The sequence below is a fragment of the Psittacula echo genome (genome assembly GCF_963264785.1).
Source record: "Psittacula echo genome assembly, contig: SCAFFOLD_56, whole genome shotgun sequence".
In the NCBI taxonomy this organism is placed as follows: Eukaryota; Metazoa; Chordata; class Aves; order Psittaciformes; family Psittacidae; genus Psittacula; species Psittacula echo.
Window position 1 is genome coordinate 1,608 of NW_027664196.1, and position 69,313 is coordinate 70,920.

Genomic DNA, 69,313 nt, shown 5'->3' on the forward strand with positions numbered 1-69,313 from the left:
GAGCCTATAGAGCCTATGGGAGCCTATAGAGCACTATGGGAGCTATGGGAGCCTATAGAGCACTATGGGGGCTATGGGAGCCTATAGAGCCTATGGGGGCTATGGGAGCCTATAGAGCCTATGGGAGCCTAGAGAGCCTATGGGAGCCTATAGAGCACTATGGGGGCTATGGGAGCCTATAGAGCACTACGGGAGCCTATGGGAGCCTACAGAGCACTATGGGAGCCTAGAGAGCCTATAGAGCCTATGGGAGCCTATAGAGCACTATGGGAGCCTAGAGAGCCTATAGAGCCTATGGGAGCCTACAGAGCACTATGGGAGCCTATAGAGCACTATGGGAGCCTATAGAGCCTATGGGGGCTATGGGAGCCTACAGAGCACTATGGGGGCTATGGGAGCCTATAGAGCCTATGGGAGCCTATAGAGTCTATAGAGCCTATAGAGCCTATGGGAGCCTATAGAGCACTATGGGGGCTATGGGAGCCTATAGAGCCTATGGGAGCCTATAGAGCCTATAGAGCCTATGGGAGCCTATAGAGCACTATGGGGGCTATGGGAGCCTATAGAGCCTATGGGAGCCTATAGAGCCTATAGAGCACTATGGGAGCCTATAGAGCACTATGGTAGCCTATAGAGTACTATGGGAGCCTATAAAGCCTATAGAGCACTATGGGAGCCTAGAGAGCACTATGGGAGCCTATAGAGCCTATGGGAGCCTATAGAGCCTATAGAGCACTATGGGAGCCTATAGAGCACTATGGGAGCCTATAGAGCCTATAGAGCCTAGAGAGCACTATGTGAGCCTATAGAGCCTATAGAACACTATGGGAGCCTATAGAGCCTATAGAGCACTATGGGAGCCTATAGAGCCTATAGAGCCTATGGGGGCTATGGGAGCCTATAGAGCCTATGGGGGCTATGGGAGCCTATAGAGCACTATGGGAGCCTATGGGGGCTATGGGGGCCTATAGAGCACTATAGGAGCCTCTATATGTGACTCTCTGCGTGACCCTATATCCCTGACACGATGCTATATCTGAGCCTATATCCCCTGTGACACCCTGTGTGTGACCCCGTACCTGGCCCTCTGTGCCCCTACAAATCACCCTGGATGACCTTCTAGGAGCCTATAGGACCCTACATACCCCTATGGATGACCCTATATACCCCTATGGATGACCCTATATACCCCTATGTATGATCCCCTATGCCCCCATGGAATCCCCCATGGAATCCCCTATGGAATCCCCCATGGAATCCCCCATGGAATGCCCCATGGAATCCCCTATGGAATCCCCTATGGAATCCCCCCTGGAATCCCCTATGGAATCCCCCATGGAATCCCCTATGGAATCCCCCCTGGAATCCCCCATGGAATCCCCTATGGAATCCCCCATGGAATCCCCCATGGAATCCCCCCTGGAATCCCCTATGGAATCCCCCATGGAATCCCCCATGGAATCCCCCATGGAATCCCCCATGGAATCCCCTATGGAATCCCCCATGGAATCCCCCATGGAATCCCCCATGGAATCCCCCATGGAATCCCCTATGGAATCCCCCCTGGAATCCCCCATGGAATCCCCTATGGAATCCCCCATGGAATCCCCCATGGAATCCCCCATGGAATCCCCCATGGAATCCCCCCTGGAATCCCCTATGGAATCCCCCATGGAATCCCCCCTAGAATCCCCTATGGAATCCCCCCTGGAATCCCCCCTGGAATCCCCCCTGGAATCCCCCATGGAATCCCCTATGGAATCCCCCCTGGAATCCCCTATGGAATCCCCCATGGAATCCCCCCTGGAATCCCCTATGGAATCCCCCATGGAATCCCCCATGGAATCCCCCCATGGAATCCCCCCTGGAATCCCCCTATGGAATCCCCCCTGGAATCCCCCTATGGAATCCCCCATGGAATCCCCCTATGGAATCCCCCATGGAATCCCCTATGGAATCCCCTATGGAATCCCCCCTGGAATCCCCCCTGGAATCCCCTATGGAATCCCCCATGGAATCCCCCATGGAATCCCCCCTGGAATCCCCCCTGGAATCCCCCATGGAATCCCCCCTGGAATCCCCCATGGAATCCCCCCTGGAATCCCCCCTGGAATCCCCCCTGGAATCCCCCTATGGAAGCCCCGTGCGTGACCCCCCCTCCCGCGGCCCTGTCCCCGCAGGCGGACTCGGGGGGCCCCATCCAGTGCCAGGCGCGCTCCGGGCGCTGGTTCCAGGCCGGGCTCCTGAGCTTCGCCGTCGGCTGCGCCCGCCCGGGGCTGCCGGTGCTGGGCACGGCGCTGGGGCCCCACGAGCGGTGGCTGCGGCGCCACCTCCCGGCCAGCGCCTTCCTCCCGCCCCACGACGGCGCCGCGGAGCCCCGCAGCGAGGAGGGGCAGTGCCTGGGTAAGGGCAGGCGCCCCATAGAGACCCATAAGCGGGTTCCGTGGGGCGCCCCATAGAGACCCATAAGCGGGTTCCGTGGGGCGCCCCATAGAGCCCTGTGTGTGTGCCCCATAAGGGGGTTCCGTGGGGTGCCCCATAGAGCCCTGTGTGTGTGCCCCATAAGGGGGTTCCGTGGGGCGCCCCATAGAGCCCTGTGTGTGTGCCCCATAAGGGGGTTCCGTGGGGCGCCCCATAGAGCCCTGTGTGTGTGCCCCATAAGGGGGTTCCGTGGGGCGCCCCATAGAGCCCTGCGTGTCCCCCCCGCAGGGTGCGGGATGTGGGGCGGGCCCGCGCTGGCGCCCCCTGTTGGCGCGGCCTGGCCCTGGTCCGTGACGCTGCTGCGGGGGGGGCGGCCCCGGTGCGCGGGGGCGCTGATAGCGGAGAGCTGGGTCCTGAGCGCCGCGCACTGCTTCATCGGGTGAGTGCGCCCCATAGCGCCCCATAGAGACCCCATAGAGACCCCATAGAGACCCCATAGCGCCCCATAGAGACCCCATAGAGACCCCATAGCGCCCCATAGAGACCCCATAGAGACCCCATAGAGACCCCATAGCGCCCCATAGAGACCCATAGAGACCCCATAGAGACCCCATAGAGACCCATAGAGACCCCATAGAGACCCATAGAGACCCATAGAGACCCCATAGAGACCCATAGAGACCCATAGAGACCCCATAGAGACCCCATAGAGACCCCATAGCGCCCCATAGAGACCCCATAGAGACCCCATAGAGACCCCATAGAGCCCCATAGAGACCCCATAGCGCCCCATAGAGACCCCATAGAGACCCCATAGAGACCCCATAGCGCCCCATAGAGACCCATAGAGACCCCATAGAGACCCCATAGAGACCCCATAGAGACCCATAGAGACCCCATAGAGACCCATAGAGACCCATAGAGACCCCATAGAGACCCATAGAGACCCATAGAGACCCCATAGAGACCCCATAGAGACCCCATAGCGCCCCATAGAGACCCCATAGAGACCCCATAGAGACCCCATAGAGACCCATAGAGACCCATAGAGACCCCATAGAGACCCATAGAGACCCCATAGAGACCCATAGAGACCCATAGAGACCCCATAGAGACCCCATAGAGACCCCATAGCGCCCCATAGAGACCCCATAGAGACCCATAGAGACCCCATAGAGCCCCATAGAGACCCCATAGAGACCCCATAGCGCCCCATAGAGACCCCATAGAGACCCCATAGAGACCCCATAGCGCCCCATAGAGACCCCATAGAGACCCCATAGAGACCCCATAGAGACCCATAGAGACCCCATAGAGACCCATAGAGACCCATAGAGACCCATAGAGACCCCATAGAGACCCCATAGCGCCCCATAGAGACCCATAGGGACCCCATAGAGACCCCATAGAGACCCATAGAGACCCCATAGAGACCCCATAGAGACCCCATAGAGACCCATAGAGACCCCATAGAGACCCCATAGAGACCCATAGCGCCCCATAGAGACCCCATAGAGACCCCATAGCATCCCTCCACTGCTTCCCCACAGCGCCCCATACCCTGCCCCTTGCATTCCCCATGTGCTGCCCCATAGCACCCCCATAGCCCTGCCCCATAGCCCTGCCCCACAGCCCTGCTCCACAGCCCTGCTCCACAGCCCTGCCCCATAGCCCTGCCCCACGGCCCAGCCCCACGGCCCTGCCCCATAGCCCTGCCCCACGGCCCTGCCCCACGGCCCTGCCCCACAGCCCTGCCCCACGGCCCTGCCCCACAGCCCAGCCCCATAGCCCTGCCCCATACCCCTGCCCCACAGCCCTGCCCCACAGCCCTGCCCCACAGCCCTGCCCCATAGCCCTGCCCCACAGCCCTGCCCCACAGCCCTGCCCCATAGCCCTGCCCCACAGCCCTGCCCCACAGCCCTGCCCCATAGCCCTGCCCCACAGCCCTGCCCCACAGCCCTGCCCCATAGCCCTGCCCCACAGCCCTGCCCCACAGCCCTGCCCCATAGCCCTGCCCCACGGCCCTGCCCCACGGCCCTGCCCCACGGCCCTTCCCCACGGCCCTGCCCCACAGCCCTGCCCCACAGCCCTGCCCCATAGCCCTGCCCCACGGCCCTGCCCCACGGCCCTGCCCCACGGCCCTTCCCCACGGCCCTGCCCCATAGCCCTGCCCCACAGCCCTGCCCCATAGCCCTGCCCCACGGCCCTGCCCCACAGCCCTGCCCCACAGCCCTGCCCCACAGCCCTGCCCCATCTCCCCTCCAGGCACCAGGACCCGGCGGAGTGGGCGGCGCTGCCGCTGGCGCTGGCGGCGCGCGGGAACGGCAGCGGTGACGCGCCGCGCCACGTGACCCGGCTCCACCTGCACGGCGCCTACGTGGGCCCGGGGGCGGGGCCGGACGCGGCGCTGCTGCGCCTGGGGGCGGCGCTGCCGCTGGGCGCGGGGCTGAGGCCGCTCTGCGCCCCCTACCGGGAGCACGCGGCCCCCAACGGCAGCCGCTGCTGGGCGCTGAGCGCGGGGCGCGGTGAGAGACCATAGGGACCCATAGGGACCCATAGAGAGACCATAGGGACCCATAGAGAGACCATAGGGACCCATAGAGAGACCATAGGGACCATAGAGAGACCATAGGGACCCATAGAGAGACATAGGGACCCATAGAGAGACCATAGGGACCCATAGAGAGACCATAGGGACCCATAGAGAGACCATAGGGACCATAGAGAGACCATAGGGACCATAGAGAGACCATAGGGACCATAGAGAGACCATAGGGACCCATAGAGAGACCATAGGGACCCATAGAGAGACCATAGGGACCATAGAGAGACCATAGGGACCATAGAGAGACCATAGGGACCCATAGAGAGACCATAGGGACCCTAGAGAGACCATAGGGACCCTAGAGAGACCATAGGGACCCTAGAGAGACCATAGGGACCCATAGAGAGACCATAGAGACCATAGAGAGACCATAGGGACCCATAGAGAGACCATAGGGACCCATAGAGAGACCATAGGGACCATAGAGAGACCATAGGGACCCATAGAGAGACCATAGGGACCATAGAGAGACCATAGGGACCATAGAGAGACCATAGGGACCCATAGAGAGACCATAGGGACCCATAGAGAGACCATAGGGACCATAGAGAGACCATAGGGACCCATAGAGAGACCATAGGGACCCTAGAGAGACCATAGGGACCCATAGAGAGACCATAGGGACCATAGAGAGACCATAGGGACCATAGAGAGACCATAGGGACCCATAGAGAGACCATAGGGACCCATAGAGAGACCATAGGGACCCATAGAGAGACCATAGGGACCCTAGAGAGACCATAGGGACCCTAGAGAGACCATAGGGACCCTAGAGAGACCATAGGGACCCATAGAGAGACCATAGGGACCATAGAGAGACCATAGGGACCCATAGAGAGACCATAGGGACCCATAGAGAGACCATAGGGACCCATAGAGAGACCATAGGGACCATAGAGAGACCATAGGGACCCATAGAGAGACCATAGGGACCATAGAGAGACCATAGGGACCATAGAGAGACCATAGGGACCCATAGAGAGACCATAGGGACCCATAGAGAGACCATAGGGACCATAGAGAGACCATAGGGACCCATAGAGAGACCATAGGGACCCTAGAGAGACCATAGGGACCATAGAGAGACCATAGGGACCCATAGAGAGACCATAGGGACCATAGAGAGACCATAGGGACCCATAGAGAGACCATAGGGACCATAGAGAGACCATAGGGACCATAGAGAGACCATAGGGACCATAGAGAGACCATAGGGACCATAGAGAGACCATAGGGACCATAGAGAGACCATAGGGACCCATAGAGAGACCATAGGGACCATAGAGAGACCATAGGGACCATAGAGAGACCATAGGGACCCATAGAGAGACCATAGGGACCCATAGAGAGACCATAGGGACCCATAGAGAGACCATAGGGACCATAGAGAGACCATAGGGACCCATAGAGAGACCATAGGGACCATAGAGAGACCATAGGGACCCATAGAGAGACCATAGGGACCATAGAGAGACCATAGGGACCCATAGAGAGACCATAGGGACCATAGAGAGACCATAGGGACCCATAGAGAGACCATAGGGACCATAGAGAGACCATAGGGACCCATAGAGAGACCATAGGGACCCATAGAGAGACCATAGGGACCATAGAGAGACCATAGGGACCCATAGAGAGACCATAGGGACCATAGAGAGACCATAGGGACCCATAGAGAGACCATAGGGACCCATGGAGAGACCATAGGGACCCATGGAGAGACCATAGGGACCCATAGAGAGACCATAGGGACCCATGGAGAGACCATAGGGACCCATGGAGAGACCATAGGGAGCCATAGAGAGACCATAGGGACCATAGAGAGACCATAGGGACCATAGAGAGACCATAGGGAGCCATAGAGAGACCATAGGGACCATAGAGAGACCATAGAGAGACCATAGGGACCATAGAGAGACCATAGGGACCCATAGAGAGACCATAGGGACCCATAGAGAGACCATAGGGACCCATAGAGAGACCATAGGGACCATAGAGAGACCATAGGGACCCATAGAGAGACCATAGGGACCCATAGAGAGACCATAGGGACCCATAGAGAGACCATAGGGACCATAGAGAGACCATAGGGACCCATAGAGAGACCATAGGGACCATAGAGAGACCATAGGGACCATAGAGAGACCATAGGGACCCATAGAGAGACCCTAGGGACCATAGAGAGACCCTAGGGACCCATAGAGAGACCCTAGGGACCATAGAGAGACCCTAGGGACCCATAGAGAGACCATAGGGACCATAGAGAGACCATAGGGACCATAGAGAGACCATAGGGACCATAGAGAGACCATAGGGACCCATAGAGAGACCATAGGGACCATAGAGAGACCATAGGGACCCATAGAGAGACCATAGGGACCATAGAGAGACCATAGGGACCCATGGAGAGACCATAGGGACCCATAGAGAGACCATAGGGACCATAGAGAGACCATAGGGACCCATGGAGAGACCATAGGGAGCCATAGAGAGACCATAGGGACCATAGAGAGACCATAGGGACCATAGAGAGACCATAGGGAGCCATAGAGAGACCATAGGGACCATAGAGAGACCATAGAGAGACCATAGGGACCATAGAGAGACCATAGGGACCCATAGAGAGACCATAGGGACCCATAGAGAGACCATAGGGACCCATAGAGAGACCATAGGGACCCATAGAGAGACCATAGGGACCATAGAGAGACCATAGGGACCCATAGAGAGACCATAGGGACCCATAGAGAGACCATAGGGACCATAGAGAGACCATAGGGACCATAGAGAGACCATAGGGACCCATAGAGAGACCATAGGGACCATAGAGAGACCATAGGGACCCATAGAGAGACCATAGGGACCATAGAGAGACCATAGGGACCATAGAGAGACCATAGGGACCCATAGAGAGACCATAGGGACCCATAGAGAGACCATAGGGACCATAGAGAGACCATAGGGACCCATAGAGAGACCATAGGGACCCATAGAGAGACCATAGGGACCATAGAGAGACCATAGGGACCCATAGAGAGACCATAGGGACCATAGAGAGACCATAGGGACCATAGAGAGACCATAGGGACCCATAGAGAGACCATAGGGACCCATAGAGAGACCATAGGGACCATAGAGAGACCATAGGGACCCATAGAGAGACCATAGGGACCATAGAGAGACCATAGGGACCCATAGAGAGACCATAGGGACCCATAGAGAGACCATAGGGACCATAGAGAGACCATAGGGACCCATAGAGAGACCATAGAGACCATAGAGAGACCATAGGGACCATAGAGAGACCATAGGGACCATAGAGAGACCATAGGGACCATAGAGAGACCATAGGGACCCATAGAGAGACCATAGGGACCCATAGAGAGACCATAGGGACCATAGAGAGACCATAGGGACCATAGAGAGACCATAGGGACCCATGGAGAGACCATAGGGACCCATAGAGAGACCATAGGGACCCATAGAGAGACCATAGGGACCCATAGAGAGACCATAGGGACCCATAGAGAGACCATAGAGACCATAGAGAGACCATAGGGACCATAGAGAGACCATAGGGACCATAGAGAGACCATAGGGACCATAGAGAGACCATAGGGACCATAGAGAGACCATAGGGACCCATAGAGAAACCATAGGGACCATAGAGAGACCATAGGGACCCATAGAGAGACCATAGAGACCATAGAGAGACCATAGGGACCCATAGAGAGACCATAGAGACCATAGAGAGACCATAGGGACCCATAGAGAGACCATAGGGACCATAGAGAGACCATAGAGACCATAGAGAGACCATAGGGACCCATAGAGAGACCATAGGGACCATAGAGAGACCATAGGGACCATAGAGAGACCATAGGGACCATAGAGAGACCATAGGGAGCCATAGAGAGACCATAGGGACCCATAGAGAGACCATAGGGACCCATAGAGAGACCATAGGGACCATAGAGAGACCATAGGGACCCATAGAGAGACCATAGAGACCATAGAGAGACCATAGGGACCCATAGAGAGACCATAGAGACCATAGAGAGACCATAGGGACCCATAGAGAGACCATAGGGACCCATAGAGAGACCATAGAGAGACCATAGGGACCCATAGAGAGACCATAGGGACCCATAGAGAGACCATAGGGACCATAGAGAGACCATAGGGACCATAGAGAGACCATAGGGACCCATGGAGAGACCATAGGGACCATAGAGAGACCATAGGGACCATAGAGAGACCATAGGGACCCATAGAGAGACCATAGGGACCATAGAGAGACCATAGGGACCCATAGAGAGACCATAGGGACCCATAGAGAGACCATAGGGACCCATAGAGAGACCATAGGGACCATAGAGAGACCATAGGGACCATAGAGAGACCATAGGGACCATAGAGAGACCATAGGGACCATAGAGAGATCATAGGGAGCCATAGAGAGACCATAGGGACCATAGAGAGACCATAGGGACCATAGAGAGACCATAGGGACCCATAGAGAGACCATAGGGACCATAGAGAGACCATAGGGACCCATAGAGAGACCATAGGGACCCATAGAGAGACCATAGGGACCCATAGAGAGACCATAGGGACCATAGAGAGACCATAGGGACCCATGGAGAGACCATAGGGACCATAGAGAGACCATAGGGACCATAGAGAGATCATAGGGACCATGGAGAGACCATAGGGACCATAGAGAGACCATAGGGACCATAGAGAGATCATAGGGACCATAGAGAGACCATAGGGACCCATAGAGAGACCATAGGGACCATAGAGAGACCATAGGGACCCATAGAGAGACCATAGGGACCATAGAGAGACCATAGGGACCCATAGAGAGACCATAGGGACCATAGAGAGACCATAGGGACCCATAGAGAGACCATAGGGACCATAGAGAGACCATAGGGACCCATAGAGAGACCATAGAGACCATAGAGAGACCATAGGGACCCATAGAGAGACCATAGGGACCCATAGAGAGACCATAGAGACCATAGAGAGACCATAGGGACCATAGAGAGACCATAGGGACCCATAGAGAGACCATAGGGACCCATAGAGAGACCATAGGGACCCATAGAGAGACCATAGGGACCATAGAGAGACCATAGGGACCATAGAGAGACCATAGGGACCCATGGAGAGACCATAGGGACCATAGAGAGACCATAGGGACCATAGAGAGACCATAGGGACCCATAGAGAGACCATAGGGACCATAGAGAGACCATAGGGACCCATAGAGAGACCATAGGGACCCATAGAGAGACCATAGGGACCCATAGAGAGACCATAGGGACCATAGAGAGACCATAGGGACCATAGAGAGACCATAGGGACCCATAGAGAGACCATAGGGACCATAGAGAGACCATAGGGACCCATGGAGAGACCATAGGGACCATAGAGAGACCATAGGGACCATAGAGAGATCATAGGGACCATGGAGAGACCATAGGGACCATAGAGAGACCATAGGGACCATAGAGAGATCATAGGGACCCATAGAGAGACCATAGGGACCATAGAGAGACCATAGGGACCCATAGAGAGACCATAGGGACCATAGAGAGACCATAGGGACCCATAGAGAGACCATAGGGACCATAGAGAGACCATAGGGACCCATAGAGAGACCATAGGGACCATAGAGAGACCATAGGGACCCATAGAGAGACCATAGGGACCATAGAGAGACCATAGGGACCCATAGAGAGACCATAGGGACCCATAGAGAGACCATAGGGACCATAGAGAGACCATAGGGACCATAGAGAGACCATAGGGACCATAGAGAGATCATAGGGACCATGGAGAGACCATAGGGACCATAGAGAGACCATAGGGACCATAGAGAGATCATAGGGACCCATAGAGAGACCATAGGGACCATAGAGAGACCATAGGGACCCATAGAGAGACCATAGGGACCATAGAGAGACCATAGGGACCCATAGAGAGACCATAGGGACCATAGAGAGACCATAGGGACCATAGAGAGACCATAGGGACCCATAGAGAGACCATAGAGACCATAGAGAGACCATAGGGACCCATAGAGAGACCATAGAGACCATAGAGAGACCATAGGGACCCATAGAGAGACCATAGGGACCATAGAGAGACCATAGGGACCCATAGAGAGACCATAGAGACCATAGAGAGACCATAGGGACCCATAGAGAGACCATAGGGACCCATAGAGAGACCATAGAGACCATAGAGAGACCATAGGGACCATAGAGAGACCATAGGGACCCATAGAGAGACCATAGGGACCCATAGAGAGACCCTAGGGACCATAGAGAGACCATAGGGACCCATAGAGAGACCATAGGGACCATAGAGAGACCCATAGGGACCATAGAGAGACCATAGGGACCATAGAGAGACCAAAGGGACCATAGAGAGACCCTAGGGACCATAGAGAGACCATAGGGACCCATGGAGAGACCATAGGGACCCCATAGATCCCATCGGGTGGGATCCAGAGAGCCTTGTGGGGGGGAGTGTGCCCCCATTACCCCCATTGCCCCCATTGACCCCCATTCTCCCCATTACCCCCATTGCCCCCATTCCCCCCATTCCCCCCATTGCCCCCATTCCCCCCATTCCCCCCATTCCCCCCATTACCCCCATTCCCCCCATTGCCCCCATTACCCCCATTCCCCCCATTGCCCCCATTGCCCCCATTCCCCCCATTGCCCCCATTACCCCCATTCCCCCCATTACCCCCATTCCCCCCATTGCCCCCATTGCCCCCATTGCCCCCATTGCCCCCATTACCCCCATTCCCCCCATTACCCCCATTCCCCCCATTCCCCCCATTGCCCCCATTGCCCCCATTGCCCCCATTCCCCCCATTCCCCCCATTCCCCCCATTCCCCCCATAGCCCCCATTACCCCCATTCCCCCCATTACCCCCATTCCCCCCATTCCCCCCATTGCCCCCATTGCCCCCATTGCCCCCATTCCCCCCATTACCCCCATTGCCCCCATTGCCCCCATTGCCCCCATTGCCCCCATTACCCCCATTACCCCATTGCCCCCATTACTCCCATTGCCCCCATTGACCCCATTCCCCCCATTCCCCCCATTGCCCCCATTGCCCCCATTACCCCCATTGCCCCCATTGCCCCCATTACCCCCATTGCCCCCATTGCCCCCATTGCCCCCATTGCCCCCATTGCCCCCATTGACCCCCATTGCCCCATGGCCGCAGGCTCCCCCAGCCCCACGGATGTGCTCAGTGTGGAGGTTTCACTGCCGGGACCCTGCGAGAGCCCCACCCCCAACGACACCGTTTGTGTCACCGCGCTCCAGGGCAACGGCAGCCACCAGGTCCGGGGCATGGGGGGCAATGGGGGGCAATGGGGGCAATGGGGGGCAATGGGGCCATTGGAGGGCATTGGGTCTCTATGGGGCTATTGGGGGCATTGGATCTCTATGGGGCCATTGGGTCTCTATGGGGCTATTGGGGGCATTGGATCTCTATGGGGCCATTGGGTCTCTATGGGGCCATTGGGTCTCTGTGGGGCCATTGGGGGCCATTGGGTCTCTATAGGGTCATTGGGTCTCTATGGGGCCATTGGGGGCCATTGGGTCTCTATGGGGCCATTGGGTCTCTATGGGGCCATTGGGGGGCATTGTGTCTCTATGGGGCCATTGGGTCTCTATGGGGCCATTGGGGGCCATTGGGTCTCTCTGGGGCCATTGAGGTCCTTCTGTCCCTTATGGGGCCCCTTTGGGGTCTCTTTGGAGTCCCCATGACCCATTCGGGCTGGTTCGGGCTGGTTCGGGCCGGTTTGGGGCCGTTTGAGGCCGTTCCTACGTGTCCGCCCCCCCCCCCCCCCGCCCCGCAGGCACTTGGTGGCTCCCCCTTGGCCTGCCTGGAGCGCGGGATCTGGTTCCTGCTGGGCACGGCCACTACCACTGCGGCGGGCGGGGGGGGCCGGCTCCGCTTCACCAGCGCCCCCCCGCTGGAGCGCTGGATCAGCAGCGTCACCCGCGACGCCTATTTCACCGAGCCCCCCCCGGGGGAGGACGAGGAGGAGGAGGAAGAGGATTGGGATGGGGATGAGGATTGGGATGGGGATGGGGATTGGGATGAGGATGGGGACGAGCCCATCCCGAGCATGGGGGACGCCAGCGCCACCGAGGACCCAGAGGCACTGAGGGACCCCCGTGGCCAAGGGGACCCCGAAGGCACTGAGGACCCCCCCAGGACCGTGGGGACCCCCGGAGGCAGGGGGGGCTCCGGCCAGGCCTGACCCCAACTTGGGGAGGGGAGGGGGAGGCACCACGCACGTAACAGAGCAATAAACGGGGATGGGCAGCACTTGGGGGGCTCCAGCTCCGTTTGTGGAGGGGGGGGGGGGGAACGCACTTTGGGGACCCAAAAGAACCTCATTTCCCCCCCCCCCCAAAATGGTTCGTTCCGGCCCAAAGGACCCCAATTTCCATCTAATCCCCTCCCCAAAATGGTTCATTCCGACCCAAAAGCCCCCAATTTCCCCCTAACCCCCCCAAAATGGTTCATTCCGACCCAAAAGCCCCCAATTTCCCCCTAATCCCCCCCAAAATGGTTCATTCCGACCCCAAAGACCCCAATTTCCCCCTAATCCCCCCCAAAATGGTTCGTTCCGGCCCAAAAGCCCCCAATTTCCCCCCAAAATGGTCCATTCCCTCCTCAAATTACCCCAATCCCCCCCAAACCCGCCCCATTTCACCCCAATGCCTCCCCCTCCACCGCATGGTCTCGTCCGCTCCCCCCCCCCCCCCCGTTCCCCGGAAGCGCCCGCAGGCCCCGCCCCTCGCCCTGGCCACGCCCCCCGGCCCCGCTCTGCCGCCGCCGCCGCCGCCCGGTCCTAGCGCCGGACCCCGCCCGGAGCAAGGTGAGGCCTCGGCCCCCCCATTGCCCCCCATTGCCCCCCATTGCCCCCCATTGCCCCCCATTGCCCCACACACCCCATAGGGCACCAGTGTGGACCCCCCCCCCCGCACGGCCCGGCCCGGCATGCGCTGCCGGCACCCCTCCATTGAAACACCCCTATTGGAAGCCCCCCCCCCTTGAGCTCGGTGTTCCAGCCCCGTTGAAGCCCATTACCCCCCCACTGAACCCCACTGCCCCCCATTATTTCCTATTGCCCCCCACTACCCCCTACTTGCCCCCATTAACCCCCCCATTGCCCCCCATTACCCCCATTGACCACCCCATTGTCCCCTAGTGCACCCCTATTGCCTCCATTGCCCCCCATTACCCCCCCCCACCCCATATGGGGCTGCCCCCCCCGTAACCCCTCATCCAACCTGGCTCCATGTCCACAGGGAGATGGAGGAGCCAGGAGGGGACGTCCAAGGTGGCACCCATAGGGATGACCAAGGTGGCACCCATAGGGATGACATTGGTGGCACCCATAGGGATGACATTGGTGGCACCCATAGGGATGACATTGGTGGCACCCATCGTGGTGACATTGGTGGCACCCATAGGGATGACATTGGTGGCACCCATAGGGATGACATTGGTGGCACCCATAGGGATGACATTGGTGGCACCCATAGGGATGACCAAGGTGGCACCCATAGGGATGACATTGGTAGCACCCATAGGGATGACATTGGTGGCACCCATAGGGATGACATTGGTGGCACCCATAGGGATGACATTGGTGGCACCCATAGGGATGACATTGGTGGCACCCATCGTGGTGACATTGGTAGCACCCATAGGGATGACATTGGTGGCACCCATAGGGATGACATTGGTGGCACCCATAGGGATGACATTGGTAGCACCCATAGGGATGACATTGGTGGCACCCATCGTGGTGACATTGGTAGCACCCATAGGGATGACATTGGTGGCACCCATAAGGATGACATTGGTGGCACCCATAAGGATGACATTGGTGGCACCCATAGGGATGACATTGGTGGCACCCATAGGGATGACATTGGTAGCACCCATAGGGATGACATTGGTGGCACCCATAGGGATGACATTGGTGGCACCCATAGGGATGACCATGGGGGCACCCATAGGGATGACATTGGTGGCACCCATAGGGATGACCATAGTGATGGCACCCATAGGGATGACCATGGGGGCACCCATCGTGGTGACCATGGCGATGGCACCCATCGTGGTGACCATGGCGATGGCACCCATCGTGGTGACCATGGGGGCACCCAGCGCGTCACCCGCAGCAGGACCCGTCCCGCCAGGCCCCGAGGTGCCCGCACCCGGTCCCGAAGCGCCAGGTCCCGAGGTCCCCCTGGCACCGGCACCATGGAGAGCGCCGTAGGCCCCCAGCCCATCAGCGCCGCCGCGGGTGCCCCCATCAGCACCATGGACAGGGCCATTGGTGCCACCAGCGCCTCTCTGGACCCCGTGGAACCTTCTGGAGACGCCGGCGCCGGTGATGCCCCCATGGGCCCTATGGATGTATCCGGGGATGCCACCGGGTCCCGGGCACGCCGGGGCACCTCCAAGGCACCCAAAGGCACCTCCAGAGCCCCCAGAGGCACCAAACCCACCCCTATGGACCCCATTGACCCAACCGCCAGCCCTACGGAAGCCCCTGGAGATGCCACCACCATCGTGGCTGCCGTTGAGGCCCCCAAAGGCGTCCCGAGAGCATCGAGAGGCGCCTCCAGGTCCCCCAAAGGCACCAAAACAGCTTCTCTGGACCCCATCGACCCAACCAGAGAGGCCCCCACGAGCCCTACGGAAGCCCCTGGAGCTGCCACCACCACGGCGGCGCCCCGCGGCGCCCGCCCGTGCGCGCCGTTCGCCTGCGCCTCGTGCCCCAAGGCCTACGCGTCGCTGTCCAAGCTGGCCGTGCACCAGCGGGCGCACACGGGCGAGCGCCCCTTCGCCTGCCCCGAGTGCCCCAAGGCCTTCGCCGACCCCTCGGTGTTCCGCAAGCACCGGCGCGGCCACGCGGGGCTGCGGCCCCACGCCTGCCCCCTGTGCCCCAAGGCGTACGCCGAGCGCAAGGACCTGCGCAACCACCAGCGCTGCCACACGGGCGAGCGGCCCTTCCTGTGCCCGCAGTGCGGGAAGCGCTTCGGCCGCGCCTCCTCGCTCGCCTGCCACCAGCGCATCCACGCCGCGCAGAAGCCGTACGCGTGCGGCGCCTGCGGCAAGGCCTTCACGCAGCTCTCGTCCTTCCGCAGCCACCAGCGCGTGCACACGGGCGAGCGGCCCTTCCTGTGCCCGCAGTGCGGGCGCACCTTCGCCGACCCCTCCAGCTACCGGCGGCACCAGCGCGGGCACAGCGGCGTGAAGCCCTACGGCTGCCACGAGTGCGGCAAAGCCTTCCGGCAGCCGGCGGACCTGGCCCTGCACCGCCGCACGCACACGGGGGACCGGCCCCATAAGTGCGGGGAGTGCGGCAAGGGCTTCGTGGCCTCCTGGGACCTCAAGCGGCACCGGCTGAGCCACAGCGCCGAGCGGCCCCATAAGTGTGGGGAGTGCGGGAAGGGCTTCGGGGAGAGGGCGGCGCTGGGGAAGCACCGCAAGGCGCACGCGGGGGAGCGGCCCCATAAGTGTGGGGAGTGCGGGAAGGGCTTCGGCGGGGCCTCGGCGCTCAGGAAGCACGAGAGGACGCACGGGAAGGGGGCGGCGGCGGGGGGCAATATGGCCGCCGTGCATAGGGGCAATATGGCCGCCGTGGGTGGGGGCCATATGGATGCTGGAGGGGGGGGCAATATGGCCGCCGTGCATAGGGTCAATATGGCCGCCATGGATGGACTCAATATGGCCGCCATGGGTGGGGTCAATATGGCCGCCAAAGACGAGGGCCATATGGATGCTGGAGGAGGGGGCAATATGGCCGCCATGGATGGACTCAATATGGCCGCCAAAGACGAGGGCCATATGGATGCTGGAGGTGGCGGCAATATGGCCGCCATGCATAGGGTCAATATGGCCGCCATGGATGGACTCAATATGGCCGCCATGGATGGACTCAATATGGCCGTCAAAGACGAGGGCCATATGGATGCTGGAGGGGGGGGCAATATGGCCGCCATGGATGGACTCAATATGGCCGCCATGGATGGACTCAATATGGCCGCCATGGGTGGGGTCAATATGGCCGCCAAAGACGAGGGCCATATGGATGCTGGAGGGGGGGGCAATATGGCCGCCATGCATAGGGTCAATATGGCCGCCATGGATGGACTCAATATGGCCGCCATGGGTGGGGTCAATATGGCCGCCAAAGACGAGGGCCGTATGGATGCTGGAGAGGGGGGCAATATGGCCGCCATGCGTAGGGTCAATATGGCCGCCATGGATGGACTCAATATGGCCGCCATGGATGGACTCAATATGGCCGCCAAAGACGAGGGCCATATGGATGCTGGAGGGGGGGGCAATATGGCCGCCATGCGTAGGGTCAATATGGCCGCCATGGATGGACTCAATATGGCCGCCAAAGACGAGGGCCATATGGATGCTGGAGGGGGGGGCAATATGGCCCCTGCTGCCGGGCCCTATATGGGGACCGGTCCCGGGCTCAACCTGGCGCCTGGAGCTGGGGCCAATATGGCCGCCCCCATCGGTGTTCAACCGGGCGCCAGCATGGCGGCCGCCATGTTGGACGCCAAGATGGCCGCCCCCGAGCCGGGCCCCTTCGCCTGCCCGCTGTGCCCCCGGCGCTTCCGGGCGAGGGCGGGGCTGCGGAAGCACCAATGGCGGCACGGCCCCGCGCAGGCCCCGCCCCCCGGCGCGCCTTAGCCCCGCCCCCTGCGCTGCCATTGGCCCGCGCCCTGTGGGCCCGTGGGAAATAAACCGACCAATCAGAGCTGCGCCTGTGCCGCCCTTTTATTGAGGCCACGCCCCCCTTTGCACCCCCATTGCCCCCCATTGCCCCCCATTATACCCCATTGCCCTCTACTGCCCCCCATTGCTCCCCTATTGCCCCCATTGCCCCCCATTATACCCCATTGCCCTCTACTGCCCCCCATTGCTCCCCTATTGCCCCCATTGCCCCCCATTATACCCCATTGCCCTCTACTGCCCCCCATTGCTCCCCTATTGCCCCCCATTATACCCCATTGCCCTCTATTGCCCCCCATTGCTCCCCTATTGCCCCCATTGCCCCCCATTATACCCCATTGCCCTCTACTGCCCCCCATTGCTCCCCTATTGCCCCCCATTATACCCCATTGCCCTCTATTGCCCCCCATTGGTCCCCTATTGCCCCCATTGCCCCCATTATACCCCATTGCCCTCTACTGCCCCCCATTGCTCCCCTATTGCCCCCCATTATACCCCATTGCCCTCTATTGCCCCCCATTGCTCCCCTATTGCCCCCATTGCCCCCCATTATACCCCATTGCCCTCTACTGCCCCCCATTGCTCCCCTATTGCCCCCCATTATACCCCATTGCCCTCTATTGCCCCCCATTGCTCCCCTATTGCCCCCATTGCCCCCCATTATACCCCATTGCCCTCTACTGCCCCCCATTGCTCCCCTATTGCCCCCATTGCCCCCCATTATACCCCATTGCCCTCTACTGCCCCCCCTTTGCTCCCCTATTGCCCCCATTGCCCCCCATTGCCCCCCATTATACCCCATTGCCCTCTATTGCCCCCCCTTTGCTCCCCTATTGCCCCCATGGCCGCCCATTGCCCCCCATTATACCCCATTGCCCTCTACTGCCCCCCATTGCCCCCCCATTGCACTTGGGGGTCCCAGACCCATTGCTGCCCCTGACACCCCCCATGGGGCGCACTTGGGGGTCCGGCCCCCCCCCCCGTGCCCTCCATTAACCCCACTTATGGGTCCGGACCGTCCCCATTCAGCGCCTAAGGCCCAATTTGGCGCCAAACCCCCGCCCTCCGTGACGTCACCGCCCTCCCTCCATTCATCCCCGCCCACCCTGCGCTCCCATTGGCCGCCCGCCGTGACGTCAGCGGAGGGGGCGTGGCCGCGCGGGGCGCGCCATTTCCGGGCCCCATTGAGCAGAGGGGCGGTGAGTGCCGGCTGCGGGGGGGGCAGGTGGAGGTCCCGGTGCCCCCATTGCCATGGCAACGGCCCCATCGCTATGGGGCAGGGATGGGGGGGGCCGTGTGGGGCTGGATCTGTGGGGCAGAGGGAGCCCGGGGCTGGGGGGGGGGGGTGCGGGGATCGGAGATGTGGGGCTCAGACCCATTGATGGGGCCTCTGTGTGTGGGTCTGAGGCTATGGGGGTCCCGGCTGTGTGGGTCCATGGGGGATGTGGGGCTCAAAGCCCTGGCTTCCCGTGTATGTGGGTCTGAGGCTGTGTAGGTCCTATGTATGTGGGTCTGGGTCCATGTGTGCACCATACGTATGGGTCCGAGCCCATGTAGGTCCCATATATGTTGATCTAAGGCCATGTGTGCCCCATATATGTGGGTCCCAGACCGTTGGATCCCCATATATGTGGGTCTGAGGCCTTATGGGTTGCATCTATTTGGCTCCGAGCCCATGCAGGCCCCATGCATATGGGTCTGAGCCCATGCAGGCCCCATACATATGGGTCTCAGCACACGTAGGCCCCATACATATGGGTCCAAGCCCATGTAGGCCCCATACATATGGGTCTGAGCCCATGTAGGCCCCATACATATGGGTCTGAGCCCATGTAGGCCCCATACACATGGGTCTCAGCCCATGTAGGCCCCATACATATGGGTCTGAGCCCATGTAGGCCCCATACACATGGGTCTCAGCCCATGTAGGCCCCATACATATGGGTCCAAGCCCATGTAGGCCCCATACATATGGGTCTCAGTCCATGTAGGCCCCATATATATGGGTCTGAGCCCATGTAGGCCCCATACATATGGGTCTCAGCCCATGTAGGCCCCATACACATGGGTCTCAGCCCATGTAGGCCCCATACATATGGGTCTCAGTCCATGTAGGCCCCATATATATGGGTCCGAGCCCATGTAGGCCCCATACATGTGGGTCTCAGCCCATGTAGGCCCCATACACATGGGTCTCAGCCCATGTAGGCCCCATACACATGGGTCTCAGTCCATGTAGGCCCCATATATATGGGTCTGAGCCCATGTAGGCCCCATATATATGGGTCTGAGCCCATGTAGGCCCCATACATATGGGTCCGAGCCCATGTAGGCCCCATACATGTGGGTCTCAGCCCATGTACGCCCCATACATGTGGGTCTCAGCCCATGCAGGCCCCATACATGTGGGTCTGAGCCCATGCAGGCCCCATACACGTGGGTCTCAGCCCATGTAGGCCCCATACATGTGGGTCTGAGCCCATGCAGGCCCCATACACGTGGGTCTCAGCCCATGTAGGCCCCATACATATGGGTCTCAGCCCATGTAGGCCCCATACATGTGGGTCTCAGCCCATGCAGGCCCCATACATGTGGGTCTGAGCCCATGGAGGTCCCGTCCGTGCGGCCCTGACCCGCTGTGCCCCACACGTGTGGGTCGCAGATGGCGGAGGCCGAGCCCGGGGGGCGCTGTGGGGCCGGGGGGGGCCTGGCCCTGCTCAACGCCCGGGCGCTCGACGTCACCTTCGAGGTGGGGGACGAGTATGACGTCATCGAGACCATCGGCACCGGCGCCTACGGCGTCGTCAGCTCCGCGCGGCGCCGCGACACCGGTGAGGGCGCCCGGTGGGGCCATTGGGGGCCATTGGGGAGGGGCCATGGGGTGCCATTGGGTGCCATTGGGTGAGGGTCCATGGGGTGCCATTGGGTGAGGGTCCATGGGGTGCCATTGGGTGCCATTGGGTGAGGGTCCATGGGGTGCCATTGGGTGCCATTGGGTGGGGGCCATTGGGGGCCCTTGGGTGGGGGTCCATTGGGTGCCATTTGGGGCCATTGGGTGCCGTTGGGTCAAGGCCATTGGGTACCATTGGGAGGGGGTCCGTAGGGTGCCATTGGATGAGGGTCCATGGGGTGCCATTGGGAGGGGGCCATTGGGAGGGGGCCATTGGGGTCCATGGGGTGCCACTGGGAGGGGGTCCATGGGGTGCCATTGGGTGGGGGCCATTGGGGTCCATGGGGTGCCATTGGGTGGGGGCCATTGGGGTCCATGGGGTGCCATTGGGAAGGGGTCCATGGGGTGCCATTGGGTGGGGGCCATTGGGGTCCATGGGGTGCCATTGGGAGGGGGCCATTGGGGTCCATGGGGTGCCATTGGGTGGGGGCCATTGGGGTCCATGGGGTGCCACTGGGTGGGGGTCCATGGGGTGCCATTGGGAAGGGGTCCATGGGGTGCCACTGGGTGGGGGTCCATGGGGTGCCATTGGGAAGGGGTCCATGGGGTGCCATTGGGAGGGGGCCATTGGGGTCCATGGGGTGCCATTGGGAGGGAGTCCATGGGGTGCCATTGGGAGGGGGCCATTGGGGTCCATGGGGTGCCATTGGGTGGGGGTCCATGGGGTGCCATTGGGAGGGAGTCCATGGGGTGCCATTGGGAGGGGGCCATTGGGGTCCATGGGGTGCCATTGGGAAGGGGTCCATGGGGTGCCATTGGGGGGGGGCCATTGGGGTCCATGGGGTGCCATTGGATGATGTCCACGCATGGGCCCCCAGGCCAGCAAGTGGCCATCAAGAAGATCCCGAACGCCTTCGACGTGGTGACCAACGCCAAGAGGACCCTGCGGGAGCTGAAGATCCTCAAGCACTTCAAGCACGACAACATCATCGGCATCAAGGACATCCTGAAACCCACCGTGCCCTACGGCGAGTTCCGCTCCGTGTGCGTCACCCCACGGCCACCTCCCGCTGCCCTGTAGACCCTCCTGTGGGGCAGGAGGACACATGGCATGGAGCCCCGTTGGGTTGGTGACCCCATAGGGTCCATCTGGATGCTCCTGTGGGGCAGGAGGACACATGGGATGGAGCCCTGTTGGGTTGGTGACCCCATAGGGTCCATCTGGGTGCTCCTGTGGGGCAGGAGGACACATGGGATGGAGCCCTGTTGGGTTGGTGACCCCATAGGGTCATCCCAAACCCCTTCTAGACCCTCCTGTGGGGCAGGAGGACACGGGGGTTGGAGCCCCATTGGGTTGGTGACCCCATAGGGACATCCCAAACCCCTTCTAGACCATTCTGTGGGGCAGGAGGACACGGGGGTTGGAGCCCCGTTGGGTTGGTGACCCCATAGGGTCCATCTGGGTGCTCCTGTGGGGCAGGAGGACACATGGGATGGAGCCCCGTTGGGTTGGTGACCCCATAGGGTCCATCTGGGTGCTCCTGTGGGGCAGGAGGACACATGGCATGGAGCCCCGTTGGGTTGGTGACCCCATAGGGACATCCCAAACCCTTTCTAAACCATTCTGTGGGGCAGGAGGACACGGGGGTTGGAGCCCCATTGGGTTGGTGACCCCATAGGGACATCCCAAACCCCTTCTAGACCATTCTGTGGGGCAGGAGGACACGGGGGTTGGAGCCCCGTTGGGTTGGTGACCCCATAGGGTCCATCTGGGTGCTCCTGTGGGGCAGGAGGACACATGGGATGGAGCCCCGTTGGGTTGGTGACCCCATAGGGTCCATCTGGGTGCTCCTGTGGGGCAGGAGGACACATGGCATGGAGCCCCGTTGGGTTGGTGACCCCATAGGGACATCCCAAACCCTTTCTAAACCATTCTGTGGGGCAGGAGGACACGGGGGTTGGAGCCCCATTGGGTTGATGGCCCCATAGCTCCATCTCAACCCCCTTGTAGCCCCTGTTATGGGTCAGGCTGACCCCCCGCACCACCCCTTTCCGCCCTCCTTTAGCTACGTCGTGCTGGACCTGATGGAGTCCGACCTCCACCAGATCATCCACTCCTCGCAGCCCCTAACCCTGGAGCACGTCCGCTACTTCCTCTACCAGCTCCTCCGCGGCCTCAAGTACATCCACTCGGCCAACGTCCTGCACCGCGACCTCAAGCCCAGCAACCTCCTGGTCAACGAGAACTGCGAGCTCAAGATCGGCGACTTCGGCATGGCCCGAGGGCTCGGCGCCGACCCGCGCCACGCCAAGGCCTTCCTCACCGAGTACGTGGCCACGCGCTGGTACCGGGCGCCGGAGCTGCTGCTGTCGCTGCACCGCTACACGCGCGCCATCGACATGTGGTCCGTGGGCTGCATCTTCGCCGAGATGCTCGGCAGGCGCCAGCTCTTCCCGGGCCGCAACTACATCCACCAGCTCCAGCTCATCATGGCCGTGCTGGGGACGCCGCCGCCCGCCGTGATGGGGGCCATCGGCGCCGAACGCGTCCGGGCCTACATCCAAAGCCTCCCGCCGCGCCCGGCTGTGCCGTGGGAGTCCCTGTTCGGTGACGGCGACGCCGAGGCCTTGGCGCTCTTGGGGAGGATGTTGAGGTTCGACCCGCGGGACAGGGTTGGGGTGGCGGAGGCGCTGAGACACCCGTTCCTGGCCAAGTATCACGATCCTGAGGATGAGCCCGAGTGCGTCCCGGCCTTTGACTTCGCCTTCGAGCGCCGGGCGCTCACCAAGGAGGACATCAAGGCGGCCATCGTGGCCGAGATCGAGGACTTCCACGCGCGCCGGGATGGGATCCGGCGCCACATCTCCTTGGCGCCAACCAATGGGGTCGCTGGAGGCGTCAACGGCGGTGGTCCCGGGGGGGGTGACTCCAATGGAGCGCCCAATGGCCCCGCTTGGCCTTGCGCCGATGTGGACATGGTGAGCCCGGGGCCTGATGGGCCCATGGAGTCGCCGCTGCGGGTGAAGGCGGAGCCCGGCGCCGCCGCAGCGCCCAAGAGGGATGGAGCCATCTCAGATGACACCAAAGCTGCTCTCAAGGCTGCGCTGCTCAAGTCGGCCATGAGGAACAAGAGTAAAGGTGAGCGGGCGGGATGGGGTGGGGTGGGTTGAGTTGAGTTTGGTTGGTTTGGGTTGAGTTGGGTTGGGTTGAGTTTGGTTGGGTTGAGTTGGGTTGAGTTGGGTTGGGTTGGATTGGGTTGTATTGAGTTGGGTTGGGTTGGGTTGGATTGAGTTTGGTTGGGTTGGGTTGAGTTGAGTTGGGTTGGGTTGGGTTGGGTTGAGTTGGGTTGAGTTGGGTTGGGTTGGGTTGAGTTGAGTTTGGTTGGGTTGGGTTGAGTTGGGTTGAGTTGGGTTGGGTTGGGTTGAGTTGAGTTTGGTTGGGTTGGGTTGAGTTGGGTTGAGTTGGGTTGGGTTGGGTTGAGTTGAGTTTGGTTGGGTTGGATTGAGTTGAGTTGGGTTGGGTTGGATTGAGTTTGGTTGGGTTGGGTTGGGTTGGTTGGGTTGGATTAAGTTGAGTTGGGTTCGGTTGGGCTGGGTTGAGTCGGCTGCTATTGGCTGCCATCGCCCCGTGCTCAGCTTACCCTCTGACCCCCCCCACTTCCCCCCATCCCTATCCCCATCCCAGACCCCCCCTGCGCAGCGCCGGAGCCCCCGGAGGGCCGGCGCCCGGTGACGGCGGCCGAGCGGCAGCGGGAGCGGGAGGAGAAGCGGCGCCGGCGCCAGGAGCGGGCCAAGGAGCGGGAGAAGAAGCAGCGGGAGCGGGAACGCCGCGAGCCCCAAGGCCGCGGGGATGGGCTCCAAGGCCTGGTCCTCACTGATGACGACCGGCACCTCCTGGAACGTTGGACCAAGATGCGAGATGGGGCCATCCCCCGGGCACCCCCTGCCCCACAGCCCCCAGTGCCGCCACCTCCTCTCTGCCCCCCAGCTTGTGGGGCGCCCCCAGAGGCTTGGCCAGGGGCTGAGGTGTGGCCTGAAGCCACTGTTGGAGCTGTGGTGCCCGACCCTGATGTGGCTACTGTGACGCAGCAGCTCTCCAAGTCACAGGTGTGGGGCTGCTGGGGTCATCTTGGGTTGGGTTGGGTTGAATTAGGTTGGGTTGGGTTGGGTTGGGTTGGGTTGAGTTGAGCGGGGTTGGGTTGGGTTGTGTTGGGTTGGGTTGGGTTGAGTGGGGTTGGGTTGAGTTGGGTTGGGTTGAGTTGGGTTGGGTTGGATTGGGTTGGGCTGGGTTGGGTTGGGTTGGGTTGGGTTGGGTTGAGTTGGGTTGGGTTGGGTTGAATTAGGTTGGGTTGGGCTGGGTTGGGCTGGGTTGGGTTGGGTTGGGTTGGGTTGAGTTGGGTTGGGTTGGGTTGAATTAGGTTGGGTTGGGCTGGGTTGGGTTGGGTTGGGTTGGGTTGAGTTGGGTTGAGTTGGGTTGGGTTGGGTTGAATTAGGTTGGGTTGGGCTGGGTTGGGTTGGGTTGATGGCTGCTCACTACAGGTGGGCTGACCCACTCCTTGAGTGTCATCACCGCCACCCTCCCACACAGGTGGAGGACCTGCTGCCCCCCGTCTTCTCGGTGACCCCCAAGGGCAGCGGCGCCGGGTATGGGGTGGGCTTCGACCTGGAGGAGTTCCTCAGCCAATCGCTGGACATGGTTGGAGACCCCAAGGAGAGGTAAGAGGAGACTGAATTGAACTGAGTGGCTGGCCAATGGGGTTTCGGCCTCGGCGCTGAGGCCCCGCCCCCTTTGCCCCCCAGCCAAGGAGATTCGGCGCCGCTCTCAGCCTCGCTGCTTGCTGATTGGCTGGAGGTTCATCGCCTCAGCCCCGCCGCCCTCGAGAGCCTCCAGCGCGACCTCCAGCTCGGCTCCCCCATGCTCCTCAGTGATGACCTCCCAGACCCATAACCGGGGGGGCGGGGACACCCCATTGGTTCCCCCCCCCTTTGGCCCCACCCCCTTTGACTCCGACCAATTACATTTGTAAGGAAACCAAGCCCCTGCCTCGTCCAATGGGATTTGGGCTCCTTGGGGACCTATGGGGAGCCCTATGGGGCCATATGGGCTTTTTGGGGTCATATGGAGTCTATGCGGAGTAGTGGGGGACTCTACGGACCTATGGGGCTATAGGGGCCCCTATAGGAGCTATGGGAACCCGCGGAGCAGGAAGGAGACGGAGGCGACTGCGTTTGTGACATGGGTTTTGTAGCAAATACATCACAGACCACGAGGGACACACAGAGCGGGGGGAGCAACGCGGGGGGGCCGGGAGCACCTATGGGTTGGGGGGGACACAGAGGGGTCCTTGATGGGGTCCTTGGGGGCTTGGTTGGGTCATTGAGGGAGTTATTGAGTCATTGATGACATCATTGAGGGCTTGGTTGAGTCATTGATGATGTGATTGGGTTGTTGGTTGGGTTATTGATGATGTCATTGAGGCATGGAAGTCACTGGGTTGTTGGTTGGGTCACTGAGGGGGTCGTTGGCTCATTGATGGTGTCATCGGGTCATTCATGATGTCACTGGGTTGGTTGGGTCATTGATGATGTCATTGGGTCATTGGTTTGGTCATTGAGGGGGTTGTCGGGTCGTTGATGATGGCATTGGGTGATTGATGATGTCCTTGGGTCATTGGTTGGGTCGTTGAAGGGTTCGTTGGGTGATTGACTGCATGGCTGCATGGTCAGTGGGTGGGTGGATGGCCAATGAGATGGTTAGATGGTCAATGAGATGGTTGGATGGTCAATGGGTGGTTGGATGGTCAATGGGTGGTTGGATGGTCAGTGGGTGGTTGGATGGTCAGTGGGTGGTTGGATGGTCAACGGGGTGGTTGGATGGTCAATGGGTGGGTGGATGGTCAATGGGTGGTTGAATGGTCAATGAGATGGTTGGATGGTCAATGGGTGGTTGGATGGTCAATAGGTGGTTGGATGGTCAATGGGTGGTTGGATGGTCAATGGATGGTTGGATGGTCAATCGGTGGTTGGATGGTGAATGGATGGTTGGATGGTCAATGGGTGGTTGGATGATCAATGGGTGGTTGGATGGTCAGTGGGTGGTTGAATGGTCAGTGGGTGGTTGGATGGTCAATGGGTGGTTGGATGGTCAGTGGGTGGTTGGATGGTCAGTGGGTGGTTGGATGGTCAATCGGTGGTTGGATGGTCAGTGGGTGGTTGGATGGTCAGTGGGTGGTTGGATGGTCAGTGGGTGGTTGGATGGTCAATGGGTGGTTGGATGGTCAGTGGGTGGTTGGATGGTCAATGGGTGGTTGGATGGTCAATGGGTGGTTGGATGGTCAATGGATGGTTGGATGGTCAGTGGGTGGTTGGATGGTCAATGGGTGGTTGGATGGTCAATGGGTGGTTGGATGGTCAATGGGTGGTTGGATGGTCAATGGGTGGTTGGATGGTCAATGGGTGGTTGGATGGTCAGTGGGTGGTTGGATGGTCAATGGGTGGTTGGATGGTCAATGGGTGGGTCAGTTGGGTCACCAACTGGTTGCTCAGGCAGGCAATGGGCTGGTGAACTGCTGGGATACGTGCTCATCAGCTGCTTCAATGGGTGGTGGCGTCACCCTTGACCATGAGACGGGCCAACCCAACCCATCACTGAAGGTCAACCCGACCCATAACCCCCACTCTGGGACCCCCTATTGGGTGAACCTGCCCCATGGCCCTTCCCTATGGTCAACCCAACCCATGACCCTTCCTATGGTCAGTCCAACCTAGGGCCCTTCCCTATGGTCAACCCAACCCAAGACCTCTCCCTATGGTCAACCGAAGACCTCTCCCTACGGTCAACCCACCCTGTGGCCCTTCCCTGTGGTCAACCCAGCCCATGACCCTCCTTGGGCATCACCCCCATTGACCCCTCTACCCCCACCTTGAGGCCACCTCCTGTCCCCCAAGTGTGTGTCCCGTCCCCCCCCCAAGCGCATGGATGGAGGCTCATGGCAAGGGGGTGGAGCCATGGAGCGAAGGGGAGGAGCCAAACAGCCAATGGACGCCATGACTGGATGGGCGGAGCCCAAGGAACCGCTGCGATTGGTCGGCTCCAGGAATCACTGTCTCTTCATTAAGTCTCATGAATGGAGGAGGAGATGGTGGAGATGATGGGGGGGGGGTTCATGGGGGGCCCTACAAGCCCAAGGTGCCCCCAATGGAAGAGGCCAAGACCACCCCCAGCACCACGCAGCAGATGATGATCATGATCTTCTTCTACTCGAGGAGACAGGAGAGAAGGAGAAGGTTATGGGGACACCCCCAGTGGCCACCCCAGTGTCCCCAGTGGCCACCTGATGGCCTCAAGCTCTCACCCTTCGGGCCTTGCTCTGGTACTTGACGGCTTTCTTGGTGTCCGACACGGCCCGTTCCACGTAGTCCACCGAGTGCTCCACGTTGTACTCGATGCGATCGATCATCTCGCCCTTGGGGAGGAGGAACCGGCCCCTGAGACTCCTTGGGATGGGTCTAAGGGGGGTTCTAGGTGGTCTCCATGGCTTTAGATGGGTTCTAGATGGGTCTAATGGGGGTTCCTGGTGGTCTCCATGGCTTTGGATGGGGTCTAAATGGGTCTAAGGGGGGTTCTTATGGACTCAATGGCTTTGGGTGGTGTCCATATGGGTCTAAGGGGGGTTCTAGGTGGTCTCCATGGCTTTAGACGGGTTCTAGATGGGTCTAAGGGGGGTTCTTATGGTCTCAGTGGCTTTGGGTGGTGTCCATATGGGTCTAAGGGGGGTTCTAGGTGGTCTCCATGACTTTAGATTGGTTCTAGATGGATCTAAGGGGGGTTCTTATGGTCTCAGTGGCTTTGGGTGGAGTCCATATGGGTCTAAGGGGGGTTCTTATGGACTCAGTGGCTTTGGGTGGTGTCCATATGGGTCTAAGGGGGGTTCTAGGTGGTCTCCATGGCTTTAGATGGGTTCTAGATGGGTCTAAGGGGGGTTCTTATGGTCTCAGTGGCTTTGGGTGGTGTCCATATGGGTCTAAGGGGGGTTCTTATGGACTCAATGGCTTTGGGTGGTGTCCATATGGGTCTAAGGGGGGTTCTTATGGACTCAATGGCTTTGGGTGGTGTCCATATGGGTCTAAGGGGGGTTCTTATGGTCTCCATGGCTTTAGACGGGTTCTAGATGGGTCTAAGGGGGGTTCTTATGGTCTCAGTGGCTTTGGGTGGAGTCCCTATGGGTGCATGGGGGGTTCCTGGGGGTCCCTACCTGGCTCTCCACCAGCATGGCCATGTCCACAAACATATCGTGCAGCTCCCGAATGCTGGTCTCCAGCTTGATGATCTCGTTGTGTCGCGTCTCGATCTCGTTCAGGGCCTGTTTGGTCATCTGCGAGTCCATCTTGATCTGCGTGGAGACAGGGAGGACACCCCGCGGGGCTCCTCAGCCTCCATACTGGCCCCAGCGACCTCTGGATGGCTTCAAGGTGCCCCATAGCGTCCCCAACCTACATCATCGGTGAAGATGGCCAACTTCCCGCTCTCCAGCATGTCCTCCAGCTCCTCGTTGGTGGTGGTGCGGCCGGCTGCGGGCACAAGGGAGGTAGTGGGTGGGTGATGGCACCTCTACGGTCCCTCCATCCCACCCCATGGAGCGGGACCTACTGATCTCGAGTTGGCGCTGGATGCGGTCCTTGCAGCGGTCGCGGTACTTGGACTGGGTGGCGTTGTACTCGGTCATCACCTCCACAAACTTGCGGGACAAGGTGGAGTGCTGGGGAGGGGGGGGGGTTAGGGTTAGGGTTAGGGTTAAGGTTAAGGTTAGGGTTAGGGTTAGGGTTAGGGTTAAGGTTAAGATTAGGGTTAGGGTTAGGGTTAAGGTTAAGATTAGGGTTAGGGTTAGGGTTAACGTTAAGGTTAAGGTTAGGGTTAAGGTTATGGTTAGGGTTAGGGTTAAGGTTAAGTTTAGGGTTAGGGTTAGGGTTAAGTTTATGGTTAGGGTTAGGGTTAAGGTTAAGTTTAGGGTTAGGGTTAAGGTTAAGTTTATGGTTAGGGTTAGTGTTAAGGTTATGGTTAGGGTTAGGGTTAAGGTTAAGTTTAGGGTTAGGGTTAAGGTTAAGGTTAAGGTTAGGGTTAGGGTTAAGGTTAAGGTTAGTGTTAGGGTTAAGGTTAGGGTTAGGGTTAAGGTTAGGGTTAGGGTTAAGTTTAAGGTTAGGGTTAGGGTTAAGGTTAAGGTTAGGGTTAGGGTTAGGGTTAAGTTTAGGGTTAAGTTTAGGGTTAGGGTTATGGTTAAGTTTAGTTTTAGGGTTAGGGTTAGGGTTAAGGTTAAGGTTAGGGTTAAGGTTAGGATTAGGTGTAAGGTTAGGGTTAGGGTTAGGGTTAGGGTTAGGGTTAAGGTTAAGGTTAGGGTTAAGGTTAGGATTAGGTGTAAGGTTAGTGTTAGAGTTAAGGTTAGGGTTAGGGTTAGGGTTAGGGTTAAGGTTAAGGTTGGTGTTAGGGTTAAGGTTAAGGTTGGGTTAGGGTTAAGGTTAAGGTTAAGTTTAGGGTTAGGGTTAGGGTTAAGGTTAAGGTGAGGGTTAAGTTTAGGATTAGGTGTAGGGTTAATGTTAGAGTTAGGGTTAGGGTTAGGGTTAAGATTAATGTTAAGGTTAGGTTTAACGTTAGGTTTAGGTTTAGGGTTAAGTTTAGGGTTATGGTTAATGTTAGGGTTAGGGTTAAGGTTAGGGGTATGGTTACGGTTAGGGTTAGGGTTAGGGTTAGGGTTAGGGTTAGAGTTAGGTTTAGGGTTAGGGTTAGGGTTAGGGGTTAGGGTTAGGGTTAGGGTTAGGGTTAGGGTTAGGGTTAGAGTTAGGTTTAGGGTTAGGGTTAGGGTTAGGGGTTAGGGTTAGGGTTAGGGTTAGGGTTAGGGTTAGAGTTAGGTTTAGGGTTAGGGTTAGGGTTAGGGTTAGGGTTAGGGTTAGAGTTAGGTTTAGGGTGAGGGTTAATTTTAGGGTTAGGGTTAGGCTCAGGGTCGCATGGACAGATGTGGCCACCAGGAGCTGCTGAAGGGCACCAGGAACTGGAAGTGGGTACCTGGGTCTTGCGGATGCGGAGGTCGGCCGAGGAGCGGTTGAGTCCTTCCTCCTGCTCAATGCTCTGCTCGATGGCTGCGGGATGCAAAGGGGTGAGCGGGGGGTGTGTGTGTGTCTTGTTGGAGCTTCCATGCATGGGGGACCTTGGTCATGCAACCAATGGGGGTCAATTCAGAGTGATCACCCCAAGGGGATCAACCCAAGGGAGTCAATCCAAGGGGATCAACCCAAGGGGATCCACCCAAGGGAGTCAATTCAAGGGGATCAACCCAAGAGGTCACCTTTCAACTTGGAGCGCACTTTGTTCGCCGTCTTCTTGATGTCGGCCGTGAGGTCCTCGAGCTCCTGCTTGGTCTCTGGGGGGACACACACACAGGGCCTCTATGGGGCTCTATGGGTCACTGTGGGTCTCTGTGGGGTCTCTATGGGGTCTCTATGGGTCTCTTTGGGGTCTCTATGGGTCTCTAGGTCTCTATGGCCTCTATGGGTCTCTATGGGTCTCTACGGGTCCCTATGGGTCTCTACGGGTCCCTATGGGTCTCTAGGGGTCTCTATGGGGTCTCTATGTGTCTCTATGGGTCTCTATGGCCTCTATGGGCCTCTAGATGCACCTGGTGTCCCTTCATCCCATCACTCCCCGTGTCCCCATGGATGTCCCCATTGCCCCCATTGCCCCCTTTACCCCCATGGCCCCAACCCCCCCCATTGCCCCCGTTGCCCCATATCCCCCCATTGCCCCCCATGTCCCGCTCACTCTCATCGGGGTTGGGGGCGGCCAGGATGGCGCTGTGCTGCTTCTTCACCTGCTCCACGTCCTCCGAGAGCTTCTCGATGCAGCCCCGGATCTCCTCCACCTGTGGGGCATGAGATATGGGGCAGGGATATGGGATATGGGGCAGGGATATGGGGCAGGGATATAGGGTATGGGGACGTCTCTATGAGTGCTGTAGGGGCTCTCTGAGTGCTGTAGGGGTTGTCTTTGGGTGACCTAAGGTGCCATGGGGTGTCTATAGACCGCTGTGGGATGATCTAGGATGCTCTAGGGAGCTATGGGGCCATTGTGGGTGTCACAGTGGGGTGCTATAGAGCTCTATAAGGCACTATGGATCTCTACAGGTGTCTGCGGATCTCTATGTGACGCTGTGGGTCCCTCTGGGGTCTCTATAGGGTCTCTATGTCTCCCTATGGGTCGCTATAGGGTCTCTATGGGTCCCTGTGTGTCCGTATGTGTCACCAAGGGGTCTCTATAGGTTTCTGTGGGGTCTCTGTGTGTCCCTATGGGTCTCTACATGTCTCTGTGGGTCGCTATAGGATCTCTGTAGGGTCTCTGGATGTCCCTGCGTGTCCCTATGGGTGGCTGTGGGGTCTCTAGGTGTCCCTATGGGGTCCCTATGGGTCTCTGGGGGTCCCTATGGGGCAGCCCCACACCTGCTCAAAGAACTCGTCCATGAAGTGGTCTCGGTCCACGTGGACGACCTCGTCCTCATCGTCGCTGTCCTTGGCCTGCAGGGGGCGCCCTCTGCCTCAGGGGGGCGTGGCCAGCACTGACCACACCCCCTCCCACCCTCACTGATGCCCCATTGGCTGCCTCCCCCCAGAGCCCGTCTCATTTGCATGCACTGAACGCTATTGGCTGCCTGCCCTAGAGCACAGCGCTGTGATTGGCTGAGGGCTGGGAGGGGGTGAGTCATCGGCATGGCCTGATCCTCCCTCACCTGATTGGCTGCCTGGGCCCGGCTCATTTGCATAGCCCCGCCCCTGCACCACTGCCCCCCCTCATACCATTGGCTCCCGCCAGGACTCATTTGCATAAAGCCAGCCCCCAGCCCCCCATAGCGCCCCACTGCACCCATTGCAGACCCCAGCATCCCATTACAGCCAATGACCCCCAGAGCACCCTATGGCAGCCTATAGCACACAAAGCACCCCATAGCCCCCCACAGCCCCCACTGCAACCCATAACTGCCACAGCACCCTATAGCACCCTGTAACCCTCATTGCACCCCATAGCTCCCACAGAAGCCCGTAGCAGCCCGCAGCACCCCATACATCCTATGGGCCCCATAGCACCCCACAGCCAGCACAGCACCCATTACAACCCCCAGCACCCCACTGCACCCCATAGAACACACTGCAGCCGACGGCACCCACAGCCCACATAGCATCCCTGTATCCCCCCAGCATCCCAAGGCACCCTATAGCACCCAAAACACCCCATGGCACCCCATAGCACCCAAAGCATCCCATGACATCCTGATAGCCCTACAGCACCCCACAGCATCCACTGCAGCCCCCCAGTCCTCCTTGCACCCATAGCACCCCATAGCCTCTGTAACACCCTATATCCCCCCATAGCCCCTATAGCACTGCATAGCCCCCGCAATACCCCATAGCATCACACAGCACCCACTGCAAACCCACAGTCCCCATTGCACCCACAAGCCCCATAGTATCCCACAGCCCCTACAGCACTCTATATGCCCCCATAAGCCCCATAGCATCCCATAGCCCTCCTAGCCCCCTATATCCCCACATAACACCCCATAGCCCCCTATAATCCTTACTTCCCCTCATAGCCCCATAACCCTCTATATGCCCCACAGCTCCATAGCCCCCTATACTCCATAGCCCCCATACCCTCTCGATCTCCCATAGCCCCCCATAGCCCCCATAGCCCCATAGCTACCAATACCTCCTATATCCCCCATAGCCTCCTATACCTCTTATACCCCCTATATCCCCCAGAGCCCCATAGCCTCCTATACCTCTTACACCCCCTATATCCCCCAGAGCCCCATAGCCTCCTATACCTCTTATACCCCCTATATCCCCCAGAGCCCCATAGCCTCCTATACCTCTTACACCCCCTATATCCCCCAGAGCCCCATAGCCTCCTATACCTCTTACACCCCCTATATCCCCCAGAGCCCCATAGCCTCCTATACCTCTTATACCCCCTATATCCCCCAGAGCCCCATAGCCTCCTATACCTCTTATACCCCCTATATCCCCCCGAGCCCCATAGCCTCCTATACCTCTTATACCCCCTATATCCCCCCGAGCCCCATAGCCTCCTATACCTCTTATACCCCCTATATCCCCCAGAGCCCCATAGCCTCCTATACCTCTTATACCCCCTATATCCCCCAGAGCCCCATAGCCTCCTATACCTCTTATACCCCCTATATCCCCCAGAGCCCCATAGCCTCCTATACCTCTTATACCCCCTATATCCCCCAGAGCCCCATAGCTTCCTATACCCCTTATACCCCCAATATCCCCTCTAGCCCCATAGCCTCCTATAACCTCTGCATCCCTCATAGCCCCACAGCATCCCGTTGCCCCCTATTCCCTCCATATCCCCCCCAGCATCCCATATTCCCCTATAGCCCCTATACCCCCTGTTCTCCCCATAGCCCCCTATAGCCCCCGTAGCCCCATAGCCCCCTATACCCCCCACAGCCCCCCATAGCCCCATAGCCCCCCATAGCCCCCTATGTCCCCCATAGCCCCCCCCCCGTCCCCCTCTCACGCTGCGGAGCTCCTGGGTCCGGTCCTTCATGGCGAGGGGGGGGGTTGGGGGGGGGGGTTGGGGGGGAGGGGGGAGGGGCCGGACGCGGCGCGTGCTGCTGGGGGGGGAGGGAGGGAGGGGGGAGGTGGGGGGAGGGGCTGCGGCTGCGGCTGAGGCTTGGGGTGGGGGGGGGGAGGGGGGCTGCGGAGAAGGGGGCGGGGCCTTGGGGGGGGAAGGACCAATGGGAGCAGGGGAAGGGGGACCCCAGAGCCCAAGATAGCCCCGTATGGGGGTCCCAGAGCCCATCGGTGGGGGCCCACATCCCATAGTGGGATCCTAGGTCCCGTTTTGGGGGTCCCAGATCCCGTTTTGGGTCCCAGATCCCATTATTGGGGTCCTAGATCCCCTTTTGGGGTCCCAGATCCCATTATTGGAGTCCCAGATCCCATTATTGGGGTCCCAGATCCCATTTTGGGGTCCCACATCCCATTATTGGGTCCCAGATCCCATTTTTGGGTCCCAGATCCCATTATTGGGGTCCTAGATCCCATTTTGGGGGTCCGACATCCCATTTTGGGGTCCCAGATCCCATTATTGGGGTCTCAGATCCCATTTTGGGGGTTCCAGATCCCATTTTGGGGTCCCAGATCCCACATTGGGGGTCCCAGATCCCATTTTTGGGTCCCAGATCCCACATTGGGGGTCCCAGATCCCATTTTTGGGTCCCAGATCCCATTATCGGGGTCCCAGATCCCATTTTGGGGGTCCCAGATCCCATTATTGGGGTCCCAGATCCCATTTTGGGGGTCCCAGATCCCATTATTGGGGTCCCAGATCCCATTTTGGGGGTCCCAGATCCCATTATTGGGGTCCCAGATCCCATTTTGGGGGTCCCAGATCCCATTTTTGGGTCCCAGATCCCATTTTGGGGGTCCCAGATCCCATTTTTGGGTCCCAGATCCCATTTTTGGGTCCCAGATCCCACATTGGGGGTCCCAGATCCCATTTTTGGGTCCCAGATCCCATTATCGGGGTCCCAGATCCCATTTTGGGGGTCCCAGATCCCATTATTGGGGTCCCAGATCCCATTCTGGGGGTCCCAGATCCCATTTTGGGGGTCCCAGATCCCATTCTGGGGGTCCCAGATCCCATTATTGGGGTCCCAGATCCCATTCTGGGGGTCCCAGATCCCATTATTGGGGTCCCAGATCCCATTCTGGGGGTCCCAGATCCCATTATTGGGGTCCCAGATCCCATTTTGGGGGTCCCAGATCCCATTTTTGGGTCCCAGATCCCATTTTGGGGGTCCCAGATCCCATTTTGGGGGTCCCAGATCCCATTTTTGGGTCCCAGATCCCATTTTGGGGGTCCCAGATCCCATTTTTGGGTCCCAGATCCCATTTTGAGGGTCCCAGATCCCACTTTGGGATCCCACATCCCGTACTGTGCTCCCCACCGCTTCTGGACCCGCCCCCCCCCCCCCTTTGGAGGACCTTCCGCGCGCTCCTCTCTATGGTTCGGCGGACTCCACGGCCAGAGCGTCCCCTCCACTTCCGCCTCCGAGGCCCCGGGCGCAGCCGCAGAGCGGCCGCCGGCACTTCCGCATCCGGCCGGCGGGGGAAGGGCGCCACCATGCGGGACAGGACGCGGGAGCTCCGCCAGGTACGGGGGGAACGACCCCGAAAAGGACCCGAAATGACCCAAAGTGGGGCTCAAGGACCCCTCTATGGCCCCATGGACCCCAATATGGCCCCATGGACCCCTCTATGGCCCCATGGAGCCCCCTATGGCCCCATGGACCCCAATATGGCCCCATGGACCCCAATATGGCCCCATGGACCCCTCTATGGCCCCATGGACCCCCCTATGGCCCCATAGACCCCTCTATGGCCCCATGGACCCCAGTATGGCCCCATGGACCCCAGTATGGACCCATGGACCCCAATATGGCCCCATGGACCCCTATACGGACCCCTGTATGGCCCCATATATCCCAATGGGCACCCCAACAGGCACCCATTGACTCCTGGGTCGCCCCATGGGCCTGTCTATGTCCCTACAGACGGCAGCGTGGGCCTGTTGACCCCTATAGGCCCCTATAGACCCCTATAGACCCCTATAGCCCCACTATAGGCCCCTATAGGCCCCTATAGGCCCCTGTGTCACCCACAGGCCTGCGGCAGCAGCTCGGAGGAGGACGATGGGGCCGACGATGGGGCCGCAGTGGCTTTAATGAGGCTGAACCCGCTCCTGCAGGTGAGTGCCCCCTTGACACGCCATTTACATACCATTTACATGCCATTTACATACAATTTACGTGCCGTTTACATACCATTTACATGTCATTTACGTACCATTTACACGCCAAGAACACACCATTTACATACCAGTTACACACCAAGAACACGCCATTTACATACCAGTTACACGCCAAGAACATGCCATTTACATACTATTTACACGCCAAGAACACGCCATTTACGTACCATTTACACGCCAAGAATATGCCATTTACATACCATTTACATGCCAAGAACACGCCATTTACATACCAGTTACACGCCAAGAACATGCCATTTGCATACCATTTACACACCAAGAACACGCCATTTACATACCATTTACACGCCAAGAACACGCCATTTACATACCATTTACACGCCAAGAATATGCCATTTACATACCAGTTACACGCCAAGAACATGCCGTTTACATGCCAGTTACACGCCAAGAACATGCCGTTTACATGCCATTTACACGCCAAGAAAGCCATTTACATGCTGTTTACGCCCCCTTTACACACCATTTACACACCAAGAACGCGCCATTTACGCGCCACGCACATGCCATTTATGCGCCATTTACACGCCGTTTGCGGCCCCTTTACACGCCATCTACGCGCCATATACATGCCATTTACACGCCAAGAACACGCCATTGACGCGCCATTTCTGTGCCCTTACCGTGCTCTTGGCGTGTTCGTGGCGTGCTGCAGGCGGGGCGGGTGCGGGCGGCGCTGCGGGCGCTGGAGCTGAAGCTGGAGGCGCTGGAGCTGCTGCAGGAGGCGGTGCTGGGCAGCCCCCTGCCCCCCGAGGGTGCGTACGGGGCTATAGGGGGGCTATAGGGGTCTATAGGGGGCTATAGGGGTCTATAGTGGGGCTATAGGGGTCTATAGGGGGCTATAGTGGGGCTATAGGGGTCTATAGGGGGCTATAGGGGTCTATAGTGGGGCTATAGTGGGGTCTATAGGGGGCTATAGTGGGGCTATAGGGGGCTATAGGTGGGCTATAGGGGTCTATAGTGGGGCTATAGGGGGGCTATAGTGGGGCTATAGGGGGCTATAGTGGGGCTATAGGGGGCTATAGTGGGGCTATAGGGGTCTATAGGGGGCTATAGGGGTCTATAGTGGGGCTATAGTGGGGTCTATAGGGGGCTATAGTGGGGCTATAGGGGGCTATAGGTGGGCTATAGGGGTCTATAGTGGGGCTATAGGGGGGCTATAGTGGGGCTATAGTGGGGCTATAGGGGGCTATAGGGGGCTATAGTGGGGCTATAGGGGGCTATAGTGGGGCTATAGGGGTCTATAGGGGGCTACAGGGGGCTATAGGGGGCTATAGTGGGGCTATAGGGGTCTATAGTGGGGCTATAGGGGGCTATAGGTGGGCTATAGGGGGGCTATAGGGGTCTATAGTGGGGCTATAGGTGGGCTATAGGGGGGCTATAGGGGGCTATAGTGGGGCTATAGTGGGGCTATAGTGGGGCTATAGTGGGGCTATAGTGGGGCTATAGTGGGCTATAGTGGGGCTATAGTGGGGCTATAGTGGGGCTATAGTGGGGCTATAGGGGGCTATAGTGGGGCTATAGGGGGCTATAGTGGGGCTATAGTGGGGCTATAGTGGGGCTATAGTGGGGCTATGGGGGCTATAGGGGGCTATAGTGGGGCTATAGGGGGCTATAGTGGGGCTATAGGGGTCTATAGGGGGCTACAGGGGGCTATAGGGGTCTATAGTGGGGCTATAGTGGGCTATAGTGGGGCTATAGTGGGCTACAGGGGGGCTATAGGGGTCTATAGTGGGGCTATAGGGGTCTATAGGGGTCTATAGGGGTCTATGGGGGTCTATAGGGGTCTATGGGGGTCTATAGGGGTCTATGGGGTCTATGGGGGTCTATAGGGGTCTATGGGGTCTATGGGGGTCTATAGGAGTCTGGGGGCTCCCATTCTGGTCTCCACCCCCAGGGCAGCAGCGGGATCTGCAGCTCCACCAGGATGAGATCCAGGAACTGACGCAGGAGATCCGCTCCCGGCTGCGAGGTGGGACCCACAGCGCCGCATAGACACCCCATAGCGCCCCATAGGCACCCCATAGACACCCCATAGCGCCCCATATCTTTGGGGTTCCCCCCTAGCGCTGGAGCCAGTGGAGGAGGAGGAGGAGGAGGAGAGCAGGAGCAGCATCAGGGCCCGGGTGAAGCGCACCCAGGTAAGGGGGGGTTCGGGGGTCCCTGGGCTCCCTGCCCCCATTTTCGCCCCCCCCGCACCCGTTTTCGCCCCCCCCGCACCCGTTTGTGCCCCCCCCGCACCCGTTTTCGCCCCCCTCGCACCCGTTTTCGCCCTCCCCGCACCCGTTTTCGCCCCCCCCGCACCCGTTTGTGCCCCCCCCGCACCCGTTTTCGCCCCCCTCGCACCCGTTTTCGCCCTCCCCGCACCCGTTTTCGCCCTCCCCGCACCCGTTTGTGCCCCCCCCGCACCCGTTTTCGCCCTCCCCGCACCCGTTTTCGCCCTCCCCGCACCCGTTTGTGCCCCCCCCAGCACGCGGCGCTGTCGCAGCAGCTCCTGGCGCTCACCGGGCGCTGCCACGCGGCTCAGGCCCGGTTCCGGCAGCGGCGCCTCGAGAGGGTCCAGCGGCAGCTGCACGTGGGTGAGAGCAGGAAGGGGATGGGATGGGGATGGGATGGGGATGGGATGGGGATGGGATGGGGATGGGATGGGGATGGGGATGGGATGGGGATGGGATGGGGATGGGGATGGGATGGGGATGGGATGGGGATGGGGATGGGGATGGGATGGGGATGGGGATGGGATGGGGATGGGATGGGGATGGGGATGGGATGGGGATGGGATGGGGATGGGGATGGGATGGGGATGGGGATGGGATGGGGATGGGGATGGGATGGGGATGGGATGGGGATGGGGATGGGATGGGGATGGGATGGGGATGGGGATGGGATGGGGATGGGGATGGGATGGGGATGGGGATGGGGATGGGATGGGGATGGGGATGGGATGGGGATGGGATGGGGATGGGATGGGGATGGGGATGGGATGGGGATGGGGATGGGATGGGGATGGGATGGGGATGGGATGGGGATGGGGATGGGGATACACTGCGGTGGATTGGGGAGGGCGCTGGGATGCTCTGGAATGCACTGGAATGCTCTGGGATGCGCTGGGATGCGCTGGGATGCTCTGGGATGCACTGGAATGCTCTGGGATGCGCTGGGATGCTCTGGCATGCACTGGGATGCTCTGGGATGCACTGGGATGCTCTGGGATGCACTGGGATACTCTGGGATGCTCTGGGATCTGTTGGGATGCAGCCGGCAGTGCCCCGGTCACAGAGGAGGAGCTGGAGCAGATCCTGGAGTCGGGGCATAGCGAGATCTTCGTCAGCAACGTGAGGGAGCACCCACGGGTGCCGTGGTGGTGGTCAGTGGGTGCCAGTGGGTGCCAATGGGTGTCAATGGGTGCCTATGGGTGTCAGTGGTGATCAGTGGGTGCCAATGGTGATCAATGGGTGTCAGTGGTGATCAGTGGGTGCCAATGGTGATCAGTGGGTGCCAGTGGTGATCAATGGGTGCCAATGGTGATCAATGGGTGCCAGTGCTGGTCAATGGGTGCCAATGGTGATCAATGGGTGCCAATGGTGATCAGTGGGTGCCAATGGTGATCAATGGGTGCCAATGGTGATCAGTGGGTGCCAATGGTGATCAATGGGTGCCAATGGTGACCAATGGGTGCCAGTGGTGATCAGTGGGTGCCAATGCTGGTCAGTGTTGCCAATGGTGATCAGTGGGTGCCAGTGGTGATCAGTGGGTGCCAATGGGTGTCAGTGGGTGCCAATGGTGATCAGTGGGTGCCAATGGTGATCAGTGGGTGCCAATGGTGATCAGTGGGTGCCAGTGGTGATCAATGGGTGCCAATGGTGACCAATGGGTGCCAGTGGTGATCAGTGGGTGCCAATGCTGGTCAGTGTTGCCAATGGTGATCAGTGGGTGCCAGTGGTGATCAGTGGGTGCCAGTGGTGATCAATGGGTGCCAATGGTGACCAATGGGTGCCAGTGGTGATCAGTGGGTGCCAATGCTGGTCAGTGTTGCCAATGGTGATCAGTGGGTGCCAGTGGTGATCAGTGGGTGCCAATAGGTGTCAATGGGTGCCAATGGTGATCAGTGGGTGCCAATGGTGATCAATGGGTGCCAATGGTGATCAATGGGTGCCAATGGTGATCAGTGGGTGCCAATGGTGATCAGTGGGTGCCAATGGGTGTCAATGGGTGCCAGTGGTGATCAATGGGTGCCAATGGTGATCAGTGGCACCCATGGGTGCAGGTGCCGGGCGCGTCGCGGGCGCTGCAGGAGGTGGGGCTGCGGCACCGGGAGCTGCAGCGCCTGGAGCGGGGCCTCAGGGACCTGGGGGAGCTCTTCACTGTGCTGGGAACCAGCCTGGAGCAGCAGGTGGGGCAATGGGGGCAATGGGGCAATGGGGGGCAATGGGGGCAATGGGGGGGCAATGGGGGCAATGGGGGCAATGGGGGCACTGGGGGGAATGGGGGCAATGGGAGCAATGGGGGGAATGGGGCAATGGGGGCAATGGGGGCAATGGGGGGAATGGGGCAATGGGGGCAATGGGGGGAATGGGGCGAATGGGGCAATGGGGGCAATGGGGGCAATGGGGGGCAATGGGGCAATGGGGGAATGGGGCGAATGGGGCAATGGGGGCAATGGGGGCAATGGGGGGCAATGGGGCAATGGGGGAATGGGGCGAATGGGGCAATGGGGGCAATGGGGGCAATGGGGGCAATGGGGGCAATGGGGGCAATGGGGCAATGGGGGCAATGGGGGGCAATGGGGGCAATGGGGGCAATGGGGGGCAATGGGGGCAATGGGGGGGCAATGGGGGCAATGGGGGCACTGGGGGGAATGGGGGCAATGGGAGCAATGGGGGGAATGGGGCAATGGGGGCAATGGGGGCAATGGGGGGAATGGGGCAATGGGGGCAATGGGGGGAATGGGGCGAATGGGGCAATGGGGGCAATGGGGGCAATGGGGGGCAATGGGGCAATGGGGGAATGGGGCGAATGGGGCAATGGGGGCAATGGGGGCAATGGGGGGCAATGGGGCAATGGGGGCAATGGGAGCAATGGGGGGAATGGGGCAATGGGGGCAATGAGGGGAATGGGGGCAATGGGGGGAATGGGGCAATGGGGGCAATGGGGGGAATGGGGGGAATGGGGCAATGGGGGCAATGTGGCAATGGGAGCAATGGGGCAATGGGGGGAATGGGGGCAATGGGGGGCAATGCTTTGTCTTGGGTTATACTGGTCTGTATTGGTTCGTGTGGATTTATGACTGGTCCATATTGGCCCATGCTGGTTTATACTGGTGCATACTGGTCCATGTTACCCCGTACTGGATTGTTACTGCATTATACTGATTTATGGTTGGATTATACTGGTCCGTACTGGTCTGTACTGGTCCGTACTGGTCCGTACTGGTCCCTGTGGCGCAGGGGGAGCTGCTGGACCGCATCGAGCACCACATCCAGGACTCCGGCTCCCGCCTGGACAAGGGCACCCGGCACTTGGAGGCCGCGGCGCGGAGCCAGCAGGGGGCGCGAAAGGTCAGGCCCCACCCCCTTCCCCCTCCCCCCTTGGGCCCCCCCCCCCCATCCCACGTGACCCCCCCGTCGTCCAATAGAAGAAGCTGCTGGTGGCCGGGTGCGTCGTCATCACTGGCGTCATCGTCGCCGTCATCATCGCTGTCACCGTGGCAACCGGGTAGGCCACGCCCCCTCTGGGGCCGAAGCTCCGCCCCCTGCGCTCTCATTGGCCTCTGGATGTGGCTGAAGCTCCACCCCTGCGCTCCCATTGGTTGGTGGGGCCTGGTTGACCAAATAAAGTGGTTTTCGCTCAAAAGAGTGGCGGGAAGTTGTGTGTGGGGTGGTCCAAAGTGTGACCCCCACATCCCATAATATCCTCACTCGCATACCCCATTACATCCCATATCCCGTACCCCACATCCCATAATATCCCATACCCCATCCCATATCCCGTACCCCACATCCCATAATATCCCATACCCCATCCCATATCCCGTACCCCACATCCCATAATATCCCATACCCCATTCTCCTCTGCTGTGCCGTACCTATCGCCCCCCTTGGGGGGCTATGGGGGGGTAACAGGGGGTTAATAGAGGGTAATGGGGGGCAATGGGGGACAGTGAGGGGGTAACAGGGAGTTAACAGGATCTGTCCACTGGGTTGGACTGAACTGAGCTGCTCTGAATGGGGCTGAGCTGGGACTCTGCCATTTGCGATGCAGCCACAGCCGAAGATGTGCACGGCGCCTCCGATCGTGCTCTACTCCCTGGGATGCTGGGCAGCCCAGCACGGGTGCCAAAGAGGTTCCATTGTAATGGACTTTGAGTTGGGAAATGGAGGAGCGACAGCAATGCGGATGGCACCGTTGCAAAGCTGACTTTCTGCAGAAGAGGCACAGCTCAAGTTTTTTGCCCTGGCTCTTCGGCTGTGGGAGCAGAGGCCAACCGTTCGTGCTCTACTCCCTGGGATGCTGGGCAGCCGGGCACGGGTGCCAAAGAGGTTCCATTGTAATGGACTTTGAGTTGGGAAATGGAGGAGCGACAGCAATGCGGATGGCACCGTTGTAAAGCTGACTTTCTGCAGAAGAGGCACAGCTCAAGTTTTTTGCCCTGGCTCTTCGGCTGTGGGAGCAGAGGCCAACCGTTCGTGCTCTACTCCCTGGGATGCTGGGCAGCCGGGCACGGGTGCCAAAGAGGTTCCATTGTAATGGACTTTGAGTTGGGAAATGGAGGAGCGACAGCAATGCGGATGGCACCGTTGCAAAGCTGACTTTCTGCAGAAGAGGCACAGCTCAAGTTTTTTGCCCTGGCTCTTCGGCTGTGGGAGCAGAGGCCAACCGTTCGTGCTCTACTCCCTGGGATGCTGGGCAGCCGGGCACGGGTGCCAAAGAGGTTCCATTGTAATGGACTTTGAGTTGGGAAATCGAGGAGCGACAGCCATGCGGATGGCACCGTTGCAAAGCTGACTTTCTGCAGAAGAGGCACAGCTCAAGATTTTTGCCCTGGCTCTTCGGCTGTGGGAGCAGAGGCCAACCGTTCGTGCTCTACTCCCTGGGATGCTGGGCAGCCCAGCACGGGTGCCAAAGAGGTTCCATTGTAATGGACTTTGAGTTGGGAAATCGAGGAGCGACAGCAATGCGGATGGCACCGTTGCAAAGCTGACTTTCTGCAGAAGAGGCACAGCTCAAGTTTTTTGCCCTGGCTCTTCGGCTGTGGGAGCAGAGGCCAACCGTTCGTGCTCTACTCCCTGGGATGCTGGGCAGCCGAGCACGGGTGCCAAAGAGGTTCCATTGTAATGGACTTTGAGTTGGGAAATGGAGGAGCGACAGCAATGCGGATGGCACCGTTGCAAAGCTGACTTTCTCTAGAAGAGGCACAGCTCAAGTTTTTTGCCCTGGCTCTTCGGCTGTGGGAGCAGAGGCCAACCGTTCGTGCTCTACTCCCTGGGATGCTGGGCAGCCCAGCACGGGTGCCAAAGAGGTTCCATTGTAATGGACTTTGAGTTGGGAAATGGAGGAGCGACAGCAATGCGGATGGCAGCGTTGCAAAGCTGACTTTCTGCAGAAGAGGCACAGCTCAAGTTTTTTGCCCTGGCTCTTCGGCTGTGGGAGCAGAGGCTAACCTTTCGTGCTCTACTCCCTGGGATGCTGGGCAGCCGGGCACGGGTGCCAAAGAGGTTCCATTGTAATGGACTTTGAGTTGGGAAATCGAGGAGCGACAGCAATGCGGATGGCACCGTTGCAAAGCTGACTTTCTGCAGAAGAGGCACAGCTCAAGTTTTTTGCCCTGGCTCTTCGGCTGTGGGAGCAGAGGCTAACCTTTCGTGCTCTACTCCCTGGGATGCTGGGCAGCCCGGCACGGGTGCCAAAGAGGTTCCATTGTAATGGACTTTGAGTTGGCAAATCGAGGAGCGACAGCAATGCGGATGGCACCGTTGCAAAGTTGACTTTCTGCAGAAGAGGCACAGCTCAAGATTTTTGCCCTGGCTCTTCGGCTGTGGGAGCAGAGGCCAAATGTTTGTGCTCTACTCCCTGGGATGCTGGGCAGCCCAGCACGGGTGCCAAAGAGGTTCCATTGTAATGGACTTTGAGTTGGGAAATCGAGGAGCGACAGCAATGCGGATGGCACCGCTGCAAAGCTGACTTTCTGCAGAAGAGGCACAGCTCAAGTTTTATGCCCTGGCTCTTCGGCTGTGGGAGCAGAGGCCAACCGTTCGTGCTCTACTCCCTGGGATGCTGGGCAGCCGGGCACGGGTGCCAAAGAGGTTCCATTGTAATGGACTTTGAGTTGGGAAATCGAGGAGCGACAGCAATGCGGATGGTACCGTTGCAAAGCTGACTTTCTGCAGAAGAGGCACAGCTCAAGTTTTTTGCCCTGGCTCTTCGGCTGTGGGAGCAGAGGCCGAATGTTCGTGCTCTACTCCCTGGGATGCTGGGCAGCCGGGCACGGGTGCCAAAGAGGTTCCATTGTAATGGACTTTGAGTTGGCAAATCGAGGAGCAACAGCCATGCGGATGGCAGCGTTGCAAAGCTGACTTTCTGCAGAAGAGGCACAGCTCAAGTTTTTTGCCCTGGCTCTTCGGCTGTGGGAGCAGAGGCCAACCGTTCGTGCTCTACTCCCTGGGATGCTGGGCAGCCGGGCACGGGTGCCAAAGAGGTTCCATTGTAATGGACTTTGAGTTGGGAAATCGAGGAGCGACAGCAATGCGGATGGCACCGTTGCAAAGCTGACTTTCTGCAGAAGAGGCACAGCTCAAGTTTTTTGCCCTGGCTCTTCGGCTGTGGGAGCAGAGGCCAACCGTTCGTGCTCTACTCCCTGGGATGCTGGGCAGCCGGGCACGGGTGCCAAAGAGGTTCCTTTGTAATGGACTTTGAGTTGGGATATCGAGGAGCGACAGCAATGCGGATGGCACCGTTGCAAAGCTGACATTCTGTAGAAGAGGCACAGCTCAACATTTTTGCCCTGGATCTTCGGCTGTGGGAGCAGAGGCCAACCGTTCGTGCTCTACTCCCTGGGATGCTGGGCAGCCCAGCACGGGTGCCAAAGAGGTTCCATTGTAATGGACTTTGAGTTGGGAAATCGAGGAGCGACAGCAATGCGGATGGCACCGTTGCAAAGCTGACTTTCTGCAGAAGAGGCACAGCTCAAGTTTTTTGCCCTGGCTCTTCGGCTGTGGGAGCAGAGGCCAACCGTTCGTGCTCTACTCCCTGGGATGCTGGGCAGCCGGGCACGGGTGCCAAAGAGGTTCCATTGTAATGGACTTTGAGTTGGGAAATCGAGGAGTGACAGCAATGTGGATGGCACCGTTGCAAAGCTGACTTTCTGCAGAAGAGGCACAGCTCAAGTTTTTTGCCCTGGCTCTTCAGCTTTGGGAGCAGAGGCCAACCGTTCGTGCTCTACTCCCTGGGATGCTGGGCAGCCGAGCACGGGTGCCAAAGAGGTTCCATTGTAATGGACTTTGAGTTGGGAAATGGAGGAGCGACAGCAATGCGGATGGCACCGTTGCAAAGCTGACTTTCTGCAGAAGAGGCCCAGCTCAAGTTTTTTGCCCTGGCTCTTCGGCTGTGGGAGCAGAGGCCAACCGTTCGTGCTCTACTCCCTGGGATGCTGGGCAGCCGAGCACGGGTGCCAAAGAGGTTCCATTGTAATGGACTTTGAGTTGGGAAATGGAGGAGCGACAGCAATGCGGATGGCACCGTTGCAAAGCTGACTTTCTGCAGAAGAGGCCCAGCTCAAGTTTTTTGCCCTGGCTCTTCGGCTGTGGGAGCAGAGGCCAACCGTTCGTGCTCTACTCCCTGGGATGCTGGGCAGCCGGGCACGGGTGCCAAAGAGGTTCCATTGTAATGGACTTTGAGTTGGGAAATGGAGGAGCGACAGCAATGCGGATGGCACCGTTGCAAAGCTGACTTTCTGCAGAAGAGGCACAGCTCAAGATTTTTGCCCTGGCTCTTCGGCTGTGGGAGCAGAGGCCGAATGTTCGTGCTCTACTCCCTGGGATGCTGGGCAGCCGAGCACGGGTGCCAAAGAGGTTCCATTGTAATGGACTTTGAGTTGGGAAATGGAGGAGCGACAGCAATGCGGATGGCAGCGTTGCAAAGCTGACTTTCTGCAGAAGAGGCACAGCTCAAGTTTTTTGCCCTGGCTCTTCGGCTGTGGGAGCAGAGGCCAACCGTTCGTGCTCTACTCCCTGGGATGCTGGGCAGCCGAGCACAGGTGCCAAAGAGGTTCCATTGTAATGGACTTTGAGTTGGGAAATCGAGGAGCGACAGCAATGCGGATGGCACCGTTGCAAAGCTGACTTTCTGCAGAAGAGGCCCAGCTCAAGTTTTTTGCCCTGGCTCTTCGGCTGTGGGAGCAGAGGCCAACCGTTCGTGCTCTACTCCCTGGGATGCTGGGCAGCCCAGCACGGGTGCCAAAGAGGTTCCATTGTAATGGACTTTGAGTTGGGAAATCGAGGAGCGACAGCAATGCGAATGGCACCGTTGCAAAGCTGACTTTCTGCAGAAGAGGCACAGCTCAAGTTTTTTGCCCTGGCTCTTCGGCTGTGGGAGCAGAGGCCGAATGTTCGTGCTCTACTCCCTGGGATGCTGGGCAGCCGAGCACGGGTGCCAAAGAGGTTCCATTGTAATGGACTTTGAGTTGGGAAATGGAGGAGCGACAGCAATGCGGATGGCACCGTTGCAAAGCTGACTTTCTGCAGAAGAGGCACAGCTCAAGTTTTTTGCCCTGGCTCTTCGGCTGTGGGAGCAGAGGCCAACCGTTCGTGCTCTACTCCCTGGGATGCTGGGCAGCCCAGCACGGGTGCCAAAGAGGTTCCATTGTAATGGACTTTGAGTTGGGAAATGGAGGAGCGACAGCAATGCGGATGGCACCGTTGCAAAGCTGACTTTCTGCAGAAGAGGCACAGCTCAAGTTTTTTGCCCTGGCTCTTCGGCTGTGGGAGCAGAGGCCAACCGTTCGTGCTCTACTCCCTGGGATGCTGGGCAGCCGAGCACGGGTGCCAAAGAGGTTCCATTGTAATGGACTTTGAGTTGGGAAATGGAGGAGCGACAGCAATGCGGATGGCACCGTTGCAAAGCTGACTTTCTGCAGAAGAGGCACAGCTCAAGTTTTTTGCCCTGGCTCTTCGGCTGTGGGAGCAGAGGCCAACCGTTCGTGCTCTACTCCCTGGGATGCTGGGCAGCCCAGCACGGGTGCCAAAGAGGTTCCATTGTAATGGACTTTGAGTTGGGAAATCGAGGAGCGACAGCAATGCGGATGGCACCGTTGCAAAGCTGACTTTCTGCAGAAGAGGCCCAGCTCAAGTTTTTTGCCCTGGCTCTTCGGCTGTGGGAGCAGAGGCCAACCGTTCGTGCTCTACTCCCTGGGATGCTGGGCAGTCGGGCACGGGTGCCAAAGAGGTTCCATTGTAATGGACTTTGAGTTGGGAAATCGAGGAGCGACAGCAATGCGGATGGCACCGTTGCAAAGCTGACTTTCTGCAGAAGAGGCACAGCTCAAGTTTTTTGCCCTGGCTCTTCGGCTGTGGGAGCAGAGGCTAACCTTTCGTGCTCTACTCCCTGGGATGCTGGGCAGCCGGGCACGGGTGCCAAAGAGGTTCCATTGTAATGGACTTTGAGTTGGCAAATCGAGGAGCGACAGCAATGCGGATGGCACCGTTGCAAAGTTGACTTTCTGCAGAAGAGGCACAGCTCAAGATTTTTGCCCTGGCTCTTCGGCTGTGGGAGCAGAGGCCAACCGTTCGTGCTCTACTCCCTGGGATGCTGGGCAGCCCAGCACGGGTGCCAAAGAGGTTCCATTGTAATGGACTTTGAGTTGGGAAATCGAGGAGCGACAGCCATGCGGATGGCACCGTTGCAAAGCTGACTTTCTGCAGAAGAGGCACAGCTCAAGTTTTTTGCCCTGGCTCTTCGGCTGTGGGAGCAGAGGCCAACCGTTCGTGCTCTACTCCCTGGGATGCTGGGCAGCCGGGCACAGGTGCCAAAGAGGTTCCATTGTAATGGACTTTGAGTTGGGAAATGGAGGAGCGACAGCAATGCGGATGGCACCGTTGCAAAGCTGACTTTCTGCAGAAGAGGCACAGCTCAAGTTTTTTGCCCTGGCTCTTCGGCTCTGGGAACAGAGGCCAACCGTTCGTGCTCTACTCCCTGGGATGCTGGGCAGCCGGGCACGGGTGCCAAAGAGGTTCCATTGTAATGGACTTTGAGTTGGGAAATCGAGGAGCGACAGCAATGCGGATGGCACCGTTGCAAAGCTGACTTTCTGCAGAAGAGGCACAGCTCAAGTTTTTTGCCCTGGCTCTTCGGCTGTGGGAGCAGAGGCCAACCGTTCGTGCTCTACTCCCTGGGATGCTGGGCAGCCCGGCAAGGGTGCCAAAGAGGTTCCATTGTAATGGACTTTGAGTTGGGAAATCGAGGAGCGACAGCAATGCGGATGGCACCGTTGCAAAGCTGACTTTCTGCAGAAGAGGCACAGCTCAAGTTTTTTGCCCTGGCTCTTTGGCTGTGGGAGCAGAGGCCAAATGTTCGTGCCCTACTCTCTGGGATGCTGGGCAGCCCAGCATGGGTGCCAAAGAGGTTCCATTGTAACGGACTTTGAGTTGGGAAATCGAGGAGCGACAGCAATGCGGATGGCACCGTTGCAAAGCTGACTTTCTGCAGAAGAGGCAGAGCTCAAGTTTTTTGCCCTGGCTCTTCGGCTGTGGGAGCAGAGGCCAACCGTTCGTGCTCCAATCCCTGGGATGCTGGGCAGCCGAGCACGGGTGCCAAAGAGGTTCCATTGTAATGGACTTTGAGTTGGGAAATCGAGGAGCGACAGCAATGCGGATGGCACCGTTGCAAAGCTGACTTTCTGCAGAAGAGGCACAGCTCAAGTTTTTTGCCCTGGCTCTTCGGCTGTGGGAGCAGAGGCCAACCGTTCGTGCTCTACTCCCTGGGATGCTGGGCAGCCGGGCACGGGTGCCAAAGAGGTTCCATTGTAATGGACTTTGAGTTGGGAAATCGAGGAGCGACAGCAATGCGGATGACACCGTTGCAAAGCTGACTTTCTGCAGAAGAGGCACAGCTCAAGCTTTTTGCCCTGGCTCTTCGGCTCTGGGAACAGAGGCCAACCGTTCGTGCTCTACTCCCTGGGATGCTGGGCAGCCGAGCACGGGTGCCAAAGAGGTTCCATTTTAATGGACTTTGAGTAGGGAAATCGAGGAGCGACAGCAATGCGGATGGCACCGTTGCAAAGCTGACTTTCTGCAGAAGAGGCACAGCTCAAGTTTTTTGCCCTGGCTCTTCGGCTGTGGGAGCAGAGGCCAACCGTTCGTGCTCTACTCCCTGGGATGCTGGGCAGCCGAGCACGGGTGCCAAAGAGGTTCCATTGTAATGGACTTTGAGTTGGGAAATCGAGGAGCGACAGCAATGCGGATGGCACCGTTGCAAAGCTGACTTTCTGCAGAAGAGGCACAGCTCAAGTTTTTTGCCCTGGCTCTTCGGCTGTGGGAGCAGAGGCCAACCGTTCGTGCTCTACTCCCTGGGATGCTGGGCAGCCGGGCACGGGTGCCAAAGAGGTTCCATTGTAATGGACTTTGAGTTGGGAAATGGAGGAGCGACAGCAATGCGGATGGCACCGTTGCAAAGCTGACTTTCTGCAGAAGAGGCACAGCTCAAGTTTTTTGCCCTGGCTCTTCGGCTGTGGGAGCAGAGGCCAACCGTTCGTGCTCTACTCCCTGGGATGCTGGGCAGCCGGGCACGGGTGCTAAAGAGGTTCCATTGTAATGGACTTTGAGTTGGGAAATGGAGGAGCGACAGCAATGCGGATGGCACCGTTGCAAAGCTGACTTTCTGCAGAAGAGGCACAGCTCAAGTTTTTTGCCCTGGCTCTTCGGCTGTGGGAGCAGAGGCCAACCGTTCGTGCTCTACTCCCTGGGATGCTGGGCAGCCGAGCACGGGTGCCAAAGAGGTTCCATTGTAATGGACTTTGAGTAGGGAAATCGAGGAGCGACAGCAATGCGGATGGCACTGTTGCAAAGCTGACTTTCTGCAGAAGAGGCACAGCTCAAGTTTTTTGCCCTGGCTCTTCGGCTGTGGGAGCAGAGGCCAACCGTTCGTGCTCTACTCCCTGGGATGCTGGCAGCCCGGCACGGGTGCCAAAGAGGTTCCATTGTAATGGACTTTGAGTTGGGAAATCGAGGAGCGACAGCAATGCGGATGGCACCGTTGCAAAGCTGACTTTCTGCAGAAGAGGCACAGCTCAAGTTTTTTGCCCTGGCTCTTCGGCTGTGGGAGCAGAGGCCAACCGTTCGTGCTCTACTCCCTGGGATGCTGGGCAGCCGGGCACGGGTGCCAAAGAGGTTCCATTGTAATGGACTTTGAGTTGGGAAATCGAGGAGCGACAGCAATGCAGATGGCACCGTTGCAAAGCTGACTTTCTGCAGAAGAGGCACAGCTCAAGTTTTTTGCCCTGGCTCTTCGGCTGTGGGAGCAGAGGCCAACCGTTCGTGCTCTACTCCCTGGGATGCTGGGCAGCCGGGCACGGGTGCCGAAGAGGTTCCATTGTAATGGACTTTGAGTTGGGAAATCGAGGAGCGACAGCAATGCGGATGGCACCGTTGCAAAGCTGACTTTCTGCAGAAGAGGCACAGCTCAAGTTTTTTGCCCTGGCTCTTCGGCTGTGGGAGCAGAGGCCAAATGTTCGTGCCCTACTCCCTGGGATGCTGGGCAGCCCAGCACAGGTGCCGAAGAGGTTCCATTGTAATGGACTTTGAGTTGGGAAATCGAGGAGCGACAGCAATGCGGATGGCACCGTTGCAAAGCTGACTTTCTGCAGAAGAGGCACAGCTCAAGTTTTTTGCCCTGGCTCTTCGGCTGTGGGAGCAGAGGCCAACCGTTCGTGCTCTACTCCCTGGGATGCTGGGCAGCCCGGCACGGGTGCCAAAGAGGTTCCATTGTAATGGACTTTGAGTTGGGAAATCGAGGAGCGACAGCAATGCGGATGGCACCGTTGCAAAGCTGACTTTCTGCAGAAGAGGCAGAGCTCAAGTTTTTTGCCCTGGCTCTTCGGCTGTGGGAGCAGAGGCCAACCCTTCGTGCTCTACTCCCTGGGATGCTGGGCAGCCGGGCACGGGTGCCAAAGAGGTTCCATTGTAATGGAATTTGAGTTGGGAAATCGAGGAGCGACAGCAATGCGGATGGCACCGTTGGAAAGCGGACTTTCTGCAGAAGAGGCACAGCTCAAGTTTTTTGCCCTGGCTCTTCGGCTGAGGGAGCAGAGGCCAACCGTTCGTGCTCTACTCCCTGGGATGCTGGGCAGCCCAGCACGGGTGCCAAAGAGGTTCCATTGTAATGGACTTTGAGTTGGGAAATCGAGGAGCGACAGCAATGCGGATGGCACCGTTGCAAAGCTGACTTTCTGCAGAAGAGGCACAGCTCAAGTTTTTTGCCCTGGCTCTTCGGCTGTGGGAGCAGAGGCCAACCGTTCGTGCTCTACTCCCTGGGATGCTGGGCAGCCGGGCACGGGTGCCAAAGAGGTTCCATTGTAATGGACTTTGAGTTGGGAAATCGAGGAGCGACAGCAATGCGGATGGCACCGTTGCAAAGCGGACTTTCTGCAGAAGAGGCACAGCTCAAGTTTTTTGCCCTGGCTCTTCGGCTGAGGGAGCAGAGGCCAACCGTTCGTGCTCTACTCCCTGGGATGCTGGGCAGCCCAGCACGGGTGCCAAAGAGGTTCCATTGTAATGGACTTTGAGTTGGGAAATGGAGGAGCGACAGCAATGCGGATGGCACCGTTGCAAAGCTGACTTTCTGCAGAAGAGGCACAGCTCAAGTTTTTTGCCCTGGCTCTTCGGCTGTGGGAGCAGAGGCCAACCGTTCGTGCCCTAGTCCCTGGGATGCTGGGCAGCCGAGCACGGGTGCCAAAGAGGTTCCATTGTAATGGACTTTGAGTTGGGAAATCGAGGAGCGACAGCAATGCGGATGGCACCGTTGCAAAGCTGACTTTCTGCAGAAGAGGCACAGCTCAAGTTTTTTGCCCTGGCTCTTCGGCTGTGGGAGCAGAGGCCAACCGTTCGTGCCCTACTCCCTGGGATGCTGGGCAGCCGAGCACGGGTGCCAAAGAGGTTCCATTGTAATGGACTTTGAGTTGGGAAATCGAGGAGCGACAGCAATGTGGATGGCACCGTTGCAAAGCTGACTTTCTGCAGAAGAGGCACAGCTCAAGTTTTTTGCCCTGGCTCTTCGGCTGTGGGAGCAGAGGCCAACCGTTCGTGCTCTACTCCCTGGGATGCTGGGCAGCCGGGCACGGGTGCCAAAGAGGTTCCATTGTAACGGACTTTGAGTTGGGAAATCGAGGAGCGACAGCAATGCGGATGGCACCGTTGCAAAGCTGACTTTCTGCAGAAGAGGCACAGCTCAAGTTTTTTGCCCTGGCTCTTCGGCTGTGGGAGCAGAGGCCAACCGTTCGTGCTCTACTCCCTGGGATGCTGGCAGCCCGGCAAGGGTGCCAAAGAGGTTCCATTGTAATGGACTTTGAGTTGGGAAATCGAGGAGCGACAGCAATGCGGATGGCACCGTTGCAAAGCTGACTTTCTGCAGAAGAGGCACAGCTCAAGTTTTTTGCCCTGGCTCTTCGGCTGTAGGAGCAGAGGCCAACCGTTCGTGCTCTACTCCCTGGGATGCTGGGCAGCCGGGCACGGGTGCCAAAGAGGTTCCATTGTAATGGACTTTGAGTTGGGAAATCGAGGAGCGACAGCAATGCGGATGGCACCGTTGCAAAGCTGACTTTCTGCAGAAGAGGCAGAGCTCAAGTTTTTTGCCCTGGCTCTTCGGCTGTGGGAGCAGAGGCCAACCGTTCGTGCTCTACTCCCTGGGATGCTGGGCAGCCCAGCACGGGTGCCAAAGAGGTTCCATTGTAATGGACTTTGAGTAGGGAAATCGAGGAGCGACAGCAATGCGGATGGCACCGTTGCAAAGCTGACTTTCTGCAGAAGAGGCACAGCTCAAGTTTTTTGCCCTGGCTCTTCGGCTGTGGGAGCAGAGGCCAACCGTTCGTGCCCTACTCCCTTGGATGCTGGGCAGCCCAGCATGGGTGCCAAAGAGGTTCCATTGTAATGGACTTTGAGTTGGGAAATCGAGGAGCGACAGCAATGCGGATGGCACCGTTGCAAAGCTGACTTTCTGCAGAAGAGGCACAGCTCAAGTTTTTTGCCCTGGCTCTTCGGCTGTGGGAGCAGAGGCCAACCGTTCGTGCTCTACTCCCTGGGATGCTGGGCAGCCCGGCAAGGGTGCCAAAGAGGTTCCATTGTAATGGACTTTGAGTTGGGAAATCGAGGAGCGACAGCAATGCGGATGGCACCGTTGCAAAGCTGACTTTCTGCAGAAGAGGCACAGCTCAAGTTTTTTGCCCTGGCTCTTCGGCTGTGGGAGCAGAGGCCAACCGTTCGTGCTCTACTCCCTGGGATGCTGGGCAGCCCAGCACAGGTGCCAAAGAGGTTCCATTGTAACGGACTTTGAGTTGGGAAATCGAGGAGCGACAGCAATGCGGATGGCACCGTTGCAAAGCTGACTTTCTGCAGAAGAGGCACAGCTCAAGTTTTTTGCCCTGGCTCTTCGGCTGTGGGAACAGAGGCCAACCGTTCGTGCTCTACTCCCTGGGATGCTGGCAGCCTGGCAAGGGTGCCAAAGAGGTTCCATTGTAATGGACTTTGAGTTGGGAAATCGAGGAGCGACAGCAATGCGGATGGCACCGTTGCAAAGCTGACTTTCTGCAGAAGAGGCACAGCTCAAGTTTTTTGCCCTGGCTCTTCGGCTGTGGGAGCAGAGGCCAAATGTTCGTGCCCTACTCCCTAGGATGCTGGGCAGCCCAGCACAGGTGCCGAAGAGGTTCCATTGTAATGGACTTTGAGTTGGGAAATCGAGGAGCGACAGCAATGCGGATGGCACCGTTGCAAAGCTGACTTTCTGCAGAAGAGGCACAGCTCAAGTTTTTTGCCCTGGCTCTTCGGCTGTGGGAGCAGAGGCCAACCGTTCGTGCTCTACTCCCTGGGATGCTGGGCAGCCCGGCACGGGTGCCAAAGAGGTTCCATTGTAATGGACTTTGAGTTGGGAAATCGAGGAGCGACAGCAATGCGGATGGCACCGTTGCAAAGCTGACTTTCTGCAGAAGAGGCAGAGCTCAAGTTTTTTGCCCTGGCTCTTCGGCTGTGGGAGCAGAGGCCAACCCTTCGTGCTCTACTCCCTGGGATGCTGGGCAGCCGGGCACGGGTGCCAAAGAGGTTCCATTGTAATGGAATTTGAGTTGGGAAATCGAGGAGCGACAGCAATGCGGATGGCACCGTTGCAAAGCGGACTTTCTGCAGAAGAGGCACAGCTCAAGTTTTTTGCCCTGGCTCTTCGGCTGAGGGAGCAGAGGCCAACCGTTCGTGCTCTACTCCCTGGGATGCTGGGCAGCCCAGCACGGGTGCCAAAGAGGTTCCATTGTAATGGACTTTGAGTTGGGAAATCGAGGAGCGACAGCAATGCGGATGGCACCGTTGCAAAGCTGACTTTCTGCAGAAGAGGCACAGCTCAAGTTTTTTGCCCTGGCTCTTCGGCTGTGGGAGCAGAGGCCAACCGTTCGTGCCCTAGTCCCTGGGATGCTGGGCAGCCGAGCACGGGTGCCAAAGAGGTTCCATTGTAATGGACTTTGAGTTGGGAAATCGAGGAGCGACAGCAATGCGGATGGCACCGTTGCAAAGCTGACTTTCTGCAGAAGAGGCACAGCTCAAGTTTTTTGCCCTGGCTCTTCGGCTGTGGGAGCAGAGGCCAACCGTTCGTGCTCTACTCCCTGGGATGCTGGGCAGCCGGGCACGGGTGCTAAAGAGGTTCCATTGTAATGGACTTTGAGTAGGGAAATCGAGGAGCGACAGCAATGCGGATGGCACCGTTGCAAAGCTGACTTTCTGCAGAAGAGGCACAGCTCAAGTTTTTTGCCCTGGCTCTTCGGCTGTGGGAGCAGAGGCCAACCGTTCGTGCCCTACTCCCTTGGATGCTGGGCAGCCCAGCATGGGTGCCAAAGAGGTTCCATTGTAATGGACTTTGAGTTGGGAAATCGAGGAGCGACAGCAATGCGGATGGCACCGTTGCAAAGCTGACTTTCTGCAGAAGAGGCACAGCTCAAGTTTTTTGCCCTGGCTCTTCGGCTGTGGGAGCAGAGGCCAACCGTTCGTGCTCTACTCCCTGGGATGCTGGGCAGCCCGGCAAGGGTGCCAAAGAGGTTCCATTGTAATGGACTTTGAGTTGGGAAATCGAGGAGCGACAGCAATGCGGATGGCACCGTTGCAAAGCTGACTTTCTGCAGAAGAGGCACAGCTCAAGTTTTTTGCCCTGGCTCTTCGGCTGTGGGAGCAGAGGCCAACCGTTCGTGCTCTACTCCCTGGGATGCTGGGCAGCCCAGCACGGGTGCCAAAGAGGTTCCATTGTAACGGACTTTGAGTTGGGAAATCGAGGAGCGACAGCAATGCGGATGGCACCGTTGCAAAGCTGACTTTCTGCAGAAGAGGCACAGCTCAAGTTTTTTGCCCTGGCTCTTCGGCTGTGGGAACAGAGGCCAACCGTTCGTGCTCTACTCCCTGGGATGCTGGCAGCCTGGCAAGGGTGCCAAAGAGGTTCCATTGTAATGGACTTTGAGTTGGGAAATCGAGGAGCGACAGCAATGCGGATGGCACCGTTGCAAAGCTGACTTTCTGCAGAAGAGGCACAGCTCAAGTTTTTTGCCCTGGCTCTTCGGCTGTGGGAGCAGAGGCCAAATGTTCGTGCCCTACTCCCTAGGATGCTGGGCAGCCCAGCACAGGTGCCGAAGAGGTTCCATTGTAATGGACTTTGAGTTGGGAAATCGAGGAGCGACAGCAATGCGGATGGCACCGTTGCAAAGCTGACTTTCTGCAGAAGAGGCACAGCTCAAGTTTTTTGCCCTGGCTCTTCGGCTGTGGGAGCAGAGGCCAACCGTTCGTGCTCTACTCCCTGGGATGCTGGGCAGCCCGGCACGGGTGCCAAAGAGGTTCCATTGTAATGGACTTTGAGTTGGGAAATCGAGGAGCGACAGCAATGCGGATGGCACCGTTGCAAAGCTGACTTTCTGCAGAAGAGGCAGAGCTCAAGTTTTTTGCCCTGGCTCTTCGGCTGTGGGAGCAGAGGCCAACCCTTCGTGCTCTACTCCCTGGGATGCTGGGCAGCCGGGCACGGGTGCCAAAGAGGTTCCATTGTAATGGAATTTGAGTTGGGAAATCGAGGAGCGACAGCAATGCGGATGGCACCGTTGCAAAGCGGACTTTCTGCAGAAGAGGCACAGCTCAAGTTTTTTGCCCTGGCTCTTCGGCTGAGGGAGCAGAGGCCAACCGTTCGTGCTCTACTCCCTGGGATGCTGGGCAGCCCAGCACGGGTGCCAAAGAGGTTCCATTGTAATGGACTTTGAGTTGGGAAATCGAGGAGCGACAGCAATGCGGATGGCACCGTTGCAAAGCTGACTTTCTGCAGAAGAGGCACAGCTCAAGTTTTTTGCCCTGGCTCTTCGGCTGTGGGAGCAGAGGCCAACCGTTCGTGCCCTAGTCCCTGGGATGCTGGGCAGCCGAGCACGGGTGCCAAAGAGGTTCCATTGTAATGGACTTTGAGTTGGGAAATCGAGGAGCGACAGCAATGCGGATGGCACCGTTGCAAAGCTGACTTTCTGCAGAAGAGGCACAGCTCAAGTTTTTTGCCCTGGCTCTTCGGCTGTGGGAGCAGAGGCCAACCGTTCGTGCTCTACTCCCTGGGATGCTGGGCAGCCGGGCACGGGTGCTAAAGAGGTTCCATTGTAATGGACTTTGAGTTGGGAAATCGAGGAGCGACAGCAATGCGGATGGCACCGTTGCAAAGCTGACTTTCTGCAGAAGAGGCACAGCTCCATTTTTTTGCCCTGGCTCTTCGGCTGTGGGAGCAGAGGCCAACCGTTCGTGCTCTACTCCCTGGGATGCTGGGCAGCCCAGCACGGGTGCTAAAGAGGTTCCATTGTAATGGACTTTGAGTTGGGAAATCGAGGAGCGACAGCAATGCGGATGGCACCGTTGCAAAGCTGACTTTCTGCAGAAGAGGCACAGCTCAAGTTTTTTGCCCTGGCTCTTTGGCTGTGGGAGCAGAGGCCAACCGTTCGTGCCCTACTCCCTGGGATGCTGGGCAGCCGAGCACGGGTGCCAAAGAGGTTCCATTGTAATGGACTTTGAGTAGGGAAATCGAGGAGCGACAGCAATGCGGATGGCACCGTTGCAAAGCTGACTTTCTGCAGAAGAGGCACAGCTCAAGTTTTTTGCCCTGGCTCTTCGGCTGTGGGAGCAGAGGCCAAATGTTCGTGCCCTACTCCCTGGGATGCTGGGCAGCCCAGCATGGGTGCCAAAGAGGTTCCATTGTAATGGACTTTGAGTTGGGAAATCGAGGAGCGACAGCAATGCGGATGGCACCGTTGCAAAGCTGACTTTCTGCAGAAGAGGCACAGCTCAAGTTTTTTGCCCTGGCTCTTCGGCTGTGGGAGCAGAGGCCAACCGTTCGTGCTCTACTCCCTGGGATGCTGGGCAGCCGAGCACGGGTGCCAAAGAGGTTCCATTGTAATGGACTTTGAGTTGGGAAATCGAGGAGCGACAGCAATGCGGATGGCACCGTTGCAAAGCTGACTTTCTGCAGAAGAGGCACAGCTCAAGTTTTTTGCCCTGGCTCTTCGGCTGTGGGAGCAGAGGCCAAATGTTCGTGCCCTACTCCCTAGGATGCTGGGCAGCCCAGCACAGGTGCCGAAGAGGTTCCATTGTAATGGACTTTGAGTTGGGAAATCGAGGAGCGACAGCAATGCGGATGGCACCGTTGCAAAGCTGACTTTCTGCAGAAGAGGCACAGCTCAAGTTTTTTGCCCTGGCTCTTCGGCTGTGGGAGCAGAGGCCAACCGTTCGTGCTCTACTCCCTGGGATGCTGGGCAGCCCGGCACGGGTGCCAAAGAGGTTCCATTGTAATGGACTTTGAGTTGGGAAATCGAGGAGCGACAGCAATGCGGATGGCACCGTTGCAAAGCTGACTTTCTGCAGAAGAGGCAGAGCTCAAGTTTTTTGCCCTGGCTCTTCGGCTGTGGGAGAAGAGGCCAACCCTTCGTGCTCTACTCCCTGGGATGCTGGGCAGCCGGGCACGGGTGCCAAAGAGGTTCCATTGTAATGGACTTTGAGTTGGGAAATCGAGGAGCGACAGCAATGCGGATGGCACCGTTGCAAAGCTGACTTTCTGCAGAAGAGGCACAGCTCAAGTTTTTTGCCCTGGCTCTTCGGCTGTGGGAGCAGAGGCCAACCGTTCGTGCTCTACTCCCTGGGATGCTGGGCAGCCGGGCACGGGTGCCAAAGAGGTTCCATTGTAATGGACTTTGAGTTGGGAAATCGAAGAGCGACAGCAATGCGGATGGCACTGTTGCAAAGCTGACTTTCTGCAGAAGAGGCACAGCTCAAGTTTTTTGCCCTGGCTCTTCGGCTGTGGGAGCAGAGGCCAACCGTTCGTGCTCTACTCCCTGGGATGCTGGGCAGCCCGGCACGGGTGCCAAAGAGGTTCCATTGTAATGGACTTTGAGTTGGGAAATCGAGGAGCGACAGCAATGCGGATGGCACCGTTGCAAAGCTGACTTTCTGCAGAAGAGGCACAGCTCAAGTTTTTTGCCCTGGCTCTTCGGCTGTGGGAGCAGAGGCCAACCGTTTGTGCTCTACTCCCTGGGATGCTGGGCAGCCCAGCACGGGTGCCAAAGAGGTTCCATTGTAATGGACTTTGAGTAGGGAAATCGAGGAGCGACAGCAATGCGGATGGCACCGTTGCAAAGCTGACTTTCTGCAGAAGAGGCACAGCTCAAGTTTTTTGCCCTGGCTCTTTGGCTGTGGGAGCAGAGGCCAACCGTTCGTGCTCTACTCCCTGGGATGCTGGGCAGCCGAGCACGGGTGCCAAAGAGGTTCCATTGTAATGGACTTTGAGTTGGGAAATCGAGGAGCGACAGCAATGCGGATGGCACCGTTGCAAAGCTGACTTTCTGCAGAAGAGGCACAGCTCCATTTTTTTGCCCTGGCTCTTCGGCTGTGGGAGCAGAGGCCAACCGTTCGTGCTCTACTCCCTGGGATGCTGGGCAGCCCAGCACGGGTGCCAAAGAGGTTCCATTGTAATGGACTTTGAGTTGGGAAATCGAGGAGCGACAGCAATGCGGATGGCACCGTTGCAAAGCTGACTTTCTGCAGAAGAGGCACAGCTCCATTTTTTTGCCCTGGCTCTTCGGCTGTGGGAGCAGAGGCCAACCGTTCGTGCTCTACTCCCTGGGATGCTGGGCAGCCCAGCACGGGTGCTAAAGAGGTTCCATTGTAATGGACTTTGAGTTGGGAAATCGAGGAGCGACAGCAATGCGGATGGCACCGTTGCAAAGCTGACTTTCTGCAGAAGAGGCACAGCTCAAGTTTTTTGCCCTGGCTCTTTGGCTGTGGGAGCAGAGGCCAACCGTTCGTGCCCTACTCCCTGGGATGCTGGGCAGCCGAGCACGGGTGCCAAAGAGGTTCCATTGTAATGGACTTTGAGTAGGGAAATCGAGGAGCGACAGCAATGCGGATGGCACCGTTGCAAAGCTGACTTTCTGCAGAAGAGGCACAGCTCAAGTTTTTTGCCCTGGCTCTTCGGCTGTGGGAGCAGAGGCCAAATGTTCGTGCCCTACTCCCTGGGATGCTGGGCAGCCCAGCATGGGTGCCAAAGAGGTTCCATTGTAATGGACTTTGAGTTGGGAAATCGAGGAGCGACAGCAATGCGGATGGCACCGTTGCAAAGCTGACTTTCTGCAGAAGAGGCACAGCTCAAGTTTTTTGCCCTGGCTCTTCGGCTGTGGGAGCAGAGGCCAACCGTTCGTGCTCTACTCCCTGGGATGCTGGGCAGCCGAGCACGGGTGCCAAAGAGGTTCCATTGTAATGGACTTTGAGTTGGGAAATCGAGGAGCGACAGCAATGCGGATGGCACCTTTGCAAAGCTGACTTTCTGCAGAAGAGGCACAGCTCAAGTTTTTTGCCCTGGCTCTTCGGCTGTGGGAGCAGAAGCCAACCGTTCGTGCTCTACTCCCTGGGATGCTGGGCAGCCCGGCACGGGTGCCAAAGAGGTTCCATTGTAATGGACTTTGAGTTGGGAAATCGAGGAGCGACAGCAATGCGGATGGCACCGTTGCAAAGCTGACTTTCTGCAGAAGAGGCACAGCTCCATTTTTTTGCCCTGGCTCTTCGGCTGTGGGAGCAGAGGCCAACCGTTCGTGCCCTACTCCCTGGGATGCTGGGCAGCCCAGCATGGGTGCCAAAGAGGTTCCATTGTAATGGACTTTGAGTTGGGAAATCGAGGAGCGACAGCAATGCGGATGGCACCGTTGCAAAGCTGACTTTCTGCAGAAGAGGCACAGCTCAAGTTTTTTGCCCTGGCTCTTCGGCTGTGGGAGCAGAGGCCAACCGTTCGTGCTCTACTCCCTGGGATGCTGGGCAGCCCAGCACGGGTGCCAAAGAGGTTCCATTGTAACGGACTTTGAGTTGGGAAATCGAGGAGCGACAGCAATGCGGATGGCACCGTTGCAAAGCTGACTTTCTGCAGAAGAGGCACAGCTCAAGTTTTTTGCCCTGGCTCTTCGGCTGTGGGAACAGAGGCCAACCGTTCGTGCTCTACTCCCTGGGATGCTGGCAGCCTGGCAAGGGTGCCAAAGAGGTTCCATTGTAATGGACTTTGAGTTGGGAAATCGAGGAGCGACAGCAATGCGGATGGCACCGTTGCAAAGCTGACTTTCTGCAGAAGAGGCACAGCTCAAGTTTTTTGCCCTGGCTCTTCGGCTGTGGGAGCAGAGGCCAAATGTTCGTGCCCTACTCCCTAGGATGCTGGGCAGCCCAGCACAGGTGCCGAAGAGGTTCCATTGTAATGGACTTTGAGTTGGGAAATCGAGGAGCGACAGCAATGCGGATGGCACCGTTGCAAAGCTGACTTTCTGCAGAAGAGGCACAGCTCAAGTTTTTTGCCCTGGCTCTTCGGCTGTGGGAGCAGAGGCCAACCGTTCGTGCTCTACTCCCTGGGATGCTGGGCAGCCCGGCACGGGTGCCAAAGAGGTTCCATTGTAATGGACTTTGAGTTGGGAAATCGAGGAGCGACAGCAATGCGGATGGCACCGTTGCAAAGCTGACTTTCTGCAGAAGAGGCAGAGCTCAAGTTTTTTGCCCTGGCTCTTCGGCTGTGGGAGAAGAGGCCAACCCTTCGTGCTCTACTCCCTGGGATGCTGGGCAGCCGGGCACGGGTGCCAAAGAGGTTCCATTGTAATGGAATTTGAGTTGGGAAATCGAGGAGCGACAGCAATGCGGATGGCACCGTTGCAAAGCGGACTTTCTGCAGAAGAGGCACAGCTCAAGTTTTTTGCCCTGGCTCTTCGGCTGAGGGAGCAGAGGCCAACCGTTCGTGCTCTACTCCCTGGGATGCTGGGCAGCCCAGCACGGGTGCCAAAGAGGTTCCATTGTAATGGACTTTGAGTTGGGAAATCGAGGAGCGACAGCAATGCGGATGGCACCGTTGCAAAGCTGACTTTCTGCAGAAGAGGCACAGCTCAAGTTTTTTGCCCTGGCTCTTCGGCTGTGGGAGCAGAGGCCAACCGTTCGTGCCCTAGTCCCTGGGATGCTGGGCAGCCGAGCACGGGTGCCAAAGAGGTTCCATTGTAATGGACTTTGAGTTGGGAAATCGAGGAGCGACAGCAATGCGGATGGCACCGTTGCAAAGCTGACTTTCTGCAGAAGAGGCACAGCTCAAGTTTTTTGCCCTGGCTCTTCGGCTGTGGGAGCAGAGGCCAACCGTTCGTGCCCTACTCACTGGGATGCTGGGCAGCCGAGCACGGGTGCCAAAGAGGTTCCATTGTAATGGACTTTGAGTTGGGAAATCGAGGAGCGACAGCAATGCGGATGGCACCGTTGCAAAGCTGACTTTCTGCAGAAGAGGCACAGCTCAAGTTTTTTGCCCTGGCTCTTCGGCTGTGGGAGCAGAGGCCAACCGTTCGTGCTCTACTCCCTGGGATGCTGGCAGCCCGGCAAGGGTGCCAAAGAGGTTCCATTGTAATGGACTTTGAGTTGGGAAATCGAGGAGCGACAGCAATGCGGATGGCACCGTTGCAAAGCTGACTTTCTGCAGAAGAGGCACAGCTCAAGTTTTTTGCCCTGGCTCTTCGGCTGTAGGAGCAGAGGCCAACCGTTCGTGCTCTACTCCCTGGGATGCTGGGCAGCCGGGCACGGGTGCCAAAGAGGTTCCATTGTAATGGACTTTGAGTTGGGAAATCGAGGAGCGACAGCAATGCGGATGGCACCGTTGCAAAGCTGACTTTCTGCAGAAGAGGCACAGCTCAAGTTTTTTGCCCTGGCTCTTCGGCTGTGGGAGCAGAGGCCAACCGTTCGTGCTCTACTCCCTGGGATGCTGGGCAGCCGGGCACGGGTGCCAAAGAGGTTCCATTGTAATGGACTTTGAGTTGGGAAATCGAAGAGCGACAGCAATGCGGATGGCACTGTTGCAAAGCTGACTTTCTGCAGAAGAGGCACAGCTCAAGTTTTTTGCCCTGGCTCTTCGGCTGTGGGAGCAGAGGCCAACCGTTCGTGCTCTACTCCCTGGGATGCTGGGCAGCCCGGCACGGGTGCCAAAGAGGTTCCATTGTAATGGACTTTGAGTTGGGAAATCGAGGAGCGACAGCAATGCGGATGGCACCGTTGCAAAGCTGACTTTCTGCAGAAGAGGCACAGCTCAAGTTTTTTGCCCTGGCTCTTCGGCTGTGGGAGCAGAGGCCAACCGTTTGTGCTCTACTCCCTGGGATGCTGGGCAGCCCAGCACGGGTGCCAAAGAGGTTCCATTGTAATGGACTTTGAGTAGGGAAATCGAGGAGCGACAGCAATGCGGATGGCACCGTTGCAAAGCTGACTTTCTGCAGAAGAGGCACAGCTCAAGTTTTTTGCCCTGGCTCTTTGGCTGTGGGAGCAGAGGCCAACCGTTCGTGCTCTACTCCCTGGGATGCTGGGCAGCCCAGCACGGGTGCCAAAGAGGTTCCATTGTAATGGACTTTGAGTTGGGAAATCGAGGAGCGACAGCAATGCGGATGGCACCGTTGCAAAGCTGACTTTCTGCAGAAGAGGCACAGCTCCATTTTTTTGCCCTGGCTCTTCGGCTGTGGGAGCAGAGGCCAACCGTTCGTGCTCTACTCCCTGGGATGCTGGGCAGCCCAGCACGGGTGCCAAAGAGGTTCCATTGTAATGGACTTTGAGTTGGGAAATCGAGGAGCGACAGCAATGCGGATGGCACCGTTGCAAAGCTGACTTTCTGCAGAAGAGGCACAGCTCCATTTTTTTGCCCTGGCTCTTCGGCTGTGGGAGCAGAGGCCAACCGTTCGTGCTCTACTCCCTGGGATGCTGGGCAGCCCAGCACGGGTGCTAAAGAGGTTCCATTGTAATGGACTTTGAGTTGGGAAATCGAGGAGCGACAGCAATGCGGATGGCACCGTTGCAAAGCTGACTTTCTGCAGAAGAGGCACAGCTCAAGTTTTTTGCCCTGGCTCTTCGGCTCTGGGAGCAGAGGTCAACCGTTTGTGCTCTACTCCCTGGGATGCTGGGCAGCCTGGCACGGGTGCCAAAGAGGTTCCATTGTAATGGACTTTGAGTTGGGAAATCGAGGAGCGACAGCAATGCGGATGGCACCGTTGCAAAGCTGACTTTCTGCAGAAGAGGCACAGCTCAAGTTTTTTGCCCTGGCTCTTTGGCTGTGGGAGCAGAGGCCAACCGTTCGTGCCCTACTCCCTGGGATGCTGGGCAGCCGAGCACGGGTGCCAAAGAGGTTCCATTGTAATGGACTTTGAGTAGGGAAATCGAGGAGCGACAGCAATGCGGATGGCACCGTTGCAAAGCTGACTTTCTGCAGAAGAGGCACAGCTCAAGTTTTTTGCCCTGGCTCTTCGGCTGTGGGAGCAGAGGCCAAATGTTCGTGCCCTACTCCCTGGGATGCTGGGCAGCCCAGCATGGGTGCCAAAGAGGTTCCATTGTAATGGACTTTGAGTTGGGAAATCGAGGAGCGACAGCAATGCGGATGGCACCGTTGCAAAGCTGACTTTCTGCAGAAGAGGCACAGCTCAAGTTTTTTGCCCTGGCTCTTCGGCTGTGGGAGCAGAGGCCAACCGTTCGTGCTCTACTCCCTGGGATGCTGGGCAGCCGAGCACGGGTGCCAAAGAGGTTCCATTGTAATGGACTTTGAGTTGGGAAATCGAGGAGCGACAGCAATGCGGATGGCACCTTTGCAAAGCTGACTTTCTGCAGAAGAGGCACAGCTCAAGTTTTTTGCCCTGGCTCTTCGGCTGTGGGAGCAGAAGCCAACCGTTCGTGCTCTACTCCCTGGGATGCTGGGCAGCCCGGCACGGGTGCCAAAGAGGTTCCATTGTAATGGACTTTGAGTTGGGAAATCGAGGAGCGACAGCAATGCGGATGGCACCGTTGCAAAGCTGACTTTCTGCAGAAGAGGCACAGCTCCATTTTTTTGCCCTGGCTCTTCGGCTGTGGGAGCAGAGGCCAACCGTTCGTGCTCTACTCCCTGGGATGCTGGCAGCCCGGCACGGGTGCCAAAGAGGTTCCATTGTAATGGACTTTGAGTTGGGAAATCGAGGAGCGACAGCAATGCGGATGGCACCGTTGCAAAGCTGACTTTCTGCAGAAGAGGCACAGCTCAAGTTTTTTGCCCTGGCTCTTCGGCTGTGGGAGCAGAGGCCAACCGTTCGTGCCCTACTCCCTGGGATGCTGGGCAGCCGAGCACGGGTGCCAAAGAGGTTCCATTGTAATGGACTTTGAGTAGGGAAATCGAGGAGCGACAGCAATGCGGATGGCACCGTTGCAAAGCTGACTTTCTGCAGAAGAGGCACAGCTCAAGTTTTTTGCCCTGGCGCTTTGGGAGCAGAGGCCAAATGTTCGTGCCCTACTCCCTGGGATGCTGGGCAGCCCAGCATGGGTGCCAAAGAGGTTCCATTGTAATGGACTTTGAGTTGGGAAATCGAGGAGCGACAGCAATGCGGATGGCACCGTTGCAAAGCTGACTTTCTGCAGAAGAGGCACAGCTCAAGTTTTTTGCCCTGGCTCTTCGGCTGTGGGAGCAGAGGCCAACCGTTCGTGCTCTACTCCCTGGGATGCTGGGCAGCCGAGCACGGGTGCCAAAGAGGTTCCATTGTAATGGACTTTGAGTTGGGAAATCGAGGAGCGACAGCAATGCGGATGGCACCTTTGCAAAGCTGACTTTCTGCAGAAGAGGCACAGCTCAAGTTTTTTGCCCTGGCTCTTCGGCTGTGGGAGCAGAAGCCAACCGTTCGTGCTCTACTCCCTGGGATGCTGGGCAGCCCGGCACGGGTGCCAAAGAGGTTCCATTTTAATGGACTTTGAGTTGGGAAATCGAGGAGCGACAGCAATGCGGATGGCACCGTTGCAAAGCTGACTTTCTGCAGAAGAGGCACAGCTCCATTTTTTTGCCCTGGCTCTTCGGCTGTGGGAGCAGAGGCCAACCGTTCGTGCTCTACTCCCTGGGATGCTGGCAGCCCGGCACGGGTGCCAAAGAGGTTCCATTGTAATGGACTTTGAGTTGGGAAATCGAGGAGCGACAGCAATGCGGATGGCACCGTTGCAAAGCTGACTTTCTGCAGAAGAGGCACAGCTCAAGTTTTTTGCCCTGGCTCTTCGGCTGTGGGAGCAGAGGCCAACCGTTCGTGCTCTACTCCCTGGGATGCTGGGCCGCCCGGCACGGGTGCCAAAGAGGTTCCATTGTAATGGACTTTGAGTTGGGAAATCGAGGAGCGACAGCAATGCGGATGGCACCGTTGCAAAGCTGACTTTCTGCAGAAGAGGCACAGCTCAAGTTTTTTGCCCTGGCTCTTCGGCTGTGGGAGCAGAGGCCAACCGTTCATGCTCTACTCCCTGGGATGCTGGGCAGCCGAGCACGGGTGCCAAAGAGGTTCCATTGTAATGGACTTTGAGTTGGGAAATCGAGGAGCGACAGCAATGCGGATGGCACCGTTGCAAAGCTGACTTTCTGCAGAAGAGGCACAGCTCAAGTTTTTTGCCCTGGCTCTTCGGCTGTGGGAGCAGAGGCCAAATGTTCGTGCCCTACTCCCTGGGATGCTGGGCAGCCGGGCATGGGTGCCAAAGAGGTTCCATTGTAATGGACTTTGAGTTGGGAAATCGAGGAGCGACAGCAATGCGGATGGCACCGTTGCAAAGCTGACTTTCTGCAGAAGAGGCACAGCTCAAGTTTTTTGCCCTGGCTCTTCGGCTCTGGGAGCAGAGGCCAACCGTTCGTGCTCTACTCCCTGGGATGCTGGGCAGCCGAGCACGGGTGCCAAAGAGGTTCCATTGTAATGGACTTTGAGTTGGGAAATCGAGGAGCGACAGCAATGCGGATGGCACCGTTGCAAAGCTGACTTTCTGCAGAAGAGGCACAGCTCCATTTTTTTGCCCTGGCTCTTCGGCTGTGGGAGCAGAGGCCAACCGTTCGTGCTCTACTCCCTGGGATGCTGGGCAGCCCAGCAAGGGTGCCAAAGAGGTTCCATTGTAATGGACTTTGAGTTGGGAAATCGAGGAGCGACAGCAATGCGGATGGCACCGTTGCAAAGCTGACTTTCTGCAGAAGAGGCACAGCTCAAGTTTTTTGCCCTGGCTCTTCGGCTGTGGGAGCAGAGGCCAACCGTTCGTGCTCTACTCCCTGGGATGCTGGCAGCCCGGCACGGGTGCCAAAGAGGTTCCATTGTAATGGACTTTGAGTTGGGAAATCGAGGAGCGACAGCAATGCGGATGGCACCGTTGCAAAGCTGACTTTCTGCAGAAGAGGCACAGCTCAAGTTTTTTGCCCTGGCTCTTCGGCTGTGGGAGCAGAGGCCAACCGTTCGTGCTCTACTCCCTGGGATGCTGGGCAGCCAGGCACGGGTGCCAAAGAGGTTCCATTGTAATGGACTTTGAGTTGGGAAATCGAGGAGCGACAGCAATGCGGATGGCACTGTTGCAAAGCTGACTTTCTGCAGAAGAGGCACAGCTCCATTTTTTTGCCCTGGCTCTTCGGCTGTGGGAGCAGAGGCCAACCGTTCGTGCTCTACTCCCTGGGATGCTGGGCAGCCCAGCACGGGTGCCAAAGAGGTTCCATTGTAATGGACTTTGAGTTGGGAAATCGAGGAGCGACAGCAATGCGGATGGCACCGTTGCAAAGCTGACTTTCTGCAGAAGAGGCACAGCTCAAGTTTTTTGCCCTGGCTCTTCGGCTGTGGGAGCAGAGGCCAACCGTTCGTGCTCTACTCCCTGGGATGCTGGGCAGCCCAGCACGGGTGCCAAAGAGGTTCCATTGTAATGGACTTTGAGTTGGGAAATCGAGGAGCGACAGCAATGCGGATAGCACGGTTGCAAAGCTGACTTTCTGCAGAAGAGGCACAGCTCAAGTTTTTTGCCCTGGCTCTTCGGCTGTGGGAGCAGAGGCCAACCGTTCGTGCTCTACTCCCTGGGATGCTGGGCAGCCCGGCACGGGTGCCAAAGAGGTTCCATTGTAATGGACTTTGAGTTGGGAAATCGAGGAGCGACAGCAATGCGGATGGCACCGTTGCAAAGCTGACTTTCTGCAGAAGAGGCACAGCTCAAGTTTTTTGCCCTGGCTCTTCGGCTGTGGGAGCAGAGGCCAACCGTTCGTGCTCTACTCCCTGGGATGCTGGGCAGCCCGGCACGGGTGCCAAAGAGGTTCCATTGTAATGGACTTTGAGTTGGGAAATCGAGGAGCGACAGCAATGCGGATGGCACCGTTGCAAAGCTGACTTTCTGCAGAAGAGGCACAGCTCAAGTTTTTTGCCCTGGCTCTTTGGCTGTGGGAGCAGAGGCCAACCGTTCGTGCTCTACTCCCTGGGATGCTGGGCAGCCCAGCACGGGTGCCAAAGAGGTTCCATTGTAATGGACTTTGAGTTGGGAAATCGAGGAGCGACAGCAATGCGGATGGCACCGTTGCAAAGCTGACTTTCTGCAGAAGAGGCACAGCTCAAGTTTTTTGCCCTGGCTCTTCGGCTGTGGGAGCAGAGGCCAACCGTTCATGCTCCAATCCCTGGGATGCTGGGCAGCCGAGCACGGGTGCCAAAGAGGTTCCATTGTAATGGACTTTGAGTTGGGAAATCGAGGAGCGACAGCAATGCGGATGGCACTTTGCAAAGCTGACTTTCTGCAGAAGAGGCACAGCTCAAGTTTTTTGCCCTGGCTCTTCGGCTGTGGGAGCAGAGGCCAACCGTTCGTGCTCTACTCCCTGGGATGCTGGGCAGCCCAGCACGGGTGCCAAAGAGGTTCCATTGTAATGGACTTTGAGTTGGGAAATCGAGGAGCGACAGCAATGCGGATGGCACCGTTGCAAAGCTGACTTTCTGCAGAAGAGGCACAGCTCAAGTTTTTTGCCCTGGCTCTTCGGCTGTGGGAGCAGAGGTCAACCGTTCGTGCTCTACTCCCTGGGATGCTGGGCAGCCCAGCACGGGTGCCAAAGAGGTTCCATTGTAATGGACTTTGAGTTGGGAAATCGAGGAGCGACAGCAATGCGGATGGCACCGTTGCAAAGCTGACT

General features: G+C 58.1%; 4 protein-coding genes across 6 annotated transcripts in view; 3 read left to right on the top strand and 1 right to left on the bottom strand.

Annotated features, from left to right (window-relative positions):
- The window catches only part of LOC308232692 (serine protease 53-like), a 14,852-nt gene extending 1,481 nt beyond the window's left edge, over positions 1-13,371 (top strand). The window contains exons 2-6 of the mRNA XM_080639921.1: positions 2,181-2,403; positions 2,710-2,860; positions 4,687-4,946; positions 12,282-12,400; positions 12,922-13,371. Of these exons, the coding sequence (XP_080496047.1) occupies positions 2,181-2,403; positions 2,710-2,860; positions 4,687-4,946; positions 12,282-12,400; positions 12,922-13,329 (1,161 nt within the window). The 3' untranslated portion in view covers positions 13,330-13,371. The remainder of the gene's footprint in view (positions 1-2,180; positions 2,404-2,709; positions 2,861-4,686; positions 4,947-12,281; positions 12,401-12,921) is intronic.
- Positions 13,372-20,585: 7,214 nt separating this feature from the next.
- MAPK7 (mitogen-activated protein kinase 7) lies at positions 20,586-25,687 on the top strand (the record flags this gene model as incomplete). The annotated part of the gene is made up of 6 exons (XM_080639908.1): positions 20,586-20,680; positions 21,618-21,783; positions 22,806-23,878; positions 24,425-24,846; positions 25,328-25,455; positions 25,540-25,687. Exons 3-6 carry the CDS (start codon positions 22,825-22,827, stop codon positions 25,685-25,687), a joined length of 1,752 nt encoding a protein of 583 aa, XP_080496034.1. The 5' UTR covers positions 20,586-20,680; positions 21,618-21,783; positions 22,806-22,824.
- Positions 25,688-27,857: 2,170 nt separating this feature from the next.
- LOC308232684 (syntaxin-1B) lies at positions 27,858-32,517 on the bottom strand. Of its 2 annotated transcripts, none has more exons than XM_080639914.1 (9): positions 32,224-32,517; positions 31,550-31,649; positions 31,077-31,151; positions 30,797-30,870; positions 29,390-29,477; positions 29,237-29,310; positions 28,995-29,132; positions 28,095-28,205; positions 27,858-27,996 (listed from the first exon to the last, which is right to left on the bottom strand). In XM_080639914.1, the coding sequence occupies exons 1-9, from the start codon at positions 32,242-32,244 to the stop codon at positions 27,916-27,918; spliced, it is 762 nt and encodes a 253-aa protein (XP_080496040.1). In that variant the 5' UTR covers positions 32,245-32,517; the 3' UTR covers positions 27,858-27,915. The 2 variants fall into 2 exon arrangements, with proteins under 2 accessions (XP_080496040.1, XP_080496039.1); XM_080639913.1 differs by having other exon boundaries at positions 29,390-29,498.
- A 3,392-nt stretch (positions 32,518-35,909) lies between these two features.
- LOC308232693 (syntaxin-4-like) lies at positions 35,910-42,455 on the top strand. Of its 2 annotated transcripts, none has more exons than XM_080639922.1 (10): positions 35,910-35,968; positions 36,479-36,562; positions 37,302-37,401; positions 38,544-38,618; positions 38,714-38,787; positions 39,117-39,225; positions 39,905-39,981; positions 40,914-41,039; positions 42,094-42,204; positions 42,282-42,455. In XM_080639922.1, exons 1-10 carry the CDS (start codon positions 35,939-35,941, stop codon positions 42,363-42,365), a joined length of 870 nt encoding a protein of 289 aa, XP_080496048.1. In that variant the 5' UTR covers positions 35,910-35,938; the 3' UTR covers positions 42,366-42,455. The 2 variants fall into 2 exon arrangements, with proteins under 2 accessions (XP_080496048.1, XP_080496049.1); XM_080639923.1 differs by having other exon boundaries at positions 39,138-39,225.
- The last annotated feature ends 26,858 nt before the right edge of the window (positions 42,456-69,313 follow it).

Bases quoted from the DNA above. Each gene is read 5' to 3' on its own strand.
- LOC308232684 (XM_080639913.1), bottom strand. From the start codon at position 32,244: ATGGACGAGTTCTTTGAGCAG. The intron at 31,650-32,223 runs GTGTGGGGCTGC...CATGCCCCACAG, and splicing joins TGGACGAGTTCTTTGAGCAG to GTGGAGGAGATCCGGGGCTG. The intron at 29,311-29,389 runs GTAGGTCCCGCT...TTGTGCCCGCAG, and splicing joins CCAGCGCCAACTCGAGATCA to CCGGCCGCACCACCACCAAC.
- LOC308232693 (XM_080639922.1), top strand. From the start codon at position 35,939: ATGCGGGACAGGACGCGGGAGCTCCGCCAG. The intron at 39,982-40,913 runs GTGAGGGAGCAC...CCATGGGTGCAG, and splicing joins GCGAGATCTTCGTCAGCAAC to GTGCCGGGCGCGTCGCGGGC. The intron at 42,205-42,281 runs GTCAGGCCCCAC...GTCGTCCAATAG, and splicing joins GCCAGCAGGGGGCGCGAAAG to AAGAAGCTGCTGGTGGCCGG.